The 70,442-nt window shown below is 35.6% G+C and overlaps 7 protein-coding genes across 9 annotated transcripts in view; 5 read left to right on the plus strand and 2 right to left on the minus strand.

The window, feature by feature from the left end:
• The first annotated feature begins 4,811 nt into the window (after positions 1-4,811).
• LOC100251186 (ARM REPEAT PROTEIN INTERACTING WITH ABF2) lies at positions 4,812-12,827 on the plus strand. Its single transcript, XM_002272505.4, has 19 exons — positions 4,812-5,137; positions 5,586-5,746; positions 5,904-6,076; positions 6,156-6,276; positions 6,353-6,427; positions 6,542-6,636; positions 6,884-6,959; positions 7,141-7,248; positions 8,035-8,163; positions 8,276-8,344; positions 8,519-8,578; positions 8,848-8,971; positions 9,098-9,237; positions 10,480-10,543; positions 11,071-11,150; positions 11,500-11,564; positions 11,671-11,788; positions 11,873-11,997; positions 12,396-12,827. Exons 1-19 carry the CDS (start codon positions 4,906-4,908, stop codon positions 12,493-12,495), a joined length of 2,115 nt encoding a protein of 704 aa, XP_002272541.1. The 5' UTR covers positions 4,812-4,905; the 3' UTR covers positions 12,496-12,827.
• A 723-nt stretch (positions 12,828-13,550) lies between these two features.
• LOC100256337 (preprotein translocase subunit SCY2, chloroplastic) lies at positions 13,551-30,111 on the plus strand. Its single transcript, XM_010653850.2, has 14 exons — positions 13,551-13,740; positions 14,924-15,445; positions 16,006-16,094; positions 16,511-16,590; positions 16,715-16,804; positions 18,332-18,423; positions 18,936-19,019; positions 26,585-26,726; positions 27,068-27,184; positions 27,645-27,774; positions 28,786-28,909; positions 29,043-29,149; positions 29,558-29,674; positions 29,761-30,111. The coding sequence occupies exons 1-13, from the start codon at positions 13,566-13,568 to the stop codon at positions 29,645-29,647; spliced, it is 1,842 nt and encodes a 613-aa protein (XP_010652152.1). The 5' UTR covers positions 13,551-13,565; the 3' UTR covers positions 29,648-29,674; positions 29,761-30,111.
• Positions 30,112-30,218: 107 nt separating this feature from the next.
• LOC100261429 (uncharacterized) lies at positions 30,219-35,749 on the plus strand. The gene is made up of 7 exons (XM_002272427.5): positions 30,219-30,658; positions 31,556-31,613; positions 31,689-31,991; positions 32,071-32,119; positions 32,208-32,302; positions 34,901-35,031; positions 35,572-35,749. Exons 1-7 carry the CDS (start codon positions 30,525-30,527, stop codon positions 35,630-35,632), a joined length of 831 nt encoding a protein of 276 aa, XP_002272463.2. The 5' UTR covers positions 30,219-30,524; the 3' UTR covers positions 35,633-35,749.
• Positions 35,750-37,502: 1,753 nt separating this feature from the next.
• Positions 37,503-46,724, plus strand: LOC100240869 (general transcription and DNA repair factor IIH helicase subunit XPD). The gene is made up of 12 exons (XM_002277598.4): positions 37,503-38,168; positions 38,324-38,604; positions 41,410-41,492; positions 41,595-41,998; positions 42,421-42,614; positions 42,794-42,974; positions 43,275-43,399; positions 44,118-44,207; positions 44,383-44,461; positions 44,580-44,656; positions 45,336-45,444; positions 46,270-46,724. Exons 1-12 carry the CDS (start codon positions 37,635-37,637, stop codon positions 46,387-46,389), a joined length of 2,277 nt encoding a protein of 758 aa, XP_002277634.1. The 5' UTR covers positions 37,503-37,634; the 3' UTR covers positions 46,390-46,724.
• A 1,788-nt stretch (positions 46,725-48,512) lies between these two features.
• On the plus strand, positions 48,513-52,213 carry LOC100245962 (uncharacterized). Of its 3 annotated transcripts, none has more exons than XM_010653847.3 (3): positions 48,513-48,749; positions 50,181-50,571; positions 51,836-52,213. In XM_010653847.3, exons 2-3 carry the CDS (start codon positions 50,392-50,394, stop codon positions 52,007-52,009), a joined length of 354 nt encoding a protein of 117 aa, XP_010652149.1. In that variant the 5' UTR covers positions 48,513-48,749; positions 50,181-50,391; the 3' UTR covers positions 52,010-52,213. The 3 variants fall into 3 exon arrangements, with proteins under 3 accessions (XP_010652149.1, XP_002277553.1, XP_010652150.1); XM_002277517.4 differs by having other exon boundaries at positions 50,195-50,571; XM_010653848.3 differs by having other exon boundaries at positions 48,748-49,067; positions 50,195-50,571.
• Positions 52,214-52,423: 210 nt separating this feature from the next.
• On the minus strand, positions 52,424-58,310 carry MYC1 (bHLH-like DNA binding protein). Its single transcript, NM_001281253.1, is given in 8 exon segments — positions 52,424-52,733; positions 53,611-54,497; positions 55,144-55,738; positions 55,828-55,884; positions 55,972-55,986; positions 56,311-56,407; positions 57,699-57,953; positions 58,075-58,310. Coding segments are annotated over 8 exon segments (2,091 nt in total). The 5' UTR covers positions 58,179-58,310; the 3' UTR covers positions 52,424-52,652.
• Positions 58,311-68,133: 9,823 nt separating this feature from the next.
• Positions 68,134-70,442, minus strand: part of LOC104879781 (aluminum-activated malate transporter 12) — a 2,489-nt gene continuing 180 nt past the window's right edge. Inside the window, exons 1-6 of the mRNA XM_010653846.3 lie at positions 70,326-70,442; positions 70,093-70,233; positions 69,242-69,514; positions 69,042-69,154; positions 68,765-68,908; positions 68,134-68,676 (exon numbers count right to left, since the gene is read on the minus strand). The exon at positions 70,326-70,442 is cut by the window's right edge and continues 180 nt beyond it. Of these exons, the coding sequence (XP_010652148.1) occupies positions 68,353-68,676; positions 68,765-68,908; positions 69,042-69,154; positions 69,242-69,514; positions 70,093-70,233; positions 70,326-70,442 (1,112 nt within the window). The 3' untranslated portion in view covers positions 68,134-68,352. The remainder of the gene's footprint in view (positions 68,677-68,764; positions 68,909-69,041; positions 69,155-69,241; positions 69,515-70,092; positions 70,234-70,325) is intronic.

The raw sequence follows: 70,442 nt of genomic DNA on the forward strand, positions 1-70,442 counted from the left end.
TTGATAATGATTTTATAAAGCGTTTTTAAACTTTTTTATACTTGAAAACTTTTATCTTTTAAATATTAAAAAATGTAAAAACACTTATTAGAATTGTTACTAAAAGCACACTTATTATTATTATTATTAGTGACGGGATTGAGCGAAATATAAGAGATAGGAGAAACCAAGAACATAACTAAACAAAATTTAAAAAACTATTTTTTAAATTTGACCACAAGTTCCCATAATCTGATAAATTATCATATTTTATAACATTCCCCTTTTGATGATCATAAGAATATGTCTCATTAAAACCTTACTATGAAAAACTCTAGTGAAGGAAAAAGAGTACAATATTCTTTTGGATTACTATAACTGCCTCGTTAAAAACCTTGTCAGTAAAACTCAATGGGACAAAAACCTGGATGAAGGAAAAAAGAGTGCAGTACATCCATATTATCACTCTCCCCCTCGTGTAAATATGATTATGATTTTTCCAACATTTCAAATGGTAGATCTCTCAATCTTCGCATTCCAATGTCATACTTTAACTTTTTCAACGTGGTCGAAGGTAACGCCTTTGTAAATAGATCTGCTAGATTATTGCATGACTGAATTTGTTGAACATCAATCTCACCTTTCTTTTGGAGCTCATGAATATAGAAAAAGTTAGGGGAGATATTGTCACCTTTTATGAATCATCCTTTAATTTGTACAATACAAGCAACATTATCTTCATGTAACACGGTTGCATTGCCTCTGATAGAAGGTAGTCCACATGTTTCTTATATATGTTGAATCATTGACCTTAGCCATACACATTCATGGCTTGCTTCGTGAATTGCAAGAATTTATGAATGATTTGAAGATGTGGCTACCATTGTTTGCTTGACTGATCTCTAAGATATTATCGTTCCACCATAAGTAAAGACATATCCCGTTTGAGATCGAGCTTTATGAGGATTTGAAAGATATCTTGCATATGCATACCCAATCATTTGTGATTTTGATTATTTTGAATAATATAAACCCATGTCACTTGTTCCACGAATGTATCACAATATATGTTTAACCCCATTCCAATGCCTTTTAGTTGGGGCAGAACTGTATCTTGCTATTAAGTTGATAGAAAACGTTATGTCTGGTATAGTACAATTTGCAAGATACATTAGTGCACCGATTGCACTGAGATATGATACTTCTAGACCAAGCGAATCTTTATTTTCTTTGTTTAGGACGAAATGGGTCTTTGTTCACTTCAAGTGAACAAACAACCACAGGGGAATTGACTGGATGTGATTTGTCCATATAAAATCGCTTTAATACTTTCTTTATATATGTCGATTGATGGACTAATATGCCATTTGAACAATGCTCGATCTACAAGCCGAGACAATATCTTGTTTTCCCTAAGTCTTTCATTCCAAATTCTTTCTTTAAATAATTGGCTGCTTTTGTGAGCTCTTCAGGAATTACTATAAGGTTTAAATCATTCACATACACTGCAATTATTGTAAGCCCAAATTTTGATTTATTGATAAAAACACATGGGCAAATTGAATTATTCACATATCCTTCTTTTAACAAAACTCACTCAAACGATTATACCACATACATCCAGATTGCTTTAATCCGTACAAAGACCTTTGTAGTTTGATTGAGTGCATGTTTCGAGGCTTTGGATTAGTTGCTTCAAGCAATTTGAATCCTTCAGGGATTTTCATATATATGTCAGTATCTATAGACCCATATAAATAGGTTGTAACAACATTCGTAAGACGCATATCTAGTCATTCAGAGACCGTTAAACTTATCAAGTATCGAAATGTGATTGCATCCATTATAGGGGTATAAGTTTCCTCATAGTCTATACCATGTCTTTAAGGGAAACCTTAAGCAACAAGTCGTGCTTTATATCTTATGATTTCATCATTCTCATTTCGTTTTTTCACAAAGACCCATTTATATCCAACAAGCTTTATGTTTCCAGGTGTTTGAACTACAAGTCCAAATACCTCTCGTTTTGTTAACGAGTTTAGCTCTGTTTGGATTACTTATTTCCATTTTGGCCAATCTTTCATTTTTTGACATTCATTCACAGTTTGTGGTTCTTGATATTCATCACCTCTTATGATGTCCATAGCCACTTGGAATGCGAATATATTATCTATGATAATGTCACTACGGTCCTTTGTTTCTCCCGTGTGACTCATTGAGATCTCTTCAATTTTAGATACCGGTATTTGATCAACTTGTGCTTATTCAGGAGTTAACTGTTTGTTAAGTTGGGTTTCATTATTTGACCCTTTCATATTTGTGAACTCTCCAGGAGTACTAAAATTTTCATATGTTGTACCTTTTCTTTTTGTAGGAATTAAATCATTTGAGCCAATAGGTCTACCACGCTATAATATATTCCATTATAACTTTTGGTTATATAAATTTCATAAAGTTGTACAAAACTGTTAGTTAACAATTTTGTTTTTTATAGCTTATTGCTATAAGAAAGTACATATTAACAACTTTGACATAACATTTGATTAGCACAAGGAATATTAATTTTCTTATTTTCATAACTTCGAGTTATGATTGATAATATTTATATAACTTCTGGTCATATAACAAAATTTAAAAAAATTATGTATCTTCTAGGTACATAGTTGTTCATTGACAATTTTGTTATACAAGATAATTAGAAATTGTATGCATAGCTTATAGTTATGAAACAATTGTTAATAAAAATTGTTTTCCATAACTCTTGTTGTGAAAAATAAGCAAGTACGAAATAAATATTAAAAGTCAATATTTTTCATAAATTTGAGTTATAATTATTTTGTTTAAACAATAAAATATTCAAATTTGTACATAACTTCAGACTATGAACTATTTATATATAACTTCTAGTTGCACAATATAATTAAAAGAAATTAAAAATTAGTATCTTTCATAACTTCAGACCATGATTATTTTGTCAAAACAATAAAATATTTAAATTTGTACATAACTTAGGCTATGAACTATTCATTGGGTAGATTTGTGCATAGCTTCAGGCTATGAACTTTCATTATGTAGATTTGTACATAACTATAGGCTATGAACATTTATTTATTTATATATTTTATAGCTTCTGGCTTTATAATATTATTTGATATAACATCCTATTATACCATATAATTAAAAATAAATAATTAGAGATCATATACATAACTTCTGGTCATGTATCTGTAATTCTGTAATTTTTCCTCATAACTTCTTGTTATAAAAATTGCACATATTTTTCATAACTTCTGGTTATGAATTTACCCCATAATTTATAATTTATCCCATAACTTCTTGTTATAGGGATTATACATATTTTTCATAACTTCTGGTTATGAATTTACCCTATAATTTATAATTTATCCCATAACTTCTAGTTATAGGGATTGTACACACTTTTCATAACTTTGATTATGATTTTATTTTATAATTTATAATTTATCTCATAATTTTTGGTTATAGGGATCGTACATATTTATATATTCAAATAAAATAAATAAAAATAAAGAGTCAAATAGTGATAAAGTAAAAAATCTTGATATAAGTTTATGACATACATTTTTGTGAGAAAAAAGAGAGAATGGTATTTCTATTTATCTTAAAAGGAGAACGTCTTTTTCTTGATTGATAACGTGTTGTAAAATTATAAAGTGAAAGAAGAAGAAAACAAGAAAGATAAATTAGAATGTAGGAAGATAATAAAATATATTTGGGTATCTAGTCACAAAGAGATATACATTAATATGGATGATTATCCACAAGTTCCCATAATCCGATAAATTCTCATATTTTATAACAAGGACCTATTTTTTTTTTTTTTGGTTTTTTTAGTATTTGAATGTTTGTTTGGTCCAACAATTTGTTGTTTCAAATAATTATAATATAAAAGAATAAGGGTTCGTTTCATCATAATTTTTAAAATTTATTTCTTAAAGCTATTTTTTATTTTTTAACTTAAAAACTGTATTTAAAAACAAGTTTTAGAAAAAAGAATCACAAAATAAACCCAAAGTTTCCATTTTGTTTTTAAAAGCCAATGAGAACAACTTTTATTTGTTATTTAAAAATTGTTTTCAAAAAACAACAATCAACAATGTTACAAAATTTTAAAAGAGGTTTTTTATTCTATTTAAAAAAAAAATGTTTTTAAATCACATGATCAAACAGACTCTAAATTTTTTTATAATTTTTATTTTTCTAAAAACAAAACAAACACCCTCATTTGTATAAAAACATTAAGAAATCATTTTTTTTTTACACTTAAAAACATTTTTTTTTTTGATGTGGCCAAATGACCCCTTAATTTAAAAAAAAACCATTATGTTTTTAATTCATTGATTTTATTATCTTTTCCAAATATAACCAAATAAGATTTAAAAAAAAAATATAAAAATTTCTTCACTATTTTGTTTCATTATATTATTCTTCTCAATTTTCTCGTCCCCAAATTTCATAAAATTTGAATCACTATATAATGATACAATGATTAAGGTATAAATCATATGCAAAATATTTTAATGGTTCAAAGATTAAGGTATAATCATATGTAGAATATTGAAATAAGCTATAAAACAATGAAATGAATAAGGGACGAAGCAATAAGACCGATGTGGAATGGTTGTGTACACGTGTCAGCCAATATATGGAATGATTTTATTTTTTATTTATTAAATATATATTTTTTACATCGAATCATCGTATGCCACCTTGCACTTTTCGTTTCACCGCCACTCCCCTAAATTTACAAATTCTCTGGCGGGAGCGCCAGATGGGAACAACTCATTCGAAAAAAAGGGCGCGCCCTCATTTCCCGCCATATAAAAGCGAAACCGAAACTCTCCATTTCATCTCCCCGATACGCAGATCTTCTCTGGCATCGCCACCATGGAAAAGGTTGGAGTAGCGTCTGCAAGGAAAAGCCTGAAGCGAAAGCTCGAAGAGGAGTTCGAAGAGGATGGCAGATTGGATGCTCTCTCACAACCCCACGCGCTTCGCGAACTGGTGCGCGAGGTCGGCGTGCATGTCAGCGTTCTCAACTCTGCTATTTCTTCGTCCGAAGCCGATCGATCCGCTGCTAAGCGCGCCGTTCATGTTCTGACCGAGCTTGCAAAGAACGGTGATGAACCGCTTGATTACTTCTCTATTCGTGTTGTTAGAGTTTGGTGCCGTTTGGTTTCTGAGAAAACGGAGGGAAAGGGGGGAAAAAGGAAATTTAACTTTTCGGGGTGTTTCGTCTTGATTTTACAATGAATATTCACTTAAGCTGAGTTTGTTAGTTGCATTGGGTTAAATTGGTTGGAGGGTTATGTTTTATTGGATTCTTCGTATCAGTTTCGTCATTTTTCGTTATATTTTGTTGCTTTATTAATATATCGGGTATAGTTATTGGGTTCTGGTCGGGATTTAGGATCCTTTCTATTTTGAGAAAGTAGACGAAAATAAATGAAAAGAGATTTAGAATCTTATGAATGAAATTCCAATTTCAGGTTCTCATTTATCTATATGTTTCCTTGATAGTCATCTGTAGAATTAGGTTTTAAATTTGATAATTCGTGTCCTTGCAGATGAAATTGCGAATGTGATTGTTGATTGTCAAGTTGTGCCGGCTCTGGTTGGGCATCTTCAGTCACCTCCACCCTTGGTAGAAGGTGACAGCAGCCCGATTCCATTTGAGCATGAGGTCGAGAAAGGGTGTGCCCTTGCACTCGGACTCCTTGCTGTAAAGGTAATAAACTTCGCTCATAGTTAGTCTTGATTAATTTAATTCCAAGTTTTTTCATTTTGTTGTTATATTCTGTTTGGCCAGATACTTTTTCCAGTTTCATAGGACAAACACTTAGCAAAACTGGTCCTTTACTCATATTGATTGTTTTGTCGAGCAGCCAGAGCATCAACAACTCATTGTCGATGCAGGGGCTCTGCCTCATCTTGTGGAACTCCTAAAGAGGCATAGGTCTGGTTATAAAACTCGGGCTGTCAATAGTGTTGTAAGGAGAGCAGCCGATGCAATAACAAACCTAGCTCATGAGAACAGTAACATCAAAACCCGTGTCAGGTTTGCTTCCTTGCATGCGTTTTAGTTGCCACAAGTACACCGTCGTGCCTTTTTGTGACAGATTTAGTTCTATACTCAGGATTGAAGGTGGTATCCCGCCCCTTGTTGAGTTGCTTAAATTCATTGACACAAAGGTTCAGAAAGCAGCTGCAGGAGCTTTGCGAACCCTCGCATTTAAAAATGATGAAAATAAAAATCAGGTTATTGACTTTTCCTTGTTCAGAATCCTATTGGGATCATAACTATTGTTAGTGACATGAAATTACACTTTTGCAGATTGTGGAATGCAATGCTTTACCTATGCTTATTCTAATGCTCAGATCTGAGGACACAGGTGTACACTATGAAGCGGTTAGCTCTCATCATAAGATTTTAATTGGAACTTTTGCTTTGATTATCTTGGGAATCTTGTTCCTGTACTTTGCATTGTCTTCAGTATTAGCTGATTGTTTTGGAGTCTATCAGATTGGTGTGATTGGGAATCTGGTTCACTCATCCCCCAACATAAAGAAAGACGTCCTTTTTGCTGGAGCTTTACAACCTGTTATTGAGTTGCTCAGGTATTGCTGATTATTTCATTATGTTATTCTTCCAGTTTCTATGACTGCTTCTTAGAGGGGTTTTTTTTTTTTTTTTTTTGTTTTGTTTTGTTTTTTTTGTTTTTTTGTTTTTTGTTTTTTTCTCTGTTTGTTATATGGTTGAAATTCCTTTCTAATTGTCTGCAAATCGTCCATGAAGTTTACACAGAATTCATTTTTTCTTGGTGCCTTTCTCTTTTCCAAATTTCAAGTGTAATTTTGATGACAGGTCCAGCTGTTCTGAGAGCCAAAGAGAGGCAGCTTTGTTACTTGGGCAATTTGCTGCTGCTGATTCAGATTGCAAGGTGGATTAAATAATATTTCCTCATTTCCCTTGAATTGTAAAACTTCTATGTCAATACTCAAGGAGAAATGCCATAATAACTGATCCATTGATTTTGTCCTCATATCCCTCTTTTAGTATCATGAATTTTTTTTTCCCATATTTTTTTTATTGAGTGATGTTCCAACATGAGGTTCATGCAGGCACACATTGTACAGAGAGGTGCTGTCCAACCATTAATTGATATGCTCCAGTCTCCTGATGTGCAGCTTAGGGAAATGTCAGCTTTTGCTCTAGGGAGGTTGGCACAGGTTATTACTTCTCTGATTTCATCATGCAGTGCTTAAACAGATATACAGATGTAATTGTAACACAATTTTAGCTATCATATTGTTGGCTGATCTCATTTTTTCAGTTATTGTCACTGCTTTCATTTTCTTTTTTATGAAATATGAATAGCATTCTCCTTGGGTGCTGCTTTAGATAAGGATTACTAGTCTTTACATGCAGTATGAGAAGCCTCTTTCTCTTGTTCCTTGTCTTTTGGTTGTGCTAATAACCTTCAGACGGGTTTTTGATGTATGAATGGACACTTGAATGCATTTCAGTCTTAGAGTTCATACTTGTGGCTGCTTGCTATTATACTGATGTTTTTGGATTCTCTTCAGTGTCCATCATAGCAAATCCCGAATGTGCAGGCAATTAGATTTTCCCTTTCTTGGGATAATGTAATGCAACATTTAAGTTTATGTCATTTGTGGGTGTGGCAGTGGTAGCTCCTCGTGAGGTAACCACTTGATGTTGGCTTGTGATCATGTTATTCACAAACTTGAAATTTTCTTATATTTTTCTTTATCTTCTTTTAAGTTTTAACATTTAAATGCTTGTGCAAGTAATGTAAATGGTTGCCAATACAAGCTTAAATTTCTATTTTTTTTCCCTACTATTGAAGTACTTGATTACAGAGACTGATATTTTCCTTTATTGGTGCTTAATAATGACTGAAGAAAATTTGATCCTTATGGAAATCTGCTGGCATAGTTGAAAAAATTCAACAAAGGATTTTTCTTGGTTTACTAAAAGGTTATCATTTTTAGGACCACCACAACCAAGCTGGAATTGCTCATAATGGAGGTATGGTGCCATTGTTGAAGCTTCTTGATTCAAGAAATGGATCTCTTCAACACAATGCTGCATTTGCTCTGTATGGTCTTGCAGATAATGAGGTATTATAACACTCATGGGATCATTATTCAATCTGTAGTTGTGTTTGTTTTTCTCAAGTTACTCATCTTAAAATGGGAATGTAGTGGAACTAATTTAAAGTTTCTTCTGTAGGATAATGTTGCAGACCTTGTCAGAGTAGGAGGTGTTCAAAAACTTCAAGAGGGGGTATTCAATGCCCAAGTATGCTACATGCTTACTTCATTTTACAGTTTACTTAAATTGCTGCTTCTAGGTTCTTGATTTTTAATTTTCTCCTCAAAGCTGAATAGAGTTGAAAAATCATCACTCCCTCCCCCGTCTCCCTTTTTTCCTGTTTAATCATAGTTTCTCAGTTGTCTGCTGATGTACTTGCAGCCAACTAAGGATTGTGTGGCAAAGACATTGAAAAGATTAGAGGAGAAGATTCATGGACGAGTGAGTTTTCCTTTATGGGCTAGACTTCTTTGGTTTTTTTTCATCCAGTTCTTTTGCATTTGTTGCCAGTTAGCTACCTCCCTTACACAACAAGTTTATTCATTGGCTTATTAAGATTTATTATATATTTTCTTGGGGCAAGTGCTAAAACTTCAGAAATAAACTTGTGCTATCTTATCAGGCTTGAATTCTTTCTCCTTGATGTCAAATTGGTTTTTGGCATTACTTGGTGTTGATAATTACTGTTTCTTTATTGCTTTATTTAACAGGTAATGAACCATCTATTATATCTAATGAGGGTAGCAGAGAAGTCTGTACAAAGACGAGTTGTTCTGGCTCTTGCTCATCTGTGTTCCCTTGAACATCAAAAAATTATTTTTATTGATGGCCATGGTATAAATCACTATGCCAACTCTTTTGGTCTGCATTTTGTCTTGTACAGAAGTTTATTCTAATTATTCAGTGAGTCTGGATTCTGATTTTGTAATGATTGTGGCTTATATGCAAAATGTTTTGCAGGATTAGAGTTGCTGTTGGAGCTTCTTGAATCTACAAGCGTGAAGCACCAACAAGATGCTTCAGTGGCATTGTACAAGTTGGCTAACAAAGCTACTTCACTCTGTGTCGTGGATGCAGCTCCTCTATCACCAACACCCCAGGTATCTTTTCTCCTTGTTTCTTATTTGTTTGTGGTAGGTGCATTCTTGTGTTCAAGTTGAGGCCATAGGGTAGCATGACATGCAGTCCTGAACTGAAATAAAAAAAGATATTTAGTTTTTAATTAAATGTTTGTGATTTGAATTAATTCATGGAATTATTTCTTGTTCTGTTAATTGAATTCTCAATTAATGTCTCATGCAAAATATTAAAGATCTTTTTTCCATTGTCTGGCAAAAGACTATGTGGAGTCTGCAGATGAGTTGATTTTTTCTTTTAATTGCTCGAAATTCTTGCTGTCCTGTAACACTCACAGTTGTTCTGAGCGTCTTATGGTACTTAAGTTTGTATTAATATGGGCTACAATATGTTTGGGATTCCTATATCCCAAATGATGTTTTGGTTGGCAACACAGATATTGGTTCATTACTTTGGGTTGTTGCAGTCATCTTTATTTTAAAGCTACAATATTTATATTGATTTGTCGTAGTAGTTTGACTTACAGTTCTTATGGTCGTGAACCAAAATTAACTATTTTAGTTTATAGTTTCGCCAGCCATAAATTTGTCCAAGATTAGTCACAGTGATTTTATTTCCCTGTCATTTTTAATGGAAATTGTCCAACTATTGATTGTAGCATGATGGTGATAATGCACATTGGACCTCCATGTTGGTTATGGAAGTACTGAAATTTCTTTCCTTTGTTCAGTCCAGCGACTTTGGTTGAGAAGCAATACTTTTATTATTTATTTGGTGTTTGTGAGTTTTGAGTGGTTTCAAAACTTCTGCATCTACTCTTTCCTGGAGGGTCTGAAGTGTTGATATCTTCTCTCAATTTCAGTTCACGTAAATCTTTTTGATCAGTGTTCTAAAAGTACACAGAAGAAGGTTTTCACTATGGCTCTTTCCTTTCCCCCTCCCATCATTTTTGTGCCCGCTGATGTTACATGCTGTTGTGTTTCTCTTCCCCTCAATGTTTTGAAAATGATCATTTGTTATGAATACTTGTTTCTTCCCTCCTAAAACAGAGAAGTAGACTTCCTTTTTGTTGTCTGTTTAGAGGTTCATTTATGTGGATGGTCATTACCTCATTATTTCTGTCAAGAGCATTAAATCAGTATTACTTGAAAAGAATGGTTAGCAAATCATCTCTGTTGTTTTACTCCAATGATCTTATTCTTTTGGATGTTAAAGGACTCGAACAATTTTTAGGTTTTCTATTAAGCCTTTCAATTTTGTTGCAGGTGTATTTGGGTGAGCAGTATGTAAACAATTCGACACTCTCTGATGTTACATTCCTAGTTGAAGGTAGTCAACTTGTTATCACTTCCAAATTTTGTTGTTTGTATTTTTGTTATGTACTGCAATCCCTACTTAAAATCCATGCAGCATTGGGGTGATCCCAAACACTCTCAGTGCCCATTTCAGCTTGGCTCAAGCGGCCTTGAGTATTGTCTAAGCAAAAGAAGTGAAATAAAGAGTCAAAAGTAGACAACATTTAAGGAAAGCAAGTGTAGTGACAGTAAAAGTTTTGGTGTACAGTCTAGCTTTCAATTTGGAGATTTTGACACATTAGGGACTTAAGATCCCCATGGCTAAGAATTAGACTGAGCTTGTACAGTAAAGCTTCCAAGCATTACTGCACTCACTCTTTTCAAGTGTTTTATTTCTTAGGCTCTTTATTTTGCTTTGCCTAGAGGGTATCTAAGGGTGCTCTAGTGTGGCTGATATTGGCACTTGAGACTGCTAGGTTATGCTATTTAAAAAAAATAATATTTGAATCTTTAATCTATGTTCTTTATCACATTAAATTTATTGTGCTTTCCTTTTACCAGGGAAACGGTTCTATGCTCACAGAATTTGTCTACTTGCTTCTTCTGATGCGTTTCGTGCTATGTTTGATGGAGGTTACCGGGTCAGCATCTACTGCCTTTAAAGCACTCTTTTTGGTCCAATGTTGATGCTTTTGTGATTTTGCCCCAACTTTACCTCTCCCCCACCTTTTATTTTCTTGAAGATCATGAAAAAATGCAAAAAACTAGAATACAAATATCTGTGTTTTGTGTGGGAGACTTCCCTCTTCCATTACATGGGTCCTTAAGTCAGTAAGCTGTTTCTACTATTAAAGAAAGCCATCAAACTTGTGCAATCCATTGGGCCCCTACTTGGGCAGCAACAATCCTGTGAGCCATAATGTAGAAAAGGGAGATGACTTAATGAAGATTTGGCTTATTATTTATGTTAGTTTTGAATATCAATTGCAGGAGAAGGATGCTCAAGACATAGAGATCCCCAATATTAGATGGGATGTCTTTGAGTTGATGATGAGGTCAGAATTTCTAGATTTGCCATGTTATTAAAAAGGAAAAGGCATTGATTGTTCCCCACAATATGCTGATGTTTCACTGTTTCTATTTTTTATCTTATGCTTGCAGATACATATACACAGGATCAGTGGATGTCAATTTAGATATTGCACAGGATCTTCTCAGAGCTGCTGATCAGTATCTTTTAGAAGGACTTAAGCGTCTCTGTGAATATGCAATTGCACAGGTGAGCTAAGAAATCAGTTGGATAACTGCCTTTTCATTTTGTAGAACACGTATTGGTCTAAAACCTACTCATTATCTTCTTCAGGACATTTCTGTGGAAAATGTTTCGCTCATGTATGAGTTATCAGAGGCCTTTAACGCAATGACACTGAGACATACTTGCATCCTGTATATTTTGGAGCACTTTGAGAAATTGACTGTTAAGCCATGGTATGTTCTTCTGAGCCACTAATACCTCCACAGATTTATTGAATGAAGTCAAACATAGACTGTTGCTCTGTTTTAAAGCCTATTTCTCTCTTACAACTTAATAGAACATCCAGGGATTTTTTACATTTGAAATCTATTCATTTCCTCAATATCTGTCAAACAAATTCAATGAAGACATGAGTTTCCTCCACAGATATTCTCCAAGCACACTTCAGTATGCCCGTTACATTATTCCTCTTGTAGTACCCTAGTACCATGTTCATTCCCCATCAGTTTTGGACCATCAATTCTTAAATCAAATCAAACCTATGGTGATCAACATTATAAAAGTTTGACTGGAGGGCTTTCACCACTCTGCAGGATCTTAATATCTAATTATTATGTACAAAAAAATGCAGGTACTCTCGTCTGATCCAATGTATATTACCAGAAATCCGCAAATTCTTCAGAGAAGCACTTACCAAGCCGGTCGAACCAGTCCTGACCTTGTCGACATGAAGCTTGTACGAATGGTTCAGCCTAGGTTTTGATCTTTTGACTACACTTTCTCGACTAGGGATGAAGAATGTACAGAAAATAGAACTTCTTCCTCGTTGTTGAGGGAATGAGAGGAGTAAATTTGAGTAGTATTGACTTGTAGTTGTAGGCACGTACCTTGGGATGCTCTTACATTTTCATTATATAGATTGGTCAGATAGTGGGAACATATATGTAAAGTGGGTTTGGTTTTTGAACAAGCCACGAGCTTCAGATATTGGAAAAGAGACAACGGAGAAAACTATGAAGTTTCAATTTTCATGTCAATAAGTGAAGAGAAATACTAAATTTAAGAGTTTATTTTTTTATTGAATAGAAAAAGTTAAAATATTTGATTTTTTTTATTTAATTAAAAGTAATTTATTAATATTATTTAATATAATTAAATTGAATTTATTAATAATAGATTTATTTTTGTTATATTGAATGATGTTAATAAATTATTTTTAATTTAATATAAAAAATTAAATATTTTAATTTTTTCTATTTTATCAAAAAATAAATATCATCTTAATATTAAAAGTGATAGTTTTAATATTAGCTCAAATTTTTATTTATTTATTTTTTCAAATACTCCAATGTTTGAAAATCAAATATAATTTTTAAATGATGTTTGTATGAATAGTATAATAATTGGTTTTATATTTATAAAATATAATTTTCAAACATAAATACAATTTTTGAGAATTTATTTTTATAATATATTATCGATGTTTTCAATTGTTTTTATAATATTTGAAAACATAAACACACATCTATGATACCTTTATAAAGAATAAGTTAATTTTTCTTTTCAATTCTAAGTTTTTAAAAAGTTTTATTTATAAAAACAATTAAAAATTGTTTTTAATAAGTGTGTTCGAAAACATTATCGGGTAGATTCTTTTAAAATTTAAAATATGGTATAAATTAATTGTATTATAGTTTTCATTTTCACTGTTCCCCTGCATCCACCCGCACGATGCGGCCCACCACCGGCCATTCACCCAATGCCAAATTGCCAATAGAAATGCGGGTTCAGTGGATGGAACATGAGCAGCGAAGTAGAGGATTGGAGCATGGAGATGAGCACTTTCGCTTTTTCATGTGTACCAGAGCAACTTTGGACTCTCCTGAGCGGTGCGAGTCTCGCCATGGAAGCAACTCTTCTGAGCTCTCATCATTTCAATCCCCGATTCTTCTCTCCAAAACCCTTCAAATTTCCAGGTCTGTTCATCTGTTTGGTTCTCGAGAAAATGACCAAAAAAAATGGATAGAAAACAAATGAAATTGAGCCTTTTTCTGTTTTGTTATTGTTATTAGTAGGATTATTATTATTGTTATTATTTGTTTTCATTGACAAACACAAAGGCCTCCACTCTACTCAGTTCTGACACAACTATTTGCCTTCATATGTTTTTTTAACCCTAAGATTAAAAATTCCTTTGCTGTTCTTGGTCGCCAAACGGGGTAATTTAGCTTTACTCTCTCGGTTGTAACTTCATGATGTTGTTTTCCTTTGAAACTTGTTGTGAGCTTAATTTGTTTTGTTTTTTCTGTTTATGCTTGTGAATGGTACCTTCTGTTGGACGTTAGGATCTTGTTTTTGGCGGTGGAGAGGGGTTCTAGGGTTTCGGAACGAGTCTTTTACTCGGTGACACTGATTTCAGAGGCTTGCATGGTGAAAGTTTATGAAATTCTAAATTGGTCCAGTGTTTGTTCTGTGTTAGGGAAGCTGGATGTTTATATTTTGCAGTTTTGTTTCTGTTTGTGTTGATCCTGTTAGTGGTTTTGTGGTGAGTATTATTTGTGAAATAGAGTTAAAATCAGTCAGCCATGTAAGAAGGTTTGGATTTCTAGCAATAGGATAAGTCTAATGGCTACTGGAGTGGCATTTGGCATATGGTATTCAGCAGGCCTCTTTGCAGCAGTTGTGTAATTGTTTTCATTTTTAAAATGAAAATAATGAACATATTCATATTTAGTTTTTTTTAAATTGCTAAGGTGCTTACAATTTTTAAAATGCCAAAAACAATGATCCATTTTACTGTTTCTAAAAACATGTCATCAAACATGTTCTCTATTTTCCTTTTGATTATTTTTTATCTGTTTTCAGAACAGGTAAGTGTTATCATTTCCCACCAAACAGGCCCTGTGTCATCTTTGATTCTCAATTAGTGCAGGGAAATGTGTAGCGAATGAAGTTTTCCACCCGATTGCAATGTGGGATACCCTAGATTTTTGTTCTGAGAAACTTAAAATGCTCCAATACTTATGTGTTTCATGCCTTGCATTATGGGATATGCAGTATGCTTACTGGGTTATGATATATTTTTATTTTCGTCATACTAACATTTGCATATGCTGATTTACTTGAGTTTAATTTGTAACTTTTATTTCTGACATACAGGTGGACAGGTTGAACATGGTCTCCAATTATGTTGTCCATTTTATGCTAGAACCAATGTTTCCCTTAAGTTGATCTCGTCAGAATCTAGTGCAAGGCGTTTTTCGCTGTTAAGCAGACCATTCTTGTCCAGAGCAAACAAAAAGTTGTGTGTTAATTTTTCAGAGCAGCTTCGAAGTGACTATTTGAATGCTGAGGCAACACCTTTGCAGTCTGTAAATGATGAATTATTTCCACAAAGACATGATGATGGATCAGATGTCTTTGGCCCCCACAATGTTAATAACTCAGAGACCTTACAGCCCAGAACTAAAATGTTCAGAAATAGATTTTTGAATTTTGCACGGCTGGGTTCTGTGCTGAATAATGCTGCTGAATCTTTTTTCAAGAGTGAGATAAGACGGAGGTTATTTGTGACAGCAGTATTGCTTGTAATTAGTCGTGTTGGATATTTCATTCCTTTACCCGGGTTTGATAGAAGGCTGATGCCTGAGGACTATCTTAGCTTTGTTTCAGGATCCGTTGGTGAGTAACATACGCATATCCATATAGATGTGTGTGATTGAACTGAATGTCTTGTGTATTTACTTAATAGCCATTTTAGTTGCATTCATATATTTTACTGAAAGCCTGTGTAATATTGATCAACAAAAGGTCAAGAACGAAGGGTGTTTATAAATCTGTGGAGAAATCCTCTCTAGAATTAAGCAAGCAACCAATTTTGAAAGCATATAAATTTGAGACATGACAAATCTGGAAAGTTCAAGCATGAAAAGCTCAAGTTACAAAGACTTGAGGTTCATCACATTTCCTCTGAAGATTGAAAATGTCCCAGTGCTTCAGAAGAGGCACATGTATATATGATACCGACATAACTTAGGTTCGTAGTTGCTATTAGGTATGACATGAGATGGGAAATTGAGAAAATTTGCATGAATTCACCACCCAACTAAATATCTAAACTACTAGCTATTATAATGATTTTTAATGATCTAGTACTAATTCTGTTTTGATTAGGGGGAGGAAAAGCTGTTATTTCTATTTGTTCCTCACCTTGTTAGCCACTCACACTTTGTTTTTGGCAGATGAACTTGGTGATTTTGCAGGAGAGCTTAAGCTGTCTCTTTTCCAGCTTGGAATCAGTCCTCAGATAGCAGCCTCCATTCTTATGCAGGTTTACTTTTTTCATACACCTGAATTTGCTTTTGTGTTTCTTCAATGTTCTATTTTTATTCATCCCATGTTCTCAAAACATGTTGTGAGATCCTGGTGTTGTACATTGAATTAGTAACTTGGAGGGTAAAGGAGGGTTCAGTGATTAACAATAGACAGAAAGGCCACAAACTTAACAAGAAACAAGCCTGTATGCATAGATTATCTTTGAATCACTGTTACAATAATATTTGTTAGCATGAAATCATGGAATTAATACACAGGTTCATTAAGCTATTTCTTTTTATCTATATATTTCCATTCAAAGCTCTTGCTTCATTACTTTATAAAGAAACAGTATTCATTAAAGACATGCTTTCTGCCAAAGTTTCTCTTGTCATGCGTTCATTTTGTTCACATAATGAATCATGTGCACAGGTACTTTGTCATGTTGTTCCTTCCTTAGTGAAGCTGCGGAAAGAAGGCTTGGACGGCCATGAGAAGATTAAGAGTTATATGTGTGTCTAGTTAATCATCTCAAGCAGTGAGACGAGTCCTGGCTATTCAAATTCAATATGAATACTGTTTTTATCTAATGTATAATGTAAGTTGCAAACCTTATGGATTTGTTATTAATTTCAGATGGTGGATCTCACTTGGCTTTGCAATATTAGAGGCTCTTGTACTTGCTTGTTATTCGCTTACATATTCAGTCTATGCAGCTAGTCACAGGTAATTTAGAATCAAGAATCTCATTTTCAATAATGACTCCCATTTTCAATAATGTTTTTTCTTCTATTTTAATAATTTAATTATATGTGCATTAGGCATTAACATGAGTTAGAGATTGGTTATGAAAACAAAATAATGCTGACAAGAATCTGCAGCAATAAGATGCTTGTGATGATTTTCATCTAGTACTTAATATTGTCTAGTATGACAGTTATCATGCAGTTAAGCATTTTGATGGGCAGTATGGAAAATATTATGTATAAAGTATTTGACAAGAAGAGATGATCTGCTATAACAGTACAAAATTACAGGGGATAGAGAATACATGGCACTAAACACAAGCCTCAAAGTAGTTTCTATTTCCCTGCTCCATGGTGTCTACGCCCGCCTTGAAACAAAACCCTCTTCTCTTCCTCACCTCTCTACACACCCTGTGAAGCCCTTACAAGTCATCTACATCTCATGAGTATTCCACTTGTGGCCTACAGACACTTATCAAGTTCATAAACCTAATTTTTTGTTGGAAAAAGGATATAAATCCTTTTACTACAAGGGTTTTCTTAAAAACTTAAATCCATAAATAATAGAAATGGAGCTGGAAAATTCCAACACTACCAATAGACAGATATGTTCCTTATTACTAAGCCTGTGAATTTTGATTGTTAAGATATTTAGTTTTGTGCAGTAACTAGGAAATTACTCTTAATTCTTTTATGTGAATGGATCAGCTTGTGCTGCTTTCCTGTAGTTTTGTTCTTGTTCTTATTATGTGGAGAAGTGACCTGAATTGCTGTTTTTTTCTCTATCAGATCAGTTTTGGATGTTTATATCTCCCAATGAATCACCATGTCTTCCTATTCTCTTATGCTAGAAAACTGTATCATTTTCATTTATGAATTAAACGACTTGATTTACTAATTCAAAAAAGTGATAAAGTGATAATGATGATTCTTAATATTGAGTAGTTGAGCATACAAAATATTTTGACTCAATTTTATGATTGATTGATTGATTTATTTTTTCTTTTATGTGTTATGTAAAATTCAAGTGGCACATCATATGCCATTCATTTGATTTCTCATGATAGACATTTGCATTTGATAATCTGAACAACGCATGGCTGATTATCCTTTCAAATGTCTTTCAACTGGTGAGGCTGACTTGGGACACCTCATGAGATATTGAAATGGGAAGACAGATTTTCATGAGAAATAGAAATTGGAAACACATTTCCTGAGGATTTGGCCATAAATTTCCTCTTTTACCTAGGTTGTTTAAATTGCTTTCTTTTAGCCAGCTCAGCTTGCACAAATTATATTGCTATATATGCAAAGTTTTCTTTTTTTCTTTTTTTGGTTTGATTTATGTTTTTTTTATTCAATTTAATATTTTACAGCTTCTTGTTTATTGATGATTTTAATGAGTTAACAAATAAACATTTTCTTGCTAACTTAAGATATGTTTGCTTAGTTCAATTAATTGTTTTTGAAAGAAATTGGATTTGTTGCAACTTGATGGTATTTTCAGGGTCAAGCATGTGATGGTTACAACTCTTTTCTTAGTATGTGGTGCAATGACTATGACATGGATCTGTGACAAAATATCAGAATCTGGATTTGGTATTTCCTCTGCATTCTGATTCACATATTTATTACTGTCACTCTTTTTTAATAAATTTCTTTAACTTTTCATATCGCATAATCACAGTATGTGCATTGTAGAATCTGGTAGCCAATTAAGCTGGTTTTTCAAGTTTTACTGTTGTCATGTACTTTTGGACCTTTTTGCTGGGTAGTTCTTGGTAAGTCATGCTTGTGATGTCTCTGGGTTCATTTATAGGAAAAGAAGAATGGTCCACTAACTGTAGCTGTAGAATTGGAAAGAAGAATTTTCAAAACTGTAAAAGATGGATGGGAAGGGAGGATTGATGGCCCACCAGTTAATTCTATATTTTTTTTATAAGATTCTGTTATGAACAACATTTTCTTAAGGTGATGAAGCCTTACACCACTCCTGTTGCATTGGTCTTGTTTGCCCATGACTGATCTAGCATGAAAGTTTTGTTTAATCAATTTAATTTTAATCATGGGCTTGGTTTTTTTTAACTTCTGATTGGTAATGCATACCTCAGGTCAAGGATCATCTCTAATCATATGTGTGGGAATTTTGACTGGATATACGGACACGTTATACAAGATGTTGGTTCAGCTATCAGGTTGGTTGCAAGAAACTACATTATCATGATCCTTCAATATGATGGGGCTTTTATTTTAGTTGCTTTTCCCCCCTTTTGTGAGTTCTGGAGTTTGAAATGCTAGATTTAGTGATGGTGTGCTGGTCCTTAAAATCGTCAAAGATTGCTTTCTCGTCATTCATTGAAATAACTAAGCCATAAACCCTGGGTTAACTTGAGAAACAGAAACTGATCTCACATTGATTGGTAATCATTCTGATATTAACATATTTTCAGCAACTGCTGCTGGTCAGTTGTGTACTTGATTGACATCAATGGAGGCAAGTAAAATCCTGACAATCTCAGAAAAAGAACTGCAGAACATGAATTCTAGTTCTGTACTGTGAAGTTCTCTCCCCGTTTAAGTGTTACAATGATGGGATGCTCAAAACATTTTTTTTTGTTCTGTCATTGCTTTCTTGATAGACAATATGCATATAAGGTCTTAACTTATACACTTCTATAAGCTTTAGTAAAATTCTATAAATTTGTAGTACTTTTGGAATGAATAGAGTTTGACTGAAGTCGAACTTTTAGAACCTTTAATGGCTCAAAGTGATGTTCCCATAAAATTTCATAAAGTGGCATATTTGAATTCCACTTGTAGTGAGCAAATTTTGATTTAACATGGAATGAAATTCTCAAGATATAGATTTGATTCCACATATGGTCATTGTTGAGAGAGAGAGAGAGAGAGAGGAGAAAAACCTTATTCTTATTCATTGTAATCTCTACTTACAATTGAGAGATATATATATACAAGGCTAGGAGTCCTAACTACCATACATGTGACCTATATTAACAAGGAAAGATAGTATACTATACAATACATACATTATATTCAACACTCCCCCTCAAGCTGGAGCATATACGTCATATGCACCAAGCTTGTTACAAATATATTTAATCCTAGGACCTCTGAGAGATTTAGTGAAGATGTCTGTTAGTTGATCATTTGAATTGACAAAACTTGTAGCAACACATCCTGATGCGATCTTCTCTCTAATGAAATGACAGTCAACTTCAATATGCTTGGTCCTTTCATGAAAGACTGGATTGGATGCAATATGTAATGCGGCCTGGTTATCACAGATGAGTTTCATCTGTTCATCCTTTCCAAATCTCAACTCCTGAAGAAGATGTCTCAACCATATGAGTTCACATGTTGCCAAAGCCATAGCTCGATACTCGGCTTCAACGCTAGATCTGGCCACTACATCTTGTTTCTTACTCTTCCAAGATATTAGATTACCTCTAATAAAAACACAGTACCCTGAAGTGGAACGTCTATATGGTGGGTGAGCCAACCCAATCTGCATCTGTGTAACCAACAACTTGAGTATGACCTCTGTTCTCGTACAATACACCTTGGCCTGGTGTACTTTTGATATATCGAAGGATACGGATTACGGCATCCCAATGGCTATCACATGGTGACTGTAGGAATTGACTAACAACACTCACAGGAAAAGAAATGTCTGGACGAGTAATGGTGAGATAGTTCAATTTACCTACGAGCCGTCGATATCTCCCGGGGTCTCCTAAAGGCTCCCCCTGTCCTGGTACAAGTTTGACATTCGGATCCATAGGTGTGTCTACCGGTTTACAGTCTAACATACCGGTTTCTTCCAGGATGTCTAAAGCATACTTCCTTTGGGAAAGGACCACACCAGAACTAGATTGAGCTATCTCAATTCCCAAGAAATACTTGAGTTTCCCCAAGTCTTTGGTCTGAAAGTGGGTAAAAAGATGTTGCTTTAGTTTCTGAATACCATCCTGATCACTGCCTGTAATGACGATGTCGTCCACATAAACAACCAGATAAATACACTGCCCCAAGGAGTTATGATGATAAAAAACTGAATGGTCTGCTGTACTGCGAAGCATGCCAAATTCTTGAACAACAGAACTAAAACGGCTAAACCATGCTCGAGGAGATTGTTTCAAGCCATATAGAGAACGGCGTAACCTGCACACTAAACCAGACTCCCCCTGAGCAACAAAACCAGGAGGTTGCTCCATATAAACTTCCTCGGCAAGATCACCATGAAGGAAGACATTTTTAATATCCAACTGATAAAGAGGCCAAGAACACATAGCAGCCATGGAGAGAAGCAAGCGGACAGAAGCAATCTTGGCAATAGGGGAGAATGTGTCACCATAATCAGAACCATAAACTTGAGTATAGCCTTTAGCAACTAAACGGGCCTTAAGGCGATCAACCTGACCATCAGGACCAACCTTAACTGCATAGACCCAACGACAACCAACTGTAGATTTACCAGAGGGTAAAACAACAAGATCCCAAGTGCCATTAGAGTGCAGAGCAGCCATTTCATCCACCATTGCCTGTCGCCAGCCTGGATGGGAAAGAGCTTCATGGGTGCTCTTTGGAAGAGGAACAGAGGATATAGTAGAAACAAAAGCAGAATAGGGTGAAGATAATCGATGATAACTCAAAAAATTGTAAATAGGATGAGGATTACGAGTAGAGCGAGTACCTTTCCGAACAGCAATAGGTAAGTCATTAGGAGAAGGCAGAGCCGGGGCAGGTGAAGCCGAAGGGATAGGAAGTGAGTCAGCAGGTGCCTCAGGAAAAGGGAGAGGAGCAACGACACGAGGGCGACGATGATAAACCTAAAGTGGTCGAGGGGGCATAACATCAGGTGGGGAGACAATGGGAATGGGCAAGACTTCAGAAACAGGAAGAGACTCAGAAGTGGTGGAAAAGAATGGTGAGTCCTCAAAGAAGGTGACATCAGCGGAGATAAAGTACCGATGAGTCTCAAGGGAATAACAACGATAACCCTTCTGAAGTCTGGAATATCCCAAGAAGAGGCACTTCATGGCTTTGGCGGAAAGCTTGTCCTGTCCAGGAGTGAGAATATGAACAAAGCAAGTACAACCAAAGACACGAGGAGGAAGGAAATAAAGTGGTTGGTCAGGGAAAAGAAGGGAGTGAGGAATCTGATCATGTAAGACAGAGGAGGGCATACGATTAATCAAATAACAAGCGGTAAGAACAGCGTCCCCCCAAAAGCGAAAAGGAACATGACTATGGAGGAGGAGAGTACGAGCTGTCTCAACAAGATGTCGATTCTTGCGTTCAGCTACCCCATTTTGTTGAGGAGTATGAGCACAAGAAGACTGATGAAGAATCCCATGATGAGACATAAACGAAGTAAATTGGGCTGAAAAATATTCCCTGGCATTGTCACTGCGTAACACACGAATAGAAATATTGAATTGGGTTTGGATTTCAGTATAAAATTTCTGGAAAATAGAGAATAACTCAGCTCGATTTTTCATTAAAAATAACCAAGTACATCGAGAATAGTCATCAATGAAAGTGACAAAATACTGAAATCCTAAAGTAGACGCAGTCCGACAAGGACCCCAAACATCAGTGTGGACAAGCTCAAAAGGAGACTTTGCCCGATTATTCAAACGCTTTGGGAACGAGACACGAGTATGTTTCCCAAGCTAACATGACTCACACGGAAGCGACGACAAAGTTGAAAAACGAGGAACCATCTTCTGGAACTTGGAGAGACTAGGGTGGCCCAGACGATTGTGAATGAGGAGAGGAGCATCAGTGGAAATGCAAACTGCAGGAGATGAATCTGAGGTGAGGTGATAGAGGCCTTGAGACTCACGTCCTATGCCAATCGTCTTCTCCGTACTCCGGTCCTGCAAGGTCACAAATTTATCAGAAAAGGTAATAGAGCAATTAAGAGTACGAGTGATTTTGCTGATGGAAATAAGATTAAAAGGACATTCAGGAGTATAAAGGACAGAAGTGAGAGGTAGAGAAGGCAGAGGAAGGGCCAAACCAATACCTTTAGCCACAGTTTGAGAACCATTAGTTAAGGTAACAGTAGGTAAATCAGAGGTAGTAGTAATAGAGGAGAAAAGATCCTTATTACCAGATAGGTGATCAGATGCTCCAGAATCTAGAATCCAGGGTCCAAGAGAAGATGTGTGGGTAAGGCAGGCAGAGGCATTACCAGGCTGGGCAACAGAGGCAATAGAAGCCTGAGATGTCTGAGATGCGGAGGAGCTCGGAGGCTGAGGCAGCGGAGAATCAGAGGACTGGGCCATATGGGCAGTGCGAGGAGGTCTTCCATGTAACTGATAGCAACGATCGCGAGTGTGGCCAAGTTTATTGCAATAGGTGCAATGAGGACGTTGGCCTCTACCTCGGGTACCACTGCGTCCTCCTCGAGAGGTAGTTTGAGAAACTAACATAGAAGAATCTGAAGCGCTATCAGATGGCAAAGTCTGAGTGGACGAGATACGGAGGAGGCGAGCAAACACATCATCCAAGGACGGAACTGATGAACTACCAAGAATCTGATCACGAATAGGCTCAAGATCCGGACGGAGACCAATAAGAGTAAGGACCATGAAGAACTTGTCAAGCTGTGTTTGTTGAGCCCCAACATCAGGAGTAAGAGACATCACAGTCAAGAACTGCTCCTTAAGAGAGGCAATCTGACCAATATAAGTAGATAGATCCAAGTCCTGTTGGCTGAGATGGACAATAGCAGAAGCCACCTTATAAAGACGCTGGATATCATTCGTGTATAATCCTTTGGCCTGAGTCCAAAATTTAAAACAAGTTTTATAGGCCTGAAGATAAAGAAGAATCCGGGGATCAACCGATTGCCATAATACACTACACAATTGTGCATCTATCTTCCTCCACTGTACGCGGTCAACCTCAGGGATATCTGCCTCCTGGGTAACCAAGTGATCCTCATATCCTTGACCCATAAACCAAAGTTCAACAGAGGCAGACCAGGAAAGATAATTCTCACTGCCAACCAATTTCTCTGAGGTAATCAGAGGAGATCCAGAGAGAACAGACGTAAAGATCTGATTTTTGGTGGTCATATTCACGTATTTGGATCGAAGAGAGCCCTAAGATGGGTTTAGATGGCTGTGAGAGGTGCAATCAATGGAGAAAAAAGGTCGTGACGTGCCTGGAGAGGAAGAGAAGCAGCACCCAAGCCTCGGGGATGGAGGGGGAGCCCTGTCGGAGGTGGCCGGAATGGCAAGAAAGCCAAAAACAGGGAAAAAATGGAGATGCAGGGCTCGGGGAGGACTGCCGGAGGGCTAGAAGGGCAAGACGGCGCCGGACGAGCTTGGAGAGGTGTCGGAAGTGGCCGGAAAGTGAGCCACGCGCCGTCACGCGCCGGCGCGTGGGTGACAGGCCGGAGGAGAAGGGCGGCGCGTGGGGGCGCATGAGATGCCGGTTGCCGGTGGGGTTTCCACTGGCGTGTAGATCAGCCTCCGGCGGTTCGGAATATGTGGTCTTTTCCCGGAAAAAAGGTCGCCGGAAAAGGTTGCCGGCGTGGTGGAGATCCGACGGCGATGAGGTTGTCCGGGGTGGTTCGGAAAGAGAGTGAGGGGACCGGAGTGAAAACACGGTCACTGGACGGTTCGCCGGAATTGAATACACGACTAAACCGAAAAAATTAGGTTTTCTCCTTTGGCTCTGATACCATGTTGAGAGAGAGAGAGAGAGAGAGGAGAAAAACCTTATTCTTATTCATTGTAATCTCTACTTACAATTGAGAGATATATATATATAAGGCTAGGAGTCCTAACTACCATACATGTGACCTATATTAACAAGGAAAGATAGTATACTATACAATACATACATTATATTCAACAGTCATGTTTAAATATACTCAAATTTAGCTTAGTGGCTCAGATACCTCTTTATCTTTCAAACAGCTTTAGTTCAGCTTGTTGGTTCTTATGAAATTGGATTCAATAACAACTGTTATTTGTGAAGCATTAGTGGTCCTTTCCCCTTTACTCTGGCATCTGATGAAGCAAGGTTCTACACTATTGTTCTTTCCAACTCTTTGCTTGGTTCCAAAGATAGCACTCCAAGAAGGAGCCTGAAAGGAAAAAAAGAGTATTTATTTCTTGATAGTGAGTTGGTTGTCTATTGTGAGTCTGCTTAAAAGATAAATCACTGGTCCCCTCAAACCTATTTCAGGGGTTTGGCGTTAATTAAAATTTTGTGAAAAAAAAACATTGTTATATCTTGCAAATATTCATGCATGTTAGTGGGTTGGGGATGTGAACAAAAATAGTCAGAGAAGCCAGTACTTTCTTAAGTTATTACATGGTCTGAATATCTATTTCCATTTTGTGTGCTTCTGTAGAGACTCTAAACTAGAATTTGTGTATGATTTGTCATGGCGTTCTTGTGCTATACAGTCACTACAGTGAATGCATTCCTTTCTCATTATTTTAGGAATATAGGGTGACATTTCAAATGTAGCTGGTATGTGCTGATATTTGGCATTTGGGCTTTGCTGCAAATATCCATGCCTAAGTGGGTTGGGGATATAAATAATCATCCAATAGAGCTACTGTAGTTATTTTATTAGTTTGGTTCTCAGTGTAAACATGTGCTTACCATCTCATGCTTCTGGATGAAGTCAACACCAATAAATTTTATGAAAAAGTCCAAGCCTTCTTGCCATGTTCACTTTCTCCATAGATTGTTTCTCCTTTTTTATTATTTTAGTACACCTGGGAAAACTTAAAAGCTAGTTTGTCTGCTGGCTCTGGATTTTGAGGCTAGAAGCTTGACAAGCATAGGAGAGGAATGAAAAGTGAGGTGCAAGTAAAAATATATGCTTGGAATTTTTGCTAGATACAAAAGATACCGAATTAGGGCTGGCGGCTGCATAAGCACAACCCTCACCTCTTTCTCTCCTACATGTACAAACTACAAAAGGGATTTCAAGTAGGTGCTGAATTGAACTTGCAGGCAGCTATTTGCTTTTAGAGGCTTGTGCTAATGCATAGATGGGGTAGGGAAAGATGGGTGTAACATGAGGATTTCCTAGGAAATTACTTAATATTTTGTATGTTTATAAATGATTGATGATGCCTAGTCTAGGCTTCCTTTGTATATGTTGTGTGTATGTTGGTGTGCCTCCTTTTAGGTGCTTTTAATATATTTACTCATTTGCCTATCAAAAAATGGAAAAAAAAGAAAAAGAAAAGATTGATGACGTGCATATAAATACACCCTATAGCACTTGTAACCTTTATTATTTATACTGGAAGTGTACTATCATAATATTTCATTATGGAGAGGGGAGTGCAACGCTTAAAGCAATACATTTTTTTGATAGAAAAATAAAAAATATATTAAGAGGACGGTGCCTAGCAAAAGAGGCTCACTCAATGTACACTGATGGTATACAAAAGGCTCAATAAAAGATGGGATAGCCCACAAGAAGACCTATCTAATCACAATTAAGGCTATTTGAAAAGTCCAACATTGTGACAAGCTACATCCCCATTGCATGCTATGACTGTGCCAACAAGGATTTCAAGAAGGCCTCCTTCTTGGTTCAAGTAGGTCTAAAGTTATACTCATAACCTCCGCCATTGATTAAAAAATTCAAGAATTTGTTTAATATTATATATCGAAAATTTGATAAGGTATAAGGTATTTTGTCATTTTCTATGTTTAGATTGTGAGTTTTCAAGCTTTTACCATTCTGCAGGTGGTGCTGTGAGTTGGTGGCCATATATCCTTGCAGTATTAGGCGTTTTCACTATAGTCACAATGTGGGCTGTTGTTGTAACTGAGGGTTGCAGGAAAATCAAGCTGCAGTACTATGGCTTCAAACTTGCCTCTGCTACAAGGTAATCCCATCACCTCTCTGAAGGCCTAGGAGTTCTTTCCTTGGATGCAATTTATGATTTAAATAAATTTATTTTGTATCCTGTAAAAGAAATGAATTTACATTATAATAATGTGTTCTCTTTTCAAAATTTAACCTGAGATGATTGATCAGGGAGGCAACTGGATATTTTTCTATACTTCTGGAGAATATAGGTTCTTATGTATGTACCTATCAAAAAAAAATAAAAAAAAATAGGTTCTTATGTATGTACAATTATAGTTGCTCTAAGATTAACTAATAATATCTGGTAATATGATCTACAAGTACTGACACTTATTGGCATCCCTGTGTTTTGGACAGAGATGACTCTCCAATTACAGAGGTGGAGCCTTATATTCCCTTCAATATTAATCCATCAGGAATGCAGCCTGTTCTCACCACTGCCTATCTCTTGGCATTCCCCAGCATTCTTGCAAGGTTATTTCATCCAGTATCAACTTTAAGTATTCATGTCATTGATTTGTCCATTTCTAGATGACAAATAGAAATTTACTTATGTCCCAGGAATGGTGAAAGCCTCCTTCTGGTGCTGCAAGCCTAAATCATTTGGTGCTTGCCATTTGGTAATACCAGTTTTGGAGGCAATTTAAGAGAAAGAAACAAAAATAGTCCTAATTGGGTGATCACAGTAATTTAAACTTTCTAAAATCTTTTACATAAAAGAGATTTATTGAAAATCATGTCTTCCTCTTCAAGATGCATGATGTATGCATAGGCCTTTTGGTATACCAATGTTACTGATCCTTTTTACGTCTTTTTTTCATTGAACCAGTATGTCACTCATTCTGTTTAATGCGGTGCACTGTTTTTCCTTAGGCCCTAAGTACCTTGGTTTAATAAAATGATTTATTATACTAATACAAATCATTCTTTACAGTCTCCTACGTTCGCCCTTCTGGGAGCACATCAAAGAGATATTGAACCCTGAAACTTCTATTGGTGCAGAGCCATGGGTTTACTATTCAATTTATGCATTTTTTGTCTTTGTTTTCAATATATTTGACATTGTAAGTATCTTTCTCAACCTGTTGTAGCGTGTAGCGTTATTCTAAATTTTTATTTATTAGTTGATTTGAATTTTGCAGACAATGTTTGTTTTGAAATAAATTATGCTATTTTATTCAAATACTGTAGACTATGTTTTTGTTGCCATATACTCATTTACTCACATTGTATCCATGGTTCAGAGTTTCATTTTGTAGGTCATTTTTGGTCCTTGCAAGTATGATAAATTCTGCAGATGTTTGGAAATTTAAAACAAGATCTATACAAATGCAAAGATCAAATGGTTTCGAATATAGTTGCACACCAGTACACTTGCCTTATATGGGCTTTAGCAAAGCATCATTGTATTGGTTTGCTTTGGTGATCTATCTTGTCTTCCTTGGTGTTTTTTCTTTTGTCAAAGGAATTCTCATCCTCTATAGCTGTAAATCTTTTCTTTTTTGTTGATACGTGAAATTGAACCAGGAATTTTCACTGCCCTTGCCCCAATCCCTTGCCACCTGAGCCAGACCTCTGCAGCCCTTGAGGCTGTAACCTCTTGTTTTTGTAAGAAAATGTTCTTTCTTTTGGTGAATGTTGTGACTGAATACTATGGCTGCAATTCCTAAGCTTTGATTCAATATCCAGGATTGTTATTTAATTTTTAGTTGAAATGCAAAATAAATTTATATTTTGTTTTAGAATATTACCATGTATGAACACATTAGATCAATCATAAATAGATTGTATTTGAATTTTAAGATTAACCAATCTATTGTTTTAAGAGTAACGATATGATCTGTTTAAAGTTGTAAATGTGAAAATGTTAATTTGAGATTATATGAACATATCTAATTGGTATGCCTTGTGAATTATTGTTAGCTTCTGTTTCTGAAAGATATAACTGTCCTGAAAACCTCAGTGATTGCACATATATTATGATCAGTGAAGTATGATTAGTTGGTTGTGATACATTTATTTCTTGTCTACAAATAAGCGCCCTTCTATTTTTTAACGAGTAAACTCCTATTTAGGCCAACATGCCAAAGGAAATCGCTGATTACTTAAATAAGATGGGTGCCAGAATACCAAACATAAAGCCTGGAAAGGCCACCATAGCATACCTAACAAAGATACAGGCATCGACACGTTTTTGGGGTAAGTAATGTTCTATTGATATAATGATCAACATATTCTGTAGTTTATGCTTATTCCAACATTAGTTCCATTTATTAACCACTGTAGTTTGCCTTCCCCTTTTTGGTGGTTCTTCTATGGTGAAATTTTGCAGGGGGGCTGTTACTTAGTTTCTTGGCTACAATGTCAACAATACTTGATCATTATTTACGCCGTATCAATCAGGGATTTTCAATAGGGTTTACATCAGTTCTTATCATTGTAAGTCCAATCCTAACCTTAGGCCTTATGAGTGCATTCGAATCGGTCTACTGAATGATAATGAAACTAAAGTTTTGTCACTGGCATGTGTCTGAGCATCTTATTTTCATGCTTAGGAACAAAGCTGTTTTTCCCCATTCTTACTCCATCCTGTGGAGCTGATCCTAATCTGTTAAAATGTTTGTTTGAAAACTCATGTGTTACAGCCTGAGACTCATATGTTAACACCGATCTTTTATGGCTCGAGTTTCTTGGAAAATAGGTTTAGAATGTTTTCTCAAAAATGCTAAGATCTTGCATGTAGGAGATCATGACTAGGCGCTACTTCAATGAGGGTTTTACTTAAAATGGTTTCTCTGACTCCTCAAACTGCAATTTTTCTGATGAACCTGTCTTCCATCCGTCCAGGTGGGTTCCATCATTGAACTCAGAAGATCTTATCAAGCATATAACGTAATGCCAGATTTGAGCAAAGCTCTAAGACGGTATGGTGTATGACCTCCAAAGCGGCCAATGATACTCGTGGTAATACCATATTATATAGACATTTAAGAAGCATTTCCCCCTTTCCCTAATGCCAATAATCAAGGAGAAAGTTACTTTTTATGCAGTACAACACAAAGTCTTCACCGTCTTTAATCAAGGGAACCTCCTGCCATCAACACCCACTTCTTTAAATCGAGACTCCAGATTTAGCCGAGCAGCTGGTATTGCAACAACAAAGACAATGTCATCATCCACCATCTCATTCCAAGATCATGGTCTCTAGCCTTGGTTTTCTATCTGGCTTCTGTACCTTAAAAAATTATTGTTTATTTTTATTTGGGTTGTAGAGTAACCAATGCAGCTGGGGTTCTTTTGCCTCCTACCCCAGAGACAGGGGATTCCAGATTTCATATAGATGAAAATTGTCAAGTTATATACATACTTTGTAGTTAAATCTATAGTAACGGGCTTTCTGATGGACTTGGTATATGGTAGTTTCAGCCATTTGATTTTATCCATTGCTGAACTCAAAACAGGTGATTGTTTGAAGAAACATAGCAGTAAAACATGAGCTTACACGTGGAAATGAAAATACTTCAAAATTGCTTTGGTTGGATGAAAACCCAGAATTAAGAAATGCTTGTTTTATAGCTGTTTTTGAAAACTTGCCTTGAATTCGCCGGAAATCTTCATCTCATCATCATTCATCACCACGTCAAAACGCAGCGTTTTGTGATTATACGTTTCATTTGCATTTTGAATTCGTTAAAACGCTGCGTTTTGAGGGCCTGTTTCCCTCCTAACATGTCTCTGAACTCGGTTTAAACGGTGCGTCTTAAATCCAATTCACCTGAAGAGCCGTTGGTTCTCGGCTCCTGCTTCGAAGACGATGGAAGGAGGAAGATCGGAGATGGGGGTCACTGAGATCGTGACGCCGGTTGATTCAATGGACTGCTCTCTCGTCTTCCATGTCGTCAAAGACGTCCTAGGTTTCGTCCTTTACATGCACCAGCAAATCCCTTCGTAAGTTCATCGATGTTTTGTTTGGTTGACGAGAAAGTATAGGAAAGCATGAGAATTTGGAAATTTGATTCTTATTGTTTTCATTGTTTAGGGCCACTGGACCCAAAACCTAAAACCTGCTCTCAATTGAATATAGACAAAATTTTAATTTTCTTTTGTTTTCCTTGGTTTTCTCAGCAACTAAATGGGGTTTATTTTAGGTTTCTGATGCATTTTGGAACCTTTAAGGTTACTTTATTGATTTCGAAGCTACATGAAATGTTCTTGCATAAGAGAAAGCATAGAAGAGCTTCCAAATTCAATAAAATTGTATTTGGCAAATTGGTAATTACATTTGTAGAAGAAAAAAAAGCTAGGAGAAATAAAAAATGCTATAAATCTGTGTCATAATCCAAGCAAAAAGTTAGTTGCTTTCAGAAGCAAAATTTTTTCTTCCGTATCACCAGTAGTACCGTCTTTACCATCAATACACGGCCACTACTGACACTATCTGCAACTGAAGAACCCAAGCAGAAGATATTCTTATTTTTTTTTTTTTTGAATTAAGTTGTTGTTTCGGAAAAAAAAAAGGGAAGGTTTCATTTGGAAGCATAAAGAGGGGAAGGCAGGTTTTGGAATGGATTGCTTTTTTAGGAATCTGTAACCAAATGGTACCAAACAGAATCATGGTATTTGACCTGTTTTCTAGAATTAAATGCCTTAAGTAGGGTCTTATCAAAACATTTCTTCTTAGCCTGTGCCTCATTATCCAGTTTTTGTTTCATTTGCTTAGCCAGAAATTTGTTCCTCCACTTTTTCATAAAAGTGAACTGTGTGTTACAACTTACAAGGTGTGAGTTTTGACTTTTTTTTTTTTTTTTTTTTGTAAATTATACCTAAACTTGGTTCCTCTTGCAGAATTTTGCAGGATATTAGTGTTGAGTTTGATGCACTGCATACTGAATTCAAAGAGTTGGTATGTCAGCTGACAAAGGTAGTTTGAATGTAGGATTTTTGCTTAATTTCGGTGCCTAAGAATTGTAAGTTTTAGGAAGTGGTTCCCACAGAAACTGAAGTGGCATCTTCTCGAAGAAAACGAATTGGGAGAATGAGAGAGGTCAGGCAGGGGATTAGGAGACTGCAGAAGTTCATGGATGCTTTTTCTGGGCTCCAAACTGCATTGCAACTGATGCTTAGTGAGGTTCCTGATATCCAAGGAATCATTTTGGTTCTTGGAGCCAGCCCAATTCGGCCACAACATGTTTATGAGTTTCGATTTTCACATGGAAGGGTTGTTCCTGGAGGTGCATGCAATTTCATTAAAAGCAGAGCTGCAGAAGGTCTTTCAAGAAAGGTTCTTTAATGCTATTTGTACTTCCACCTTAAGTTGCTTTTTATTTTTGGGTATTAATATATCATATTTCCTTGAGCAGGCTATTCGGGCACTGATCTCAAAGGGTGCGGGCTCTGCTTCCTATACAGGTTCTTGTTGAGTGTGTCTTGTCTGTAGAAATTATCTGGTGAGATTGATTTTTCTGGATCTTGAAACATTATCTGAATTTTCTTTTAGGTCCTACCAAACTGTTTCTATTGGTTAGAGCTTCCTCTTCTTTCAATCTACCACTGCATTTTCTTCCCAAGCGTGACTTCAGATACAGCAAAAAGGTAACATAAAGTTATACAGTATCTGTTTTATGTTTGATATGCTTATTTTGTATTAGATGGTTATTTCTCGGGATCTCCTTGATAGGTGGGGAGGAACATGTTACATTTTATCAAGTTGGCAGGGGATCTTTTCTAGAGTTTGGGTTTTGTCCGGGTTCTATCAATTCTTTTGGGCTTTGATATGAGAAATTTGTGCTTATATGAACAACTTGCTTGAGTCTAGTAAATTTTGTGTTAATAAAGTCCTTTACTCACTCAATTTGGGAAGCTATGTTAGTTTTGGTTTGAGATATTTGCACACCAAACCTTAGGTCTAATCATCTGATTGAGATCTTCCAGTTGATGGTTTCCACTCATGAGGTAACCTCAATCAAAATCAACATTTCTTAATGGTCATACCATGTGTTACCATGAATGTTGGCACAAGAATGCACTGCCACAAATTTTTTTCCTTGTGATGGCACTAAGACTTGTCTTAGCCAACCCAAATGAACACAACACACACACAACACACAAGCCACACAAGTGAACACGAGAACACATAGGAAATCACTTCCCCAACTTGTATTATTTTCTCCCATGATACAAGGAACCAAGGCTTACAAATAACAATAAGCCTATGTAGAGACTGATTTCCTCTACCTTTTCCACATGTACAATAGGGTATATATGCATAACTTAAATGCCATCAATTACTTCAAGCAACCGCCTCGTTTTAAAGACCTTGCCTACATTCTACCACCTGTCCTGGTAGTTTCTCAAGGTCTGCAACTTCTCCTCAGGTTTGCTTGGTGTCCCACACACTATGGCCTATCTTCAGGTATTGCCTAGTGGCCTATGTATCTTTGCATCACAACCATGTTTGTTGATGAATAGGGAGCCACATCTCCATGCATTGGTTACCCCCATGTTTGCTGATGGGGAGCCACATTTCCATGCATTAGTTATTGTCAAGCACATGTCAACCATGAGCCCTTACCTTATGCCTTAGCCAAACATGAGCCTGATGAGTGGCTTTCTAGTCATGTACTTTGCATCACTCCCCTTCCTTGTGTCTGCATGCATGCGCCTGACAAGTGGCCTTCTAGTCATGTGCTTTGCATCACTCCCCTTCCCTGTGTCTGCATGCATGCACTCACATGCCCATATGCCACTCACCAAAGCTAGCCCTTGCTTAGCATCATTCCTTTCATCATGTGCTGTAGGATCTTATGACCTTGATTGTACTCAAGGTACGTGCATATAGCATTGCTCATGTGCAATCCATGCACCAAGTTGCTAGCATCCCTCCTTGTCTAAACCACACAACCCACATCCAAGATATGCCATGCTCCACTCATGGTTCCATATCCACATTTGTATGCTTCGCCTAAACCTTTACATACTTGGGTGTATGTACACCCTAATGGTGCCTTGCAGGGGTGGATCCAATGCATGCCTAGGAGGGGTATATGTCCCCCTGAATTTTTTATTTTTATTTTTTTAAATTTAACATAGAGGGATTTGAAACCCTTCCAGTGAATATGTAAAGAATTCCTTGTTACCACTAGACTACGCATACATTATTATGTTTTGTTCATTTTTTGCTCCTCCTGAAATTAATAGCTAGATTTGTCTCCCTTCAAGTCATTTTCTGGCTCTGCCACTGGTGCCTTGCACTTGTTTGTGGAGAATCTCGATTGCCTCAGGTGTGCCCACACCATGCCATAGCCCACACCCTTGGATTTCCCCAAGTGAGACTACCACCCTCTCCCTAGAAAGCATTCTAAGCCATTTTGAATTTGAAAATAGGAGACATCATGGATGCTTCCACAGCATAATAGATTTTCTCTAATCATTGAAAATCTGGAAAAATATTCATCACTTGGAGAGTTCATCTTAGGCCGCTGACAACTTGGGAAAGTTAATAAGTGTCAAAACTTGCAACTTTGTCAAAGCCCACATGAGTGTGCCATCGTATGCTGTCATTGCTGCATACCATGCCCACAAGTGATGCAACATGTGCTGGCAGTGCAGTGTGCACTTGCAGCACCACATGCTGCCCACAGCACACACCCTGCTACTCATGCCACTTAGCCCATTTTGATCCCTCAAGGCTGTTTCAGCTAAGTTTAGCAATGCATGTCTTTGGAAGCTGCAATCTGTTCTACAAAGGCATTTTCCAAGGTACAACACCTTCTTAAGTTTTGACATGCAATCCCCCAACATGCCTTGGCCATATGGGTGCAAGGTGTCACCACACATGCTCATGTTGTGCCTTCTAACAGTTAGTCTGCTGACAATTATCATCATGATCTTTATAACTTCATCACATAAGGAGCTATCTGCCTTATACATGAGTTACCATTTTATTTGTGTACCATAATCAAATATTATTTCATTTCCATTCAAGTAGTTTCTTATTATAGACTCAGCAATAGTTCTGGAGATTTGGAAATTGGTTCCTCCAGTTATAATTCTTAAATGCCTAACCTTATTGAGTCTTCAGACTCAGACCCCCTTGCATAAGGAGCTTTATGCATCTTGTGCTTGTTTTCATTCATCTTTTACTTGTATATTTGATATGATTGTGCTTCCATTTGCATTTTTTTGTTACAGATAATACCTTTCAGATTGCAGCTTAAGTGCAGAACCCGAAATCAGGAAATGGACACTCCCCATCATGATTCCCAAACTGCTAACAGCAGCTCCATCAATTTAACAGATTCTAGTTCAGATGATTTAATCTGGTATGGAACATCTTACTTATAAAAATGTTGCCAAGGGCTATTCCAAGATTTCACACCAAAATTTTCTTATACAAATAGGATCAGTATAATAAAACTAACACTACATTGTTATTTCTTTTTAATGTAGCTTCACTTGACAAGATTCTGCACAAACTCCGTAATATTTAGAATGTAATAGGGATAATGTAGCATGGTAGTTTGTGTTTGGATGAATAAATATTTGATCAGACGAATCCTAAAAACATCCAAAAACCGATCCATTTAACATAAAGCTCTCCTGATTTGTCTAAATTTTTAGTGATGTATCCCACTTTGAACTTCCAAAGCTTTAGCTACTGCAATAAAAATTTAAAAATGCTGTTTGGATAAAACCCAAGAATGTTTGCTCACTGATTGTGAATTCTCTACAACTTTGCATTAAAACTAGACTTCCCTTTCTCACAGTCCATATGTATCAGTTTTGTTACTTAGCAAGTTAGCATTGAGTGGCATCGCACTCTACCCTTTCTAGTTAACTTTAAGTTGGTTTTTTTGTTACAGGTTTCAGTGTCGTCATGTAATCAAGGGGCTGGCATCCAAGGCACCATCAATGGAGGAATGACAAAGTCGGTTTGAATCCCCTCTGATTCATTGATGACTTTGTTTTTTTGTTTGTTTTGTAACTTCCAAATTTGACTGCTGTCATACTGGAGTGGAAATGCATGAAGATTTAAGTCCAGTATATATTTATCGGTGGCAGGAGTGTGAGTGTACACTTGCTGCCTAGGGAAAACAATTAGGCTATGCATAATTCTTGAAAATTTTTAAGGAAAAATACGAGCAAGAAAATAAAGAGAAAAATAGAAGAAAAGAAAAATCAAGAAAAATACAAATAGATTTTTGAAAACAATAAATTATTTTTACATGCAACTTTAAACTCATTTTATTTACTCAATAAATAATTTAAAATTTCATAACTTCAAATTTTCAAGAAAATAATTTCTTCTAGAGCTTTATATATATATATATATATATATATTTATTTATTTATTTCTATTTTTTTTTTCTTACAATCAAATATAGCCTGGGGCTGGCCATTTCTTTAACAATTTTGAAATTAGTTCTAATTTTGGAATTAGTTGTGAAAATAATTTTTGAGAATAATTCTTAAAAAATAATTATATTTGTACTTAAATATAATGCAAAAGTTTTTAAACTATTTTTTATATTTTCACTTCTTTTTTATAACAATTTTTAAAAATAAAACATATCGGAATATCTTTAGAAAATAGATTCTTTTAATAAAAAAAAAATTTACAAACTATTTTTAGTAAAGTTAAGTTTGTCAAATATGTGTTTTCAATTAAAAAACAATTTCATGTTATAAAGAATGCAAAATTATTTTGGAATATGATTTCCCAATTGAATCGGTATTATCTCATTTTTTAATCAAATATTTCATTATTTTTTAAATTTATTTGTTTAAGGAATCATTCAAAATGCAAATTTGAATGAATGAAGTCTTTTTCTGAAAACATGAAATATAATTTTTTTTTTAGGGCAAAAATATCAACTATTATTCTTTAATTCTTATCTTCCCAAACACTTTTTGAGTAAAAAGTTCAAAAAGTAAAATGTATGAAAGTTATATTTCAAAATTTAGGGAAACTATTTGGTGTTTGTTTGATTTTAGCTTTTTATTTATATTTATCATTATTATTATTATTATTTAAAACCTATCATTAATTGATCCAATGAATTTATAGGTTAAAAATGGTGAAATAATCCCTAATTTGTAAAAGTAATCCCTTATTTTTATCTCAAGATAAGATTAATTTTATATTAATGATGTTTTTGTTAAAAAGTTACATTTTTAGAATTAATAGATGAAATAATTCTTAAATTTGTAAATTTTTCTCTTCTTATATTTAAAATTGAGAAGTAATCCATTTCTAACATTTCAATATTTTGATTATTTACATAATTTTATTTTTTAAAAAATATTTTTACAAGAAAAAGTAGTGACATTTTAATAAAAAAGAGGTTATAAATGGAGAATTATTTTATACATTTTAATCAAATAACTTATGTGTGTTTAGTTTTGAGTTTTGTGAAGGGTTAGAGTGCGTTTGATAGTAATTTTAGGAAGTGTTTTTAACTTTTGTAACACTTGAGAATTTTCTTTATTCAAGTCTTAAAAATATTAAAAATAATTTAAATAATTATTGTAAAACACTCTTAGAGTTAGCGAATTTAAGAATAAGATTATTTCATGAGCTATTTGATTAAAAAATCATCCTTTATTTTTTTTTATCCCATTTTAATAAAATGCCTTCAATTTTATGTAAAAGTAATTTTATTTTAATATATATATAAATATTTGAAATAATTGAAGGACTACCAAAACATAAAAAGAGATTAAATTCCCATATCGGTTACTCTTAATTTTTATTTCATCCCTTTTAATCAAACATTTTAAAAAATTTAATGAGGAATGAGGAGGCTATGAGCTAATGAGCTTGTGAGGCACAGTGGGCAGTAACTAAGAAGGGAAGAGGCGTTCTCCCCCGATCACCGCCGTCTTCCGCTGATCACCACTGTCTCTCTCCCTCTCTCTGACGAAAATGAAATTCCAAATCGAAGATGTGACGGTGTACTTCCCCTACGACAACATCTACCCTGAGCAGTACTCCTACATGGTGGAGCTGAAACGTGCTCTAGATGCCAAAGGCCACGCCCTGCTCGAAATGCCCACCGGCACCGGCAAGACCATCGCCCTCCTCTCCCTCATCACTAGCTATGCCCTATCCAAACCCTCCAACCCCATCAAGCTCCTTTACTGCACCCGCACCGTCCACGAGATGGAGAAAACCCTAGCCGAGCTCCGTCTCCTCCACCAGTACCAGCTCCGCCACCTCGGCCCCGCCGCAAGAATCCTCGCCCTTGGCCTCTCCTCCCGCAAGAATCTGTGCATCAATCCAGCGGTTGTTTCCGCTGAGAATCGCGATTCCGTCGACGCCGGATGCCGGAAGCTCACTGCCAGTTGGGTCCGGGCACTCGCCGTTGAGAATCCTAACATACCGACGTGTCAGTTCTTTGAAAACTACGAGAAAGCTGCGTCCGAAGCGGTTTTGCCGCCGGGGGTGTACACTTTGCAGGTATAGTTTCAAAAGTCTTTAATTAGCTTTGGATTGATGATTTCCGTTTGTTTACCCAGAAAAGGTGGGGAAAGGAAAGAAATAAGAAACTTAGACATTTCATTAGAATTTTAAGTTGCAGTTTTAGAAACCGGAATTTGTTGCTATGATTGCAGGATTTACGGGCGTTTGGGAGGGATAAGGGGTGGTGCCCGTACTTTTTAGCACGGCACATGGTGCAATTTGCAAATGTGGTCGTTTATAGTTATCAGTACTTGCTTGATCCCAAGGTGGCTGGGATTATATCAAAGGAGATGCAGAGGGAGTCTGTGGTGGTGTTTGATGAGGCACATAATATCGATAATGTGTGTATTGAGGCGCTTAGTGTTAGTGTGAGGAGGCAGACCCTTGAAGGGGCTACAAGGAATCTCAGTAAAATGGCTCAGGAGATTAATAGGTAAGTGTCTTTTTGTTAGAATTTCCAGTTAGTTTTCACTTGGGTTTTGAGGTTTCCCTTATATTCTCCCCCTTTCTTTTTAGCTTGCATGATGCTTACTTAATTCAATACCTGTATAAGAATTGAAACTAGTATTTTTGAAAATGGTTCTTGTATTACTACTTTCACGTCTGGATGGCATGGAAAACTTTACACTCTTAAGTTGCTGAATAAAGTTTTGTGGGAGTTGTCCTCCCGTGTGGACTACACCCCTTGGTTTTTAGGTTCTCCTTTAGCATATAGTCTCTTTGCTTATTGAAAAAAGTGGAGCTCATGTTTCTCCAAGCACAACGGAACCCTCTCTAGCATTCCATGCGTGATGAATATCAAGTGAATTGGTATTAGTAGTTTTCCGCCCCATAAACTCATATTTGATTTGATAAAAAAGTGAAAGAAAATTATAATTTAGAGCATATATGGGTGGAACATCTCTTAATTTTTGATTGAGTTGATTGATAATATGGGAAGGAAATATGTAAAGGGAAAGAGTGGTAGAGGGTAAGTATGGGAAGGGAGGGGTTGTTTGTTTTTGGTGGAGGTGATAGGATCTCTTGTGGTGAGGCTTTGGAAAAGGATTAAGAATGGTTGGGCAGATTGGACTTTGGAGTTTGTGGTGGCTTATGGGATTAAGGGTTTGGTTGGATGAGTGGTGTGGGAGGAGCTTCTAAAAGTTGTTTCCATGGACCTTTATGCTACAATCAGGAATAAGGAGGTACTAGTTGTGGATTACAGGAATAGAGAAGCAAATGGGGTGTGGATTGGTTCAAATTCTTGCCTTGATAAGCAGTTCCAGAACTGGGAGTTAGAATCTGTAGAGGCCCTAGTTGTTTTATTTTTTCATTTTATAGTTCAACTATGTGGTAGGAGGGGTTGGGGTGGGTTTAGACGCCATATGGTGGAATGGGAATCAAGCTAGGGATTACTGGTTTTTGGTAAAATCATATGGAGGGTTTCGGTGGGGTGTGCCATGGTTATTTCCCTTGGAAAGTGTAATGGTGCTGTGTTGTTCTGATGAAATCCTTTTTACCCCTTGAATGGCAGCTCTGAGTAAATCCTGGTGGTTGATAATATAAATTGTCGAGGTTTGGTTCTCTCTAGTTGGCACCGTATGCACAAAAATGCTGGTGAGCCCTTGCTTTCTGAAAGTATAACTTTTGAGTTAGTTATTTCTTTTGGTGGTGGTTGGGAATGTCTGGATGTTTCTACAGAAAGCAAAAAGGTCTCCTCCAATTTCTCCGCAGGAGCTGGCATGGTTTGTGCAGGAGAACAAGGGAGCTATTTGGAGGGTTTCTCTCATCTGCTTGGCATGGACTGCTTGAAAAGAAATGAACAGATAGGATTGAAGGAGGATAGTTGTCAGTGGAGAAAAATATATTTTTTATCTTTTTCTTGGCCATGAACATCTTATAAGAAGCAATGAGGAGTAATTCTTTATTTCCTTGTATTTAGGATAGTTTTCTTTATGATTTTTTTTAGTGTTCTTTGTTTTTGCATACCGTTCGCATCCCTCTTAGCAATGATAATAATAATAATAAATAAATGAAACAAAAGGAAAATTTATGGTTGTGCTGTTTTTCTTCTATGCCTGCCCAAATTTCACTATCAATAACTAAAAATTTTATCTCTAAAGAGCCGGATTTAAAACCTTTTTGTTCTGGGCTAGTGCTTGTGGAGGAAACTGTTATGTCTTTGTTTGATTTTGTTGATAGCCTGGTCTAAGCCTGAGCTAGTGTCATGGAGGAAACCAATGTCTTTGACTTTGTAGATAGTCTGGCCTGGTCTTAGCCAGTGTTTTCTTTCTTTTCTTTGTTTTTGGTTTTGGGGCCTCAATGATCCTTATGTACTCCCTACATATGGGATGTCTTCCTGTCCCTTTCCCTACACCTCCTCTAAAAAAAAAATGTTATATTCCTTTATTTATTTATTTTTTTCCCGCAAAATGTCAGATTTTGAGGTTTGATCAATGCTCTAAAAGGCATGTGATGCTTACACCTTTGAAGCTTGCCCAGGGGCAACAATCAAGAACATTTGAAGGTTCATGCTTCAAAGTGTTAGTTTTGGATGAGGTGTAAACATAATACTTGTATGCACGTTTGGGGTGTCTAGACTCTAGGGTCTTGTGTGGTAAAGTGGTGCTTCTTGGATGACATGGTAGTTTTCCGGGAGAAGGCAAAAGTAGAATTGGAGATAGAAAAAACTAGTTTATTCTGGATTATCTTGAAAAGAATTGTGGAGTACAGTGTCGTTGTTAATTGTGAAAATCAGTTTTTTAAATCTTTGTTCTCATGGATTAGATATTCAACTAGGGATGTTAATCATTCCTTTGTAGACTTCGTTGACCATTTCGGTCAGTTGATCTATTTTGTACTTTCCTTTTAACCATGTATTTGGGTTGCAGCTCTTTCTTTAGGCTCTTTATCTGTAGTACGTACACACAAATTTGCCCATCCACAAAAATTGAAAAATATTTGTATTACACCTTGTGCTTGAAGCTATTACTTTGCATCCAAATTGAATACAATCATACTTCATCTGTTTGTCTTTCTTTCTCATACATGCGCATGCCTTCATGCAGATACAAACACAAATATAAAAAATAATTAGTAAAATCGGTCTCTTATAATTCCTTAGACATTTGCCTTGACATATGCTATTTGGGATTGAGTTTCACTAATTTGCAGATTACTACTTTATGTTGTTTCTTTTCTTCTGTCATTAGAAATGAAGTTTGTTACAGTTCATTAAATTGTTTGACATGGTAGGAAGGTTCAAGGCCACTGATGCGGGTAGATTGAGAGCAGAATACAACAGGCTTGTTGAGGGTTTGGCCCAGAGGGGAAACTTACCTAGTAAGTGGAATGCCTTATAGTGATGGTTCATTAATAAAGTCTAAAAACATTTTTTGAATGCACAATCTATTGACTAAAGTTGGACATGCTTCTTTTTCGCAGTTTCAGACACCTGGCTTGCGAATCCTGCTTTGCCTGATGATATTCTGAAGGAGGCTGTGCCAGGAAATATTCGGCGAGCAGAGCATTTCTTGTCTGTTTTACGTAGATTGGTTCAGTATCTCCATGGTCGGCTGGAAACTGAGAATGTTGAGAAGGAAGGACCTGTTGCCTTTGTTGCCTCGATTAATTCCCAGGCTGGAATTGATCAGAAAATGTTGAAGTTTTGTTATGATCGTCTGCACTCCCTCATGCTGACCCTAGAAATTACTGACACGGATGAGTTTTTACATATCCAAACAATATGTGACTTTGCTACACTTGTGGGAACATACACTAGGGGATTTTCAATCATCATTGAACCATTTGATGAAAGGATGCCACATATTCCTGATCCTGTACTGCAGGTTTGCTTATTTCTAGTTTTGTTTTGTTTTTTTTAAACAACTTTCTGGAATAAATAAGCTGTTTATGGACTTAATATGCAAATCGCACAGGGGACTCTTGAGTCTTGACTTGTTAGAGGTCAGACTCCATTCTTCACATATTCTATCCAGAAGTTATCCATCTCCCATTTCTCTTAATATGCACAATTGCTGATGCATGCCATTATTTGGTCTGCACAGTGTTGTCCTCTATGTTTGAATCTTTATTCGACTCTATTTAACCCAGTTACCTGTATATTTATTGCGGTTTCTCTTCGCATAGACTTTTCAGTTAGTTATTTGGTCTGCACAGTGTTGTCCTCTATGTTTGAATCTTTATTCTACTCTATTTAACCTAGTTACGTGTATATTTATTGCGGTTTCTCTTCATGTTGGCTTTTCAGCTTAGCTGTCATGATGCTTCTCTTGCCATAAAGCCTGTATTTGAACGATTTCAATCAGTTGTGATTACATCTGGAACTCTAAGCCCCATTGATCTCTATCCTCGCCTTCTTAATTTCAATCCAGTTGTCAGTCGGAGTTTTACAATGTCCTTGACAAGGAACTGCATATGCCCAATGGTTCTCACTCGTGGGAGGTAAGGGGTTAAATTAAGGTTTGATTCTTTTTTCTATTCAATAATTTGGGTGTCTTAGTTTCTATTACTACAACCTTTCTTATTAATCTTAGTTGAAAGACATTACTTCCATTAGGTCATTTTTATTTATTTATTTTTGTTTCTTTCTCCTTATTGAATTCAATTTCTTTTTATTTCAGTGACCAGCTTCCTGTGAGTACAAAATTTGATATGAGAAGTGATCCTGGTGTTGTAAGGAATTATGGGAGGCTCCTGCTGGAGATGGTGTCTGTTGTTCCCGATGGGATTGTATGTTTTTTTGTCAGTTATTCATATATGGATGGAATTGTCAATACTTGGAATGAAAGTGGAATTTTAAAGGTGAGAATGTGCTATTCTTCATCTCTCATTTTGTATAACCTCCATGTTGAAAAATATCTCTTTTTCCCTTTTACTTTAGGCATCCCAACATATCACCCATCCCCTCTCTTGATTTTTTTCCTCATTAGAACCTCATGAGATCATTTTCTTAAAACTTGGATTTAGTCTTATTCAGTTCATGATTCCTTCACTTGGGCTCAACCGTCTGTATAGTTCTACACACACTTTCCCTGGGAATTATTTTTGCTTTATAGAAAAACTAATTTTCTTGATAGATACTTAATGCTATCTTTGTTGCAGGAAATAATGCAACATAAGCTTGTCTTTATTGAGACTCAGGATGTGGTGGAAACTACATTAGCTCTAGACAATTATCGCAGAGCTTGTGACTGTGGGAGAGGTGCTGTCTTTTTCTCTGTTGCAAGGTACTATTTTTCATTATCTTTTGAAATTAAATATTTGTGATTATTAAACTTGAATAAGGGTTGGCAAGTAAACTGCAATTCAGAATAAAAAACAAACTGGGTTATGTAGTGTAATATCATGGTAACTTGAAGTTGTTTTTGGTGGTGTTGCTAAATTATTGAAACTCAGGGACCTTAATTTCCTTTAATAGGCTAAAGGATGTAAAATTAATGTTTCATCTCTGATCTGCTATTCCACAAAATATACGAAGCACAGAACTGTCAGGAGGGACATAAATACCCTGATTATACCCCTATAACTACTCTAGTTCTCTTCAATTTCAAGTACAGAGGTTTTTTGGATGGCAATATTGAAGGATTTATTTATTTATTTATTTTTCTCAAAATCAAGGGACTTGGAATTTGTAAAATTTCTATTTCAGTAAATCATGGCCCAAATGTTCTGGGAAAATTCTTCTGCATTGAAGGAGCTGAAGGTATTTGTCATGTGCACTGGCAAGCAATACTTTCTCTCAAAAACAAAAAATGCTATGATATTTTATTTTAGCATGTTTGCATATAGGTTGATTTAAGATACTTTGTACTGTTGTGAACGAGATACAAGTCTAAAGGCATTTGGGGGAATCCCCTGATCCCCTGGTATGAACTGCATAAAGGGATGGGGGTGATTGAGGGTCCATCAAGATGAGATTAAAAGTTTATTTCTGCACTGTTGCAGGGGGAAAGTAGCTGAAGGTATTGATTTTGATCGACATTATGGAAGATTAGTGATCATGTTTGGTGTTCCTTTCCAATACACATTAAGCAGGTGAATTCACTATCAATATTTCTTTATTTCTATTTTGTGAATGAAATTATGTTATTAATGTCTTGCTGTTTTGCTTATTGTCATCATTGTGACTGATATGTTTTCCTTTTTAATTCAAGTTTCATAAGTTACTATTTCTGCCTGGTCATGATTAGACATAAATTTCGTTTTGCAGAATATTGCTTGCACGGTTGGAATATTTACGTGAGACATTCCAGATAAAGGAAGGCGATTTTCTGACTTTTGATGCATTGGTATTGTTCACTGCACTCTGTGTCATTTAGTGCAATATGCATTGTTTGGCCTTTGGTTGGTTAGTTCATGTCTTGCTTAAATAATATGAGCTTCATTAATGAGAATGTAATGGAGCAGAGGCAAGCTGCACAATGTGTGGGCCGAGTAATCCGTTCAAAGGCAGATTATGGGATGATGATTTTCGCTGACAAAAGGTTTGTATCCCTTTTATGTAAATTTTCCTTTTTGGATGAGAAATCCCTCTGACAAGTGCACAATTCTGTATGCAAAGGAAAATAAATGTATATAGTAAAAAAATGGCAAGTCTATCTGATCCCTTTTATTCAATTTTAATTGTTAAAACATTTTTCTATCACTCCAGATTTTGATTGCTAGAAGTAGGCCATGTCTTTTATCTAAATAAAATATTTCTCACTTGAACTTTTTGTGCCATAAGCCATAAATTTTAACAATCCATAGATAGGATGCTTATGAAATTAGTTCATCATGGAATCATCTATCATTGGCCATTGAGGCCTATGAAAACCAAAAGAAGTTGGAAAGGTGTTTCCAGCAGTCATGTCAATGAAGAAAGTCAAGTGCAAGATGAAACCGAGTTCATATTTGTGGTTACTACTTGTATCGTTACCTTGTCCAGTGTTTAACCACATGTGCATATTAGTTGGAAGAATCTAGCTAGAGAGCTTAACTGGGGAATTCTTGCTCTGCATTTCTCGATCCTTTGTTATGCCAACATGTTGGATATCTGGCTTCATTTCCATTGATCCTGTCAAAGCCCTGAGACGAGATATTTCCCAAATGTGTTATTTGGAGATAATTTCATTCGTCTTTTTTACTCATAATACTTATGTATGGTCAACTGAACTTGTGCAGGTACAGTCGTCATGATAAACGCTCTAAATTGCCTGGGTGGATTCTGTCACATTTACGTGATGCACACCTGAATTTGAGCACTGACATGGCTTTGCATATTGCACGAGAGGTATGTCTCTTATTGCGTGTCCACAATCTTGATATTATTGACCTTGGAAAACATGAGATAATCTGTCAGACTTGAAAGTATGGTTCAATAGGAGCATGTCAAGGGCACACCACTTAATGTTTTTATGTCCTAGATCAGATAGTATACTCTTGATCTCAGTTCAAATCAGATATGCATGTCCTGGATTCCCATTGTGTATTTCAACCCTATGTTCCATTGGCATTGCCAATTTCAAGAGCCAAGAAGGAAAAAAAAAAATTCAATATACTTTACACAGCAAAGGTGGTCTCAGGATACGGGCGGTTGCTTTCTACCTTATTCAAGGTATGTCCCATAGCTCGTATCTATCCTATAAAGGAGCTTTTAGACCAGACATCACATCAACCATTGTTTTTGAGTAGTGTACTCGTTATAAGAATGGGAAAAGGGGTGGATTCGATTCATCGAGTTGGCTCCATCAGCTAGGTAGCATCTAAAAGCATAAGAGGCTCATAACTAGGTAACGAAATATCTATCAGATCCATATGTATGAATCGAGTTTGATAAGTTCCATGATTGACCAATCAATGTATGCACTAGTCTGCGAACTTAATCTTGAGCATATATTTAACAAAATTACTGTGAAGTCTCGGACCTTGAAATATTAGTTTCTGTTTCTGAAGATGAGGATTAAAGCTCCAAATATGTGTGGAGTTTAATAAAACAAGAAGTTTACAAAAGCCGATGTTTAGTTGTATGAGACCCAAGTGCAGTACCATCGGTGGGTTTTCCCTTTAATCGGTAAATTAGTTATCAGAACCTCATTTTTTTTTATGGTGGTTGCAGTTTCTCCGCAAGATGGCTCAACCATATGATAAGGCAGGTGTGAGCGGTAGGAAAACCCTCTTGTCAGAAGAAGATTTGGAGAAGATGGGGGATGGCACTACGAACGAAATGTTGTTTTGAGACCTTAAATTCTGCCACACTGCAAATTTTCAATCCTGTGGGCGTCTCCATTTTCACTTTCTAGTTTTCTCCTCACAGGATGTAGTTTTCTGCTGCAAGGAGGACCCATTCCAGCCATTATCAATGGGATTCCCAGGAGGGTGCCCTTGAATAGGATCTTGATTGTACTTGCAGGGATTTTAACCTCTTTTTATTTTTTCCCCTGAACAAATTTTAGGTGGAAGCCCAAATTTTTGAGCTTGTAATTTTTTTGTAGGGTGGGATGCCCTCATTTGCATGTAGCTTTTTTGCATCCATTTTTCATATATTTAATAAAAATAAATATTTTGTTTGTATTTTATATCTTAAATAGAAATGAATTTGATGATTTTAATTTGTGTTTGGATGCATGTAAGAATGTAAGATATAGGAATATGAGGTAGGAACAATTATTTTTTCCATTTCAATGTTTGACAACAATGAGAATGTGAGAGAAAAATAAATAAATTGATAATAATAATATATTTGTATTTAATTCAAAGAAAATTTTTATTCTTATTTTAAATGAACATTAGTTAAATAATAAGATTAAGGAAAATATTATTTATTTAATAAATAAAAATTAATTATATTAAAAAAAATCTAATGAGAATATAGGGTAAAATAATAATTTTAAGATGTTTTATATCACTTCCTATATCAAGAGAATAAAAATATTTTCAATTGAAGATGAATTGAAATCTTATTTATGATCATTCTTATTGAAATCATTTTTGATTTTATTTTCAATACCATTTAAGTTATCTAAATATAAAAATAAATGATAAAATAATTAAATTTTATTTCATGCTTCCGTTCCCTCTACCATGGATTAAGGGTTGTAACATTTTCGAAACTATCATTTCACTAGCCTTTCGGTTATTTATTTATATTATTATTAAAAATTAAAAATTACTCAATTACATATTTATTTATATTATTATTATTAAAAATTACTCAATTTCATATTCTTAAAATCAATCGTAAGAAACAGTAGCATGTTTTTGATTCTCAAATGCGAATGTTGTAGATGATTTTCAAACATTTTAAGATACCAATGTTTACTCTGGTGGTGGTGTGCCCTCATTCCCATAACTTCATTCTCTTCATCTGAGCATGATAAAGCTGATCCCAAGTGCAACACCGAGATGACACCCAAGATGAGAGAAGAGCATGGAATATGGGGTTATATAAGGGTTGACGTTTGGTATGATTTTTACGAAATGAGATATAAGATGGGTCGATGGGATATGGTAAACAACACTCTTGCATATAATGAAAATATTAAAAAGGGTTATTTGACTAAAGGGTCAAAATATGTTATTTTCTTTATTTTGAAAATAAAGAGGTAATTTATGTGGAAACATGAAGTGACATGCTTTTAAATATTTTTATTTTTAAAGTTTATGTTTCCACTAAAGAAAAAACACTTGTGTTTTCAAAAACACGCTTCCTAAAAGTTAATTCAAAATTCTATTTCAAGATTGTATTTTGCCTAACAAATAAAAATGAAAACATTTTTACCATAATATCATATTGTAAAAGAAGATAACATGAATCTTAGGACAAGATTAATAACACAAATATACTAGAACTTATTGTTTGGAAGTGAAATTGATGTTAGAAGGGATAGTGAATGAGTAATTTAAAATCATTGACTTAAACCTTTTGCTATTAAACACGATAATGTATGGATAATAGATAAAAGTAAGAAATTTCAATAGAAAAACTTCATAATTTGAAAATTTAATTTTGGGTGAACGGATAAGCCCATTGACATTCTTCGTAAACTATTTATAATAAAATTAAAAAATATTTATTTAAAAGGGATGTGATAATATTCATATAGAATAACTTCTATATATTAAAAACTACTATTATACTCTCATTTTTACATTTCTTTTCTTGAATTTTTTTTGTCAGACGGAGGTTAGTTTTAAAAAATTATATTTTCAATAATTCCTTTTATCAAATAACCCATTATCGGATTCTAATAATTAAAACACCACCCATTACCTATAATTTTTTTAATCATTATTATATAGAAAACATGGGTGGCAAAATATTTGAATATCTTGCCCTTCACACTCCTTTCTTTCTAAGACACCTCCTTCTTCTTCCTTTTTTGTTTTTTTTTTTTTTTTTTCAAATTTAGTGTTTATATATCATATAGTATATTTTAAATTTTTGAGAAGGGCTTCGGCTTGGCATGGTTGATACTGACGCCACCGCATCATATAATAGGAGAACCGAAAGCAAAGAAATGGAGAGAGGAAAAGTTTTGGCAGCATCTGAATTCTGGGCATAGCTTCTTCAGCCACTCCATCGCCTACACCTTCCAGGTATTCCTCCGATTCCTTCCACGACCTTACGCTCTCTGTTATTCCTTTCCTCTTTCTTTCATTCTTTGATTTCGAATCGGGTTTCATCTCATCACTTCTATTTCCTCCCATCTCTCTTTTTCTCGTAATGGTTAGGGTTAGGGTTTGCGTTTGGATTCCCTCATATATGTTTACTAATTATTATGAACATCAATCCCTCACCGTACTTTCCCATACCTCTTTTCTGCATTCTTCTTCTTCTTCTTCTTCTTCTTCTTCTTCTTCTTCTTCTTCTTCCTCATCTCATTTTCTTGTGCATCGAAGCTTAGCTTCGAAACGGTGATTGCTTGTGTCCCTTCTCTTTTATGTTTTTTTGTCTGTCATGCATAAGATGAAGTGGAAAATTTTAGTGATATGAAATTCAATCCATTCTACTTTTTTTTTTTTTGATAGGAAAATTCAATCCAGTATATGCCTTGCCCACACCTAATGAAATCAAAAGCTATGGAATCTTCCGATAGAGCAAAGCTCTTCATTTTGTACCCTAATTAGGATGCTACACTTTGAGTCACTCACCTTAATTTTGTTTATTTATTTATTTTTTATGTTGAGTCGATCAGAGTAGTAACCCCTGCTCAGACTACGTTTGTTCTTAATGTAAACACTAAGAAGAAGGGGGAAAAAGAATATTCAGTTTTATTGAAATTAATGGGTATAGACTAGAAGCATTGTGCCAAAAATCTGAAAAATCAGATGTTGAAAATCAGGACATTTAACTATATTCATCTAATGTATAATTGCTATGGAGGAGAAACATCTGATAGGTTTCGGGATTTAATGGGTAGTGACTATGCAATGTAAATAAGATAATAATAATGAAATGAATAAATAACAGGGTCATTTTTCTTTAAAATGAATAGTAGAGTTTGTGTAGTGTCTCATTTTGTAATGTTCAACTACTAGTGTGTGTAGTTGGGTGTTTTCAGTTTGCAAGTGGAATGTGATCTATGGTGGGTTATTAATATACTGATGTGGTGAGAGTTGTGGGGGAAACCGGTGAGGAGCCAAAGTACAAGTAGAATGGAAAGGTTCAATTTTTTGAGCATGGGTCCTCTTATTACAATAAGAGTAATGGTAATAATAGAGAGGTTCACTACTCTATTTTTGTTAGCTATAAAGAAGATGATTGGGATTCATCACCTGATGGATCTCACTTAGTATCACTTAGTTTTAATCATCTGATTTAATTTTTTTTTCCACATTTTATTGAATTTTAGACCTGCTGAAATTTGCTAAACGACTTTATTGAAATCAAATGGTTCAAATTTTCAATGAATACAATTTTGGTTGAAATCAAATGGTTAAAGTTTTAAACAAATACAGTTGTGGTATGGTTGTTCAATCATTCAACTAAGTGTAACCTACATGTTTTTGGTGCTAACTCTGCTTTAGTGTTGATGTGGCAGATGTGAACTCCTGCTCCAGCATTAAGGGCATCGACTAAAGTGTCTCTTCTATTTGGGGACTCCTTGATCTTCTCATAGATTAAAAGGAATAATATGTTTGCTGACATCGATCTCACATAAGTTTTGATAAAGCACTGCTTCTGAAAAGGAACGGCCTTACTCTTAGGTTTCATTTTGAATTTGTAAGGTGAGGGGACATGTCCTTGAGAATAAAGGCAGTGGTAGATAAATTTGTGCAGGAGTTGAAGGAAGCTCTGGATGCAGATATACAAGACAGAATAATGAAGGAGAGAGAGATGCAGAGTTATATTGAAGAGCGTGAACGTGAAGTTGCTGAGCGTGAAGCTGCTTGGAAAGCTGAGCTTTCTCGTCGTGAGGTATTTATTAGGATATAATGCTATTTATAAGATGTCAATACTTTCTCTATTTACAGTAAGGTTTTCATTTTCTACCCTTTTGCTTAAAAATACCCTCTCTTGTGGTTATTACCAGATTTTATGTTTGTTGCATTTGACAATAATGTCTGAGTTTTTTTATGTGCTTTTGTGTATATAGATTGTGTTAATTTCAAGTGTTTCTTAGCTTTGATATATATATTCTGGCTTGTCTTCCAGATAAAGCCTAATTGATCCTTGAGGATTCCTTCTTGTGGTTTCCTTAAGGGGTCACTCTGTTTCGGCCAAAAGCTGAATGGTAATTCTGGTATTGACAAGTGAGATTTGGGCTTATGAGCCTTCAATGTAATGGGCATTGGCACCAAAAATAATTTGTGTAGATTTATGGGTCCTCCTAGTCATACAAACGGTAACCTAAAATAAAGAGAAAAAGAACGAGATATATGTTCTCCAACATTTTGAGGGGCTATGGGCCTCCTCCTTGCTTCGACCATCTAACTTTAGCAGAGTATGGCTAACAATTAATTTAATTGGGTTGTTTGAGTTAATTTGTTTGGCAACCCAAGGTTATGTTTGGTTGCATAAAAGTAGTTAGGAAAGAATAGAAAATGTTAAGGAAAATGATTTTTTTATATTTGATTTTACTAGAAAAAATATGAAAGAAAATTGAATACAATTAAAATTAGTTAGAAACTTATACATTTTTAAATTGTTTATTATTTACATAAAAGAGTTAAAATTGGTCAAATAAGTTTGAAATAGTATATAAAAATAATTTATTAATTTTAATTTTTTTTTTTCTCTTGCATTTGCCTTCAATTTTTTTGGGAAACAAACATAGCCTAAGTGTTCTTATTGTTTATTGGGGTATTTAACATCTGTCTTGATTTTTTGGGTGTGGGGTAGTAAAATCTCTATGCTTTGCGCTGAAAATTGGTAATTGCAAAATTTACATGTTTGGTATCTCATCAACATGGTGACTTTCATGGTGGTTTTGACAACTGTTTCCCAGTACCACCTTGGGCTGTTGGTTTACATCTCATATTGTCCAATCCGTTCTTCGGCTTTCTAAATGCTTGGAGAGCCTCACAGCTGTGGTCCAGTGGCGGCAATGAGCTGTCAACACACGAAAATGAACTTATGACTGTGTATATCAGTTTAACTATTCTTACCGTCTGTTATGAATGTGATGTGATGTATGGCTTGTTTTTATTTTATTCTCTAGACTCAATATTTCATCTTTCAGGCAGAGATTGCCCGACAAGAAGCAAGGCTGAAGATGGAGAAAGAGAACCTTGAAAAGGAGAAAAGTGTCCTAATGGGAACTGCATCAAATCAAGATAACCAAGACGGGGCTCTTGAAATCACTGTAAGTGGTGAAAAGTACCGATGCCTCAGGTTTGCGAAGGCAAAGAAATGAGGCATTACAGGAGGGAAGGCTTTGGAAGGAAAAACAGACTGGATGCTCTTCTCACCGGCCATAGCCATTCTGCTGTTTAATAAACGTTATTCATTTTAAATGCATTTATTATGTACATGACGCTTCATCAGAAAATGAAATGGAAAATTTCCTCTGTATGATCCGATTCAACGAGGAAAAGTTCATTGATTGATGAGAAGAAAATGGTTTTGTTATGATTATTCCTTTTGGTTTTGTTGATTTTCCCTTTCTTCGTGATGAGTGCTTCTCAAGTGATATATATATATATATATATATATATTTTAAATTTCGTCAAAGCATTGATTTTTAAAAGTGTTTTTTAAAAGCATTATCAAATATACTTTTAACATTTCCGGTTGATATTTGTGCTTCATCATGAATAACAGAACTGTTTTGAGAGCTAATTTTAGCTTGAATATCTATGTTAGATTTGAACATACACTTGAATATCATCATGTTAGAAAATAATTTGGTATTACAGCCTTTATCTTTTATCTAGCAAACGCCTACAACATCAGCAACAATACCATATATTGAACCCTCTGCATCACTACTGGGCCATCCATCAGTGGATTGATTATCTCTACAAACATTTTTTATATTTATATATATATATGGAAGGTCAGCACTGGGGTATTATTTGGTTTATTGCCCTCTTTACTTCCATAATGCTTGCCTTCTTCCCACTGGCATTCTCCTTCACCTGTGACAATAATAATCGCCAACATATGGTTAGCAGAAATCTTTCACAAATCCCAATCATTAAAAGCAATCTATTAAATTTATTCACTTGATCGGTCCAATAGGCAAACAAACCAATATTTTTTTCCCTGGTTCACTGACCTCAAATCCTAACAAAGATGGAGAGGCCCACCAGTCACAATGACCTCCCCAAGTGGCTAGGATGATGGCCGCAATTTGCCTCAGTAAAATATTGATTCACACTAATAGGCTCTGTGGTTCATGCTTCTTTATCAGTGGGTGATATCATAGCATTCTCAGTAACTAAGTTGTTGGACAACAATTACAACATTTTTGGTAATAATGTTATACTTATAAGAATCCATTTTAAAAAGTGTTTTTAAACTTTATAACACTTGAAAATTTTTATATTTTAAATATTATAAAAATTTAAAATACTTCATAGAATCACTATCAAACATATTATAAGTGTCCTCGGTCTATCAAATAAATCAATAGTTGGTATTGTTGAGGAGTGTGAACATCGATATGAAATATAATACTTGAATATAAAAAAAATAAAATAATAAGAAATAATTTAACTTTTTTTACCATCCAACAATCAACTATCAACTATGACATGAAAATAGTTTTGTTTCAAAATTATCTACCTTTGAATTAAAATAGTAAATAAATAGTATATTACAGAGAAATAAGTCCGTTGGTTGAATTGATTGCACTTTATGATTACGCATTTTGTAAATTTTTATATCGTGAAGAAATGCCTCTAATGCATATAATTTTGTTATATGAATTGAAATATATGGCCATCTTAAATAATGCACGTGGGTCAAATCTCTAAAAAGCATACAAATCGGAGGGTAGAGATTAGAGCGTACCTTAGCCCTTAATTCGGCCACGAAGACCCCATTGGTTAACGACGACTGAACCGTCGTCGTTTCGAGCCGAAGGTCTCGGAGCATCTGCATTACATCCAGCAACAGCCCTTCCCTGTACGGACATTGCATCTCCAACAATGCGTCACTCTCTATTATCGACACCTCCACGGTGGTTGTTCCGCCTTCCACCGCTGCCGGTGGTGAATCCACCACCTTTGGCTTCGCGCCGGTGCTCCCCTCAACTATCCTCAACTTCCTTTTGTCTGACCCTGCCACCACCGCCCTGTTCCGATCTACACCGCCGGACCCGATGCGATGCTCCTTTGACCTAACCGAATCGGATCCTCTCGATCGCTGTTCCACCTCCATCTGCCGTGTTCGAGCCTCCAGATCTTGGATTTTCTTCCGAAGCTGCTTCACGTACTCTATCGTGTCTCCGAGAATCGAAGCCTTGTCCATTTTCGTCACGAACGGCACCAGCGATCTGAGTATGATGAACCGCTCGTTGAGCTTCTCGCGGCGGCGGCGTTCGGCGAGGACGTGGTTGGCGCTGAGCTCGTCCTGAGGCGTTCCCTTGCGGAACCGACCGGCGGAGTCGCCGTCGCGGGATTTCGGAGAGTTCTCGTCGCGGTACTTGGTGTGGAGGAAGGGAACGCTAAAGAGGATGTATTTGAGCAGCCACTGGGAGGTGCCCTCCACAGCCATGGGGTGGTGGTGATGGTCGCAGCGGGTAGTCCACTTGGCAAACGCTGATTGGCTGGAGTATGGCGCAATGCATCCGGACGACGACGACTCCGACCACCGGTTCGGCTGGTGTTGAAGGATGGTTGAGACGGTTTGTGAATAGTGTGTGTCCTCATGTGATAATTCATCCAATGGAGGGGGCCCTGCGCAAATAAAACAAAATTAAGCACTTGTTACACTAATAATATTAAAAATCGAGTCCAAAGCGAATAATGTAGGTTTTCGAGGGCACCCATTAATAATAAATTTAGAATATTAGAGTTAATAAAGTCGAAAATCAAGGCAAAAGTCAACAACATAGTCAAATTTCTTGGTTAGTTAAGATTTTGCACGTGCCTCGAGCATCGAGGCGTCTTCATCACTTTATTTTTTTAAAAATTTTCTTTGTTTATTTAAGAGATAATTGCGTGCGATCCCAAATGAATTTTGTCCTCATATATATTTTATATATATATATATATGGTTTTTATTTTTTTCAAAATTGGTCCATATATTTGGGATAATATAGGACAAGAGTGGGAGGCAAGCCTAGAATCTAAGGTTGAATTGGTTGAATTGAATTACAAGTGCGTTAAAGAATCAAGTGGGACCCATCTGCATGGCTTGCATGGAGTGGGCATTTTTAGAGTATGTACTCTATTAGTAGACCTTTTCGTACCGCGACATCATTTATTTTGAAAATGATGCGTGATCAACGGCTAATATTTGTTGCCGATGTTGCAAGGTGATGAAGGAGTGCCGTACTGAATAGGTCTCGTGCAACGGTACAAGTTATTATTGTCACTTTACCTGTCGGTGGTTGTGGTGGAGGCTGTTGGAGGCCGCTGCTGCACAATGGGTCCTGCAACATCGGCCACCTGCGAGCCGACTCCGCCCTGTAGGAGTCAGCTCGGCGCTGATGGTCTACTGAGCTCCCTGGCTGGCTCACAGCCAGCATGTGAAAGTCTGAGTCCAGATTGTTGGAGCCGTCATCTGGTGATCCCAGCCGTATGCCCTCCGACATTTCTAGTTGTATGAGCTCGCTCGGCTCCGCTGCCGTGTGAGACCCTGCCACGCCCTCAGTCCCCGTGTTCTGGGTCCTCACCCTGCGATTGTTTCGCCCCGTTTCCGCCTCCGAGTCGGACTCAGCTTCTTCTTCTTCCTCTTCCTCCTCCTCCTCCTCTTCCTCCTCCTCCTCCTCCTCCTCTTGGTTGTTACTTGCTGGTGGGTCAGCTGCCGCGTATGCCGCCTGGATCGGCGGAGAATGAAAACGCGAGTGGTCTGATGAGGTGGCGGGATTCGAAGTGGAGTGCTCGGAGAGTGCTGGCTTAGGGGGGTGGTTGTGGAGTTGATGATCTGTGAAGAAGCTTTTTACATGTTGGACGAATCCAAGGTCCTCTTGAACCTAAAAATGCCAAATAATTCAACATTATCATTAAAAAAAAATTCCAATTAATACCTATTATTCTTTGATCACAAATTAGTTAATTATACCTTCTCAGTGGTGCCAAATTCAACCACGCCATCCATTAAAGGAATGCAAACCACAGTCTGTAATATTTTTCCGAGATTAGTAACAGCTCAAAACACTATGATGGAAAGTCAGAATGACTGGATAAGATGGGCTATGAAATTTACCTGTACGCGAGCACTCTGATGCAGTGCCAAGGAAGTGCATATTGAGAATGAGGAGAAAAAAAAGAAAGAAGTCAGTCCAAAATTCTTAAGAATGACATCCAGTATGCATGCGTGATTGAAGCAATACTACAGTAAATCAACCCCATCTAGAGCTTTCAAGCTTAACCCGTGAACCGGCTCTTTTGGAAAGCCTAACAATTGGACAAAACAATCCATTTCATAGAACAGAACCTGGCCCCTCTTTGTTTTCAAAGCGTTGAAACATGATGAAAATTCCTACAGCTAGAATGCATATTGCAGTTTATGAAAACAATGAAAGCAAAAGGAATGTCATGGTACCTTAGCAAGAATAGCTCTAGAGAAGACTTTGCTATCGACCTCATTTGCTCCTGCAAGCCATATATGGTGCCGCTTTGCATATGCCTTTCCCGGTAACCTACAAATCAGACCCTCATCACTTTATGCATTCCGCATATACAGTTCTATACATAAAACCACAAGCACACAGATCATAAAGATATGCCCTCAAGCACTACTGTGGAATCATTTGCCTTGGCGTATTGCTTTATGTAGCTCTATTCACTTCGAGTAAGGTGATAATTAAGGTGAATTTGAGGAAATGGTGCACTATAACCCATGAACTTGATGTACTTTGGCATCTGTAGCCTAAAATTTTAACGTGCATGTGACCTGAAACTATAGAGCAATGTACTGTCTCACTTTGCACATCAATCTACTCGGCGTTTCTTACAGCAGGGAGGTACCAACATGTCAGGTTCAGGGCAGACGGCTTTGGGATGAGAGTGAGAGGAGTGATCCATCTGTGAAATTTAATTACAATAGTGACTGGTGCTCACAGTTGTGTTATAATGGTGTAGTCTGCTTTTCCAGAAGATCAGCTTCCATGGCAGGAAAATTTCAATGTCTATTTATTGTCTCTATTGTCAAGCCACTTGAGCTTCAAAACATACTCCATAACATAGCAAATTTCAGTGTCCAAAGAGATATATAATAATAATATCTCAAAGCAAGCCATCTCCTTTAATTTCTCAACAAGAATCCTGGCTGGAAGTATTGGAAGGAAGACGAAGACATAAAGACTCCCACCTAACTACTGGTATTGGCTACCATCAACTTCCGCCAATATTGTAATCCATGACAGGTACAGTAAACTTTCACAGGAAAAAATAAAGGAAAATAAATCAAGGTTTTGTTTTCAAGAAGTTGGGTGTGGTCACTACCATCTACACATGGATTGCTGCAGCATCAATATTTATATAGAGATCATCTCACCAGTCTCTCAATTACTCTTCTTGTGTGTCCTTGCTTTCTTGCATTTCATACACACAACTACCCTTATTTTCACTCACCAGTGAAAGAGAGAGAAAGAGAGGAAGAGAGAGAGTGCTCCATTAATTATTTTCTCTGCTCTCTTCATTTAGAAAGAATTGAATTGTGTGCTCATTTTTTCATGGGTGTCCTAGTATCCTAAAAAAAGTATGTTTGGAATTTTTACTGAATCTTGAGAGGGGGGTGGTTGATTCGGTAATCTTAGCTTCCCGTGTGACAAAGAGCGTAAAACAAAAGAAATCATTCGCCCATAAACTTTTCTACTTTAACTTGCAGTGGTGCACTATAACAAGAAATTCAATTGGAAATAGAGGGAGAAGAGGAACACCCATAATCAATTCACTTGGAAAGAAAGTCGAAAAATTTTCGGGACTTACCCCACCCCAGGAGGAAATGAGAAAGAGACACACATCAGGTAGAACCACTCCGACTCGGTCAAGTCCTCCGGCGACAAGGCGGCACATGGCCGCCTTGCTGGCTGGTTGGTTTCTCCAGCAGACAGCGATTCGTAGAGTTCCCTTAGCTGCTGGCTTCTCTGGAGGGACGCCTCCTCGGCGCTGACCTCCATTGGTTGCACCGTCTTCCTAGTCTTGATTGCCCCATTGTAATACCCATCTCCCCACACTAAGATCCTGAATCGCAATTTACAATTGAGTCATATACGTGAAAATGGTTTCTGATCATGGAGGAAAAATGTAAGTCAACCATTAAAATTTGAAGAAATGGGCTTTGATTATTCCCAGAAAGAATTACCCTTGCTGGGGACAGATTTGCCAGAATAGACTGTAAGTCCATCGAACTGATTGCACCGCCGACTGCAACATACTCTGAAGCCGGCTATTCGGCGGCGCAGCCATTGCCTGCAACTGGGTTCACCGCCAGACTAACGCTGCCTTCTCCGATAATCGCAGTCCCTTGTATCAAAATTCAGCATCAAAAAAAAAAAAAAAAAACACGTTTCTAATTCCGGGTATGTAAAGAGACTCCTCAAGAGCCAGCTGATCTGCAAATCAAACCCCTTTATTCAACTCTAAAAGAGAGAAACAAAGGGTGGGAGGACTTTGAGGATAAGAGATGATATGTACCCAGACCTGCAGGTGAGAAGAAAAGGTAGATGACTTTGAGGAGGAAGTGTGCGTGTGAGACACCCCAGAAAGCATATCAAAATTGAAGGGTCGTTAGCTTGGGAGATGCGAATGATATCGCAGATAAAGACGAGTGAGAGAGGAAGAAAAAAAGAGTAGTTAGGGTTAGAGGAAGTGCCCAAGTGTGGAGTTTTGACTGGTAAGTATAACTGACAGTTCTCATCTGTCATACTACTAGGGCTTTTGGCTTTGGTTAGTTGTACCGTTGTGAGCTCCCGCGCCCAGCCTTTTTGGTGACAACCTCAGATTAGGTGGCGAAGACTGGGCGTTGGGACTTTTTCCTATTTGCCACTACCACTTGTTCTTTACAATTCCCACTTCTTTAATTTTTCAAATTATCTTATTCCTTGTCAATGGGCCTCTGGCTTTAGTGCGTGTACTACTTCCTAAGTCCTAATTCATATGCCATTTCCTTGGTGTCCATTGCCTTGAGAGAGAATCTAAAAGAAAAATTTTAAAATTAATTTTGACATTGAAGAAGATAAGTCATCAATCGTCATCAATGTGGTTTTGGGGTCATGTAATCTTTGGAGGTGGGTCTAGTTACGAGCATTACCTAAATTTGAGAACATTTGGTGAGAAATAGCTACTTACTAATTTCCATCTTATTTTGGGTTCATTAATTTTTCAATTGGGGGTCCATTATAAGGTCCTCATTTGGTTTAGATTATTTCCCTTTTTTATTTTATTTTATTTATTCATTTATTTTTTATAATATGAACTTCTGTATTTGACCATATGCCTCCTTTTTATAGGAACTTAAAAGAAGATAGATGCAATAATAACTATGGAAGAGAGTGAATACGTATATTTCTTCTTCTTCTTCTTCTTTTTTTTTTTTTTAGAGGAAATGTATTTATTAAAAGATTAAAATAATTCTTATTTTAAAAGAATAATTCTTACTTTTTCAAAACGAATGACTTATTTTTTTATGTGAATAAAAATATTCTTTATTAAACATTTTATACTCATTTCACATCAAAATACTTTCTATAAAATAACATAAGACAATTTTGTCACTTGAAATTATATTTACAAATTAAAAAAAAAAAAATCAAGGTTTTGGAATATTTTGATATTTTGACCTAAATATTTCAAAAAGAAAAAAAGGATGAGATATGTTTTATAAAAGTCACAAATTTTTAAATATTTGGGTTAACAAGGTTAAAAATAACCTCGCCACAAAATAATCCTTCATATTAAATTTTTTTAAATATATAGCATATGAAAAGGATATAAATATAGTTATTGATTTTCTTTTCCTTTTTTTTTTTTTTTTTTTTTTCTAACCAAAGAGTGCTTTATTGTGAGATAGATCTATAACTATTGATAAAAGTTTTTTGCTCTGAAGAAAAAAAAAATTATCATATAATCCTATGCGTGGTGTATCATTATACCTACTTCTCTACATATATGTTATATTGGTTTTAAGGTGCAAGTCCCATTAGTCCGTTCATCCTATACTCTAGGGACAAAGATGGCAAAACAAAGTAGTTGAATGGAATATCCTAACACTTCGTCTTTTTCTTTTTCCTTATAATTTTTCCGAACACTTATTCTTTTTTTTTTTTTGAAGAGATTAAAGAACTTGTCAAGCAACACGATGTGTCTAAAGGTGTCAAACGGGTCATGTCGAACCAACACAACCTTTTATTTAACAGGTCTTTAAGGGCTAATGTGTCGAATTGACACAATCCAATTGATAGTCGTGCCATGTTGTGTTGGCCTATACAAGCCAAATAGACGACCTAACAAGACTATGGGTTCACGAGCAAATCATATTGTGTCGTGTTGTACTAGTATTGGATTGTATCGATAGGTCGTGTTGATGGGCCATTCTAGTGGGCTGTTTTAGTGGGCCATCCTACTTTGCTAATATTTAGTTTATTTTTTCAAGTTATTTTATGGAGTTATAAAAAATTTTCATTATTAAGTAGTATTTCTTTTTGTTACTTCAAACATTTTAAATAATTATAATTTTTATATTTATCAAGTTTATAATTATAAAATTTATAGAAATTTTAAATTTTTGTTTAAAATAGAAAAAAAAATCATATTTGAATTTGTTGTTGATCATCATAACAATAAATTTAAACTATTGGAATATAAATTAAATGAACCTGGTTGCTTAGTTTGACTCGTGGCTCGACATGCCAAAAGACTGAGTTGGACCCAATTACTGTAGTGGGTTGTGCTGACATGGCTTGGTCCTTAGGTCATATTGGGCTTAAAGGCATGGCCAATTGTGCTATTGTGCCGGTCTACTGTGTTGACCCATCATGTCGACCTACTTAACCCGTTCAAATATTAACTTTTTAAATATAATGATGCAATTTTCGCCCCTCTGCCCACATTTTTCATGTAATTTGTTAAAATATTTAAGTAAAAAAACCATATATTATGTGGACGGCCTTTCATGTAATAGAACATTGATATTATTAGACTATTACCCATAACCCTAAGATAGCAAAGTTTTCTTTTGTTCACCACAAATTATTTCACTAAATAGATTTAAGTAGAGCTTGCTGGAGTAAGTTTGTATGAAAACATATTATCTGTTATTGTGACATCCAATGAGTTATTGTGTCTTACAACGAGCTATAATTCATTTGAAATGTGCTATTTTTATATTAATTGTGTCAGTTGTATGTTTAGTATGGTCTATCCTTTTGATATTCCATATTGTTAATGGTTATTCCATTCAAAAAGTTTGCTCTTTTGCATTAAAAAAATGTAGAAAGTGTCAACAAATTATTCTTAACAAATATAAAACACACCATGGCATGGTAAAACATAAAAAATTAAAAATGAAAATCAAATTGTGGCATATGGTTAAAGGAAATGTTTCTTAATGGCAATACATAACTTTTGCATCAATGCAAAGTAAAGACACAATTCAAAAGGATGAAAGGCAAAAACAATGTTGACTTATTGGAAACATTCGATAAAAAAAGTACAAATAAAATAAATACCAAAGTTGTTAATCTTTTCGACAATTACATATTCCATTATATGGTTTGTAATCCCTTATTCTTAAAACAAAAAGTTTTAACACCCTTTGCCATAAAATTTAATTAGTACTTGCCATGATGATGTCACCTGTCTAAAAAATGAGATCGAGTATGATCTTTTGTTTGGATTTCAACATTATGATCCTCACTTTCATTGTCAACCCCATTGTTAGAAGAAGGGATACCATACTTCTGTTCACTTTATTCATGGCCAATATTGTATCCTATGTCTATTGGCTCTTTCACCAAGTACTCTACTAGTTAGGTAATAAAGGAATTCCTCATCTTGATAATTTATTCTTTTTTTCTCTTTGGGAACCCTTTTAAGTGATTAGTTATCATTTTCTCCACTTTTTAGTTTCTCGCCTAATTTAGACTTCTCATCCAAAGCAATCTTCTAGGTTTCCTCTATCTCAAGATTTTTATTTTTTATTTTAATTTTTAAGGTTTGCATCCAAAGCTAACTTTGCAACTAATGCACTAAAAATGACCAAAATGTAAAGTTTTTAGGATATAGTGTTAGAATAGAACCCTTAAAAGTATAACATGATATTACAATAAATAGTTTTCATGATTCAGAATATGATTCCAATTTACTATTTTTCTATAATATTCATTCATTATACTTTCTAAACATTCAAACTTAACATATCTTGCATAGTACATCACTTGAATGCATTAGGAGTTGTATGAAAAATCAAAGTCATAGGTTCTTTGCAAGTAACTAGATGAGTTGTTCATAATTAATTTATGAATTTAGACAATTCATTTTAGGTTGTAGTACATTACCTCATAATTAGAAGGATAACTTATCTCGGTCGTCATAATACGGTTCATATGGTGAGTGCATTAGTTACTATGGTTACACATTGAATATGACCTATGATGAGTCATGACATTATTGAGTAGTCATAACTTCACCAAACTACTATGTTGTTTTGGTTCTCAATTTTGAGAGAATACCAAGTTTGTGCTAAGGTCTTCAATGATTTTGACTTATAGGTGAAACCTTAAATTGATTTTATATTCCCTATGAATTGAGTCTTTGTTGATTAAGACAGGTGATTGTATATTCCTTATGGATTGGGTCATTGTTGATTGAGACAAGTGATTGTTGGGATTTAATTTATTTTCCATGTGTTAGATATAAAGATCCTTAGGGCTATATGCATACATCCTACAAAGTCCAAGACATGAGAATGAACTAATTCAAAGTTCTCAGTAGTGACAACATATATTCTTAAGATAAACATCATTATATCTCATGAAATTGAGATAATATCTCCTTAAGTGATCCTAAGGACACATGATCAAAAAACTATGGTCGTAGTATTTCCTTAAGTGAAAATTTGACATATGTTAGCTCTTGGAGAGTTAGTGTATGTTAGTTTAATACATATAGGAGGACTTCAGATTTAAGGATTGTATAAGTAATTTTGAAAGGATGATAATATTTACCTTATTAGATTATAAACACTAGTTCATGGGAAACTTACATACAATTAATGGATAATAGGTCATGAACTTAGTATCTCATTTTAAGATAATAGGATATTTGAGTGCAATGAGTTCTTTATAATGATATGTTGAGTTAACTTTAGAATTGGATTATAAGGGATTTAATATTTTCTTATAGGGTACCAATGGTCCATATTTGAGCTCATATTCCTTGACGACACATTATTTAAGGGATATTTTTATTCTTTATTTATATGTGCACATAAAAGTATTTTGTTAAATATGCAAAGTTGCATAAGAACTTATAACTAGTCTTTCCCGATTAAGCTAGCGAATTAATTAATTGAAGCCTAATAAAATTAATTAATTAATTAGGATTTAATAGGTTAGATTAAGTAACCTCAGTTCAAGATGACTTAAACTCACAAAAAACCTATACCCCATTGCATTGCTTGATATTTAACGTTCATGACAATCATGCCAAGTGTTGTCATCTTGAGACTATATTGCTAGCCAACTGTCATGCTCCTTGCACTTAAGGGGGGAGCACGGTGTTTTGCAACACTTGTTTCCCACATATATGTTACATCAATTTTAGAGATTAGTGTGAGTCCCATGAGTATGTAGACCCCAAATTATTTATGTACATGGACAAAAATGGTAGAAGGAAGTAGTCTAATGGAGTATTGAAATACATTAATGTCATATCTTTTTCTTTGTAGTTCTTCTTGATAGTAACATGTTGGAATACATTAATGTCGTATCCTTTTTCTTTGTAGTTCTTCTTGATGGTAACATGTAGACATGTTACTTTTTATCCCACTTCCTTGAAAATAGGAACATAGACAAGGTGGGCAAGTAAGTTGTTTTATGTCTCCTACAAATGCAATCATGCAAAGAGGAAAAAATGAAGAATTTTTTTTAAGAACTTACTCTTTTAAAAATGAGAACTATTTTTGTAATTTAAGAACTATTCTAGGAAAATTTGGACCATATTTTTTAAACTGTCAATGTAACTTCATATGAACAAAAATACCCTTTTATTATGAAGATATTTTTGTTCAAATAAGGTCATTCTTCTTCTTTTGAAAAAATAAAGACCAATTTTTCAAAATATGGATTATTTTGGCTCTTTTAATCAAATATCCATTATTTTATCTCTTTTAATCAAACACCTATTTTTAAAATTTTAAAAAAATTTAAAATTATAACATAGATTAAAATGAAACTACAAATTAAAGCAAAACACTTAGCACATATAAATCTTTCTCCATTCTATCTATTCATTAGTGGCATAAAATGGATTGGCTAGGTTAGTTGGACCAACATCATGCCTTCCACGAGGACCCTTGCTGAAATTAAATTTGTATATTAAATTTTTTAAGCCACTCTTTCATTGAAATTAATAAAAAAAGCTCCATTAAAAAAGGGTCTTTAATTTCCCTAGAGCCAATGGACAAACAAAAGAGCCTTAATAACACATGGCTATACATCATGGTCACATGGAGTGATTAATAGAGGGAGGTAGAAAGTGAATTTCCCCTGGATACATGGCAACGATTCCTCAAAATGTTAGTTGGGTAGGCACATGGCTTGGAGGACTGGTGAGCAGTCACCTTGCTAGGGACATCTCAAATATAGGCCCCAGTGCCAATCTTAAATGATGATGTATGTTTGATTCCAGGAAGTATTATTTCGGAAAATGATTTTTTTTTTTTCATATTTGATTGTATTATAAAAAATATTTAAAAAATTAAATATAATTAAAATTAGTTAAAAATTTATGTATTTTCAACTTATTTCATCTTTGAAAGAGTCGAAATAAATATGGAAAAATTAATAACCGATTTTAAAAACCATTCTTAAGAGTAGTTCTCAATCATTTCCAATAACAAAATTATCTTTGGAAACTCAAATATAAGTGGAAAATTATGAATATTGGTGCCTGCATTCACTATATTGATGTACTTTTATTCAGCCATGTTTCAAGAGTTGGGTTGATATTTTCCATTCTAAATTCCTGCTCCTTGTCAAAGAGTGATTGTATGTATCAAGCCTATAAGTCAAAATCACATTTGCAAACCTCATACCTTTCATTCATATCAGAATTAGGTGACAAAAATAATTTAATAAATTCAATGTTTTTATCATGGTATAAAAAATTAATATAGCATCTACATACAAACAAATAATCATCCTATGAGCCTCTATTTTTGGTGCAGTCATGGGATGGTAAACCTTTTATTTTATTCTGATTTATTTGGAAATATTATTTTATTTATTTAAAAAATATTATTATTATTTTTTAAGAAAATATACAACCATTTTTTTTATAATTAAGTTTTTAAATAGAATTCTATTCTATTTTTGTAAATAATTAGGAATTTTATGTTTGAAAACTTAAAAATACGAAAACAATTTGATTTAATTTATTCTCCATGAAGTTATCATAACATAAAAGTGTTTGTTGAATTAGAAAAAAAAATTCCTTTTAAAAATTAAAAACAATTTTCTAGTACAATTACTAAAGATACATTTGGATCCTGTTTAGTAACTGTTTTTAAAAACAGTTTTTGAGAATAATTTTTTAAAATTGTTTTACAGAGCAAAAATTTGTTTGGAAATCTGAAATGTTTTAACTTATTTTGAATATTTTTAAATATATTTTAAAAATAATTTTTGTATGTAGTGCTTTATTTAAAATCACTTTATTTATTTGTATAAGTTTTTTTTTTGTAAAATAAAGCTTAAAAAATAAGTAAAAACAACTTAAAAAAATATTTTTTAAAAATACTTTATTTTATATTTTTTAAAATAAAAAACAAAAATAAGCTTTTTGATTACTAAATATATATATATATTTTGTTTTTTTTGGTTTCGAAGAGCAAAAAGCTATTCTCGAAAATAATTTTCAATGCCTTTACCTTTGCATTTCCATGTCCTTAATTTCGCATTTCTGTTTCAAAAGTGTGCTTTAAAGTTTTACGCTTCCTCGAGAATGCCAGGGAGGTAACGCTCCAAGTTTTGTGGCTGATCTTTCATAAAAATTTGACGGGTTTAAATGCCATTGTCCTTGATGGAACAGCCCTGAAGAATTCAAATGATCAGGTGTGTTCATGTGACACTGTACTACTGCAACCAGAAAGTCCACAAAAATGGGTAGACATATTTGTTTGGTGCCAAACTGAGCTGGTAGATATATAGATAAGACCCAGCTGCTCACTGCCTATTCAACCCCCTGCTTCCCTTTCCTCATGCCTCCTAACTTTCTTACCAGCCATTCTTCTGGTTTTGAGTTTGACTTTGACCATTCATTAGCATGGTTGCTATAGCTGGGCTGGACCCTCAGGCTGGGCTCAACCTCAAGGGCTCCACTCAACCTAAACCAGTTCACTTCTCAGTTAATTGGAAAAGGTGGTTATGATCTAATCAGGGAATATGTATATTGTTCAAATGTTCTATGTATTGAGCCCATTTGCTCAAAAGGGAACTTGAAATTTGGACTGAATCTCTTTTGGGCTTCATCATTGAAACTTCCGTAGGGTTCGAACTCATGACCTTCCATAAATTAAGACTCCGATATGACATCAAGCTATTAAATTAACTAAAGTTATCTAAACACTGTTTACTAATAATAAGCTAAGAATTTGTACCAAATCTACCAAAGTTATCATATGTTTTTGGCACCGTAGGTGGGTTTAACAACTGAGGAATAGATGGACCAAGGTTGTGACAAAAGAAATCATGGGAATTATAAGTATGAGTGCTTATACATTATATGTGAAAGAGTTCATAATTCTTATATTTCCTTCTTTCTAATATCCATGTGGGTGGAGAGAATCATGATTTTTAGAGTACTAGATCTCATTCCCATAAGAGTCATACTAGCGTGTTTGGACTACTTCCCACACTATCATTCAACCCTAAAACCGATCATGTAAGCATCAGCATCTTTGGCACATGCCCATCTTGCTTTCTCCTTCCTTTCAACACTGTCATCATAGGCTAGTCTTTTTCATTTATATGTGGTGCCATGAAAGGTTCGTCCTCATTTGTTTCTTGGCATTTTCTGGGCCTGGCCTATTGCTTTCATCAAATGGCTTCTTCATGAACCATTGGAGGAAGGACAATTTTATGTCTGTTAATTAAAAAAAAAAAATTGAATTACTTTCGAAGATGTCCAATAATCTTAAGTTGATTATTTCACCGACAAGTTTTATATCCCAAATCATGAATAGAATTACCAATATGGGAACCATTCGAAAGTTTCATTGTACATAAGTTTTGACCTTTATTTTCACGAAGAAAACTCAAAATTTCTAGAGACGATAATTTTGGGAGAAAAGTTCTTCATGCCTTTATTATTATTATTATTATTTGTAGTTAATAAATTAAACTCTTAGGAACTCTCCCTCCACTCTTAAAAATATTGGGTTGAATTGGGTCGGTCACCCACTTGAGCACCCAAAACCCATTTCCAACCGGACCCAAGGCAGCCTCTGTTTCACCATGGACGTAAAATGTAGACAACACAAAGATACTGCAGATGGGGCATAAAACATATCAACTGGGAGGAAAATTTGATCCTACAATCTCTCACTGTCGAACCAAAAGCCAATTGGCCACCTGAAAGATGGGACAACAGATAGAAATGAACAGGGGCAGAGATTCTTTTGACTGCAGATTTTAAATTCTAACCAACTAAGTGTGCTGCCACGTCTATGATTTTAAATCATGCCATCTTTATCCCTGTAAAACAAGAATTTCATAATATGAAGCAGGGAACCCTGGTATTTATTGAATTCATTCAAGCAGATGATTATGAGACATTTTGCTCCATCGTATCAATTAGCTTTGCTCTTTTTACTATTCGGGATGTGATGGTCTCATTCTTTATATAAAAAAACTTGTATAATTAAATATGCATGATGAAATTTAGACCGTTGAACAATGATACAAGCAAATGAAATTAAGATACGAAAGTACAAATAAATGGTATTATGGTGTAAACGATGAGACCTAAAAAATTATGCGTGACATCATCTGATTAGTGATATCCCCTGATAGTGGATGGTACCATTGTTTTTTTTTAATCATTATGTAGTTGTGTAAAGTAGAAAATGATATGTAGTCGTAGGAAAATGCTCGCATTAAAGCTAGTTCTATCAATTTCTAAATTACTAATAGATAAACTCACGGATTTATAGTACTTTGGATTATGGGTCATATGCCTCTTTTACAATTTTTTTTTTTTATCTTGATCTACCAATTGGTAAATGATATAGCCATTTCTCAAGAGAAGCTCCATTTTTTTTCTCACTGAACATGTGTATATCTACCAAGCCAAAAAATGGCTTTAATGGTTTGTATACAGCACAACTGCTAATCGTGCTATTAAAAAATGGCTATAGCTATAGCTATTTGGTTTCAAAATTCGCCAGTTCTCCAAGTTCCTCCACCTTCTTTGCTAATACTTCAACCTGTCCAACTATGTCCATCAGCTGGAAAACAAAGCTTGCAATTGCCAGACCATCATCATTCTTTAGGGCTCCTAGCTTGGAGGGAGACATCAGAAGGTTTAGCTCTTCACTCTTTGACTGCAACTTGGACACAATCAGGAACCTCGGCCTGCATTTTCTCATTGTCTTGATGCTGTCTCCAAGCTCTCTCAGAGACGATGCTAGCGAGGAACCGAGCTCTTCACATTGTTCTCTCATTGACTGCCTCAGGGTTGATGAGGGCTGGTGACAAATTTAAATAAAAAACGGTCAACAATAATGATATTGAGATCGATCCATGGAAGCAAATAGGGTGAGTGTTGTAACATACTTGTCTAGGGGACTGAAGACACCCTTTCAGTGAAAAGATGGTTGCAGCCGCTTCCCTAAGTTCTTTTCCAATGTCTAAGTACTTCTCCCACGGATGGGAGAACCCGAATTTTCCATGCCATGGTTCCCATCGCGCAAATTTTGCCTGAAATAACCATACAACTTTTAAGCTTTTATTCTATTTCCCTTTTTATGCTCCATTGATTTGGTAATTAAGGAGATAGAGCAGACTGGAAAAGATGAAAATTGTGAATTGAGGATTCAAAGAAAAGACATACCAGCATATCATCCTTGTCTGTTGAGTATAACACAGATTGGCATCCACTGAAATTGACCCCGCCGGTTTGGTTTTCCTTTTCTTCAACTAGTTTAAAGTATTCCCCCAAACAGCCTGCAATAAATGGACTGAATTATTTCCACTTATTTTCCTTGAAATCCCACAAAGGAGGAATCGAGCTTAAGTGAGAAGACTTATTACCATCAATGGAGCAAGCAAGAGCTTCAAATCTAGAGGCCACAGAGTTATGAAGTTCATCACTGGCCCACATGGGATGGATGCATAAGCTTGTGAAGACGCAGACACCAAAACCTATCCCTATTGTTGAGAGCCGCGCACGGGCTAGTTGTACAACGGTTTCTCCGCGAATACCAGATACCGCGACTAGATTGAACGTGAGGAGGAAGATCATGACTCCATAGTCGCATGTCTTCTTAATACTTGGGAGCAAGCGGACATAGGTTGCAGCAGTTCCTGAATATAGTTCATGATCACATTATATGCATTACAAATAAGCAGTAATATCAGTATATGGAATCTTACGTATAACAGTGTTTTCTCAGTACAGGACATGCTGGATATTTAGTAAGACAAATAGCTAGCAAAGCCAAAGATTTGTCCTTGAATCAGGCGGACCAAAAGCCGACCATTTGGGGTCTATGTGTTGAAATGAGAGCTGCAGTAAGCAACAATGTTTCCAATACAGATAGAACCACATGGGAGTACTCCATTGACCTTTTTGGGATCAATTACCATGATCATGACTAGTTCTTTAGTGCGCCAATTGTTAATGGATTGATATTTGATATTCCATTTCCATTATATTTCTGTTGTAATTGCCAACAAGCTTATCATGAAATAAGAAATTTCCTGAGTTGATGGAGCAAATAGAGAAAGCCATAGAAGAAGTCATTGGAGATGAGCTTCGGTGCCTTTGCAAGGAACTCAAAGATATTATGGCTCAACACAAACTTACTGTTTTTCAAAGGATAAATAAATACTAATCATTGATACCTATTAGGCTATTCCTAATGAAATGGTCTCATACTTACCACATACAAATACAGCAATAGCAACACCAATGGCGTTGCCCATTTCACCAGCATCTTCAGCTATAACGGCTGTTGCAAGCCCAAAACCCCCACCTATTACAGTCCCAATTCCGCGGTTTACGCCCTTACTTAGTGTGGCACCTGACAGACAGACAGGCAGACATAACATTAGAATCTCATCAAATTTACTTACATGGAAACAAAATCAGAATATGTTTGCGATGGAGACAAACCTACGAAGAACTCGAAGACAACTACAACAGTCATGATAGCCCACATGGCATTCTCCCCAACTTGGTCATAGAGTGGCTTAAGGAGATAGAGGAGGGAAACCAGAACAAGGGAGATTC

This window comes from Vitis vinifera, chromosome 7, assembly GCF_030704535.1.
Source record: "Vitis vinifera cultivar Pinot Noir 40024 chromosome 7, ASM3070453v1".
Classification (NCBI taxonomy): domain Eukaryota; kingdom Viridiplantae; phylum Streptophyta; class Magnoliopsida; order Vitales; family Vitaceae; genus Vitis; species Vitis vinifera.

Bases quoted from the DNA above. Each gene is read 5' to 3' on its own strand.
- LOC100251186 (XM_002272505.4), top strand. From the start codon at position 4,906: ATGGAAAAGGTTGGAGTAGCGTCTGCAAGGAAAAGCCTGAAGCGAAAG. The intron at 8,579-8,847 runs GTGAGTTTTCCT...TTTATTTAACAG, and splicing joins AGGAGAAGATTCATGGACGA to GTAATGAACCATCTATTATA. The intron at 11,565-11,670 runs GTCAGAATTTCT...TTATGCTTGCAG, and splicing joins GTCTTTGAGTTGATGATGAG to ATACATATACACAGGATCAG.
- LOC100256337 (XM_010653850.2), top strand. From the start codon at position 13,566: ATGAGCAGCGAAGTAGAGGATTGGAGCATGGAGATGAGCACTTTCGCT. The intron at 18,424-18,935 runs GTATTTCCTCTG...TGCATACCTCAG, and splicing joins AATATCAGAATCTGGATTTG to GTCAAGGATCATCTCTAATC. The intron at 28,910-29,042 runs GTAAGTAATGTT...GAAATTTTGCAG, and splicing joins GGCATCGACACGTTTTTGGG to GGGGGCTGTTACTTAGTTTC.
- LOC100261429 (XM_002272427.5), top strand. From the start codon at position 30,525: ATGGAAGGAGGAAGATCGGAGATGGGGGTCACTGAGATCGTGACGCCG. The intron at 30,659-31,555 runs GTAAGTTCATCG...TTCCTCTTGCAG, and splicing joins ATGCACCAGCAAATCCCTTC to AATTTTGCAGGATATTAGTG. The intron at 32,303-34,900 runs GTAACATAAAGT...TTTTTGTTACAG, and splicing joins ACTTCAGATACAGCAAAAAG to ATAATACCTTTCAGATTGCA.
- LOC100240869 (XM_002277598.4), top strand. From the start codon at position 37,635: ATGAAATTCCAAATCGAAGATGTGACGGTGTACTTCCCCTACGACAAC. The intron at 38,169-38,323 runs GTATAGTTTCAA...CTATGATTGCAG, and splicing joins CGGGGGTGTACACTTTGCAG to GATTTACGGGCGTTTGGGAG. The intron at 44,208-44,382 runs GTGAATTCACTA...TTCGTTTTGCAG, and splicing joins TTCCAATACACATTAAGCAG to AATATTGCTTGCACGGTTGG.
- LOC100245962 (XM_010653847.3), top strand. From the start codon at position 50,392: ATGTCCTTGAGAATAAAGGCAGTGGTAGATAAATTTGTGCAGGAGTTG. The intron at 50,572-51,835 runs GTATTTATTAGG...TTCATCTTTCAG, and splicing joins CTGAGCTTTCTCGTCGTGAG to GCAGAGATTGCCCGACAAGA.